The sequence below is a fragment of the Leptinotarsa decemlineata genome, unplaced genomic scaffold (assembly GCF_025532065.1).
Source record: "Leptinotarsa decemlineata unplaced genomic scaffold, Ldec_3_MD MMD2_tig00078422_RagTag_RagTag, whole genome shotgun sequence".
Lineage (NCBI taxonomy): Eukaryota > Metazoa > Arthropoda > Insecta > Coleoptera > Chrysomelidae > Leptinotarsa > Leptinotarsa decemlineata.
This window is the reverse complement of record NW_027412747.1, coordinates 20,636,204-20,708,292: the sequence shown is the minus strand read 5'-3', so window position 1 is coordinate 20,708,292 and position 72,089 is coordinate 20,636,204. Positions and strand designations below refer to the sequence as shown.

Genomic DNA, 72,089 nt, shown 5'->3' with positions numbered 1-72,089 from the left:
TCACAGTTTCACAGAAAAAGTGTATACTCTTGAGAGTATTGCTGAAAAGTATGGACACACTATAGTGAGACTTCCCCCCTATTTTTGTGTTTTCAATCCCATCGAGTTGATTTGGGGAAAATTGAAACAAAGCATCAGGTGTAAAAATAATTTTCCAAAATTTGATAAGAAGTTGATAGAGCTACTTAAAGAAGAAGTATCTAATATTACCGAAGAAGACTGGCAGAAATGGATTGAAAAAGTAATTCTAGTTGAAAAAGACTATATTTATGGAGATTGGACACTTCCATACTAATGGTGGAAATGAATTCATTATTGATTTAAATGTCGACAGTGATAGTGAAACGGAGAATATGGAAGAGGAATTATTAGAAGCTTTCGAAAAAAGTTAGTGAACTGTTTTTAAAGCGATCGATTGTATATACACACATCGAAAAAGTCTAGAGATATTTTTAAAAATGGCAATAATTTTTTTTAGATCGCTTTAGGGAAAAAAAGTTGACGGGTGATCATTAAACGAATGTAACTTACAACAAAATTTATTAAATGGTCAAAAATACTGAGTGCGCATATAAGCAAAACTACAAGAAAATATGGCTCTTCTTTGGCACCCCGAAAAAAAATCATAATATAAAAAAAATTGGAATCAGTACAAAGTATGGCCTCCACGTTGATTTATTACGGCCCTACATCTATCGTGCATCGACAAAATGAGATTGTCAATGTCTTGTTGAGGTACATTTGCCCATTCAGCGATTAAAAGCTCTCTCAATTGAAACGTTGTGTGAATATTCCCCATATGCGGAGCAATTCTTCGTTGAAGCATGTCCCACACATGCTCCATGGGATTCAGGTCCGGTGATTGTGCTGGCCATGGCAATACATCAACTCCTTCGTTGGTGAGCCAGTCAGTCACTAGACGCGCGACATGTGGACGAGCATTATCGTGCATTAGGTGGAAGTTTTCACCAACAGCACCACCAAATGGACGGACGATAGGTAGAAGAATGGTGTCGAGGTACTGCCGCCGATCATGATTCCGCCCCTTAGCATTACTGTACCACCTCTGGATGTGTGGACTTCCTGGACGTGTCTCAAACGTTCATTATTTTCAGGTCGTCTCCACAGTCTTACTCGACGAGAATCTGGATGAAATCCAAATCTGGATTCGTCTGTAAACAAAACTGTGGCCCAATCATTTGCATCCCAGTTTTGATGTTCTTGACACCACTCTAATCTTCTACCGCGATTGCCTCTCGACAAAGGTGGACATCTAAGTGGCCTTCTGTTGTGGAGATCTGCTTCATGCAGTCGATTTCTGACAGTATCACGACCAATGGTTACCTGGTGCGTCTGCTGCAACACGTTAACCAACTCAGGTGCTGTGATTGTCGGTTGTCTTCTTGTGGTTAAGACCAAAAATCGGTCTTGAATTGCAGTTGTAGCGCGTCCTCGCCCCGGATGTTTTTCGGCTGGACTGCTAGTTTCACGGAAACGCCGCCACAATCGACTGATAACACTTTGGGAGACCCCCAAACGAAGAGCTACATCATTTTGTCGCATGCCACCTTGAAGAAGCCCTACAGCTCTTTTCATCTCAGCTAATGGTAAGTGATGGCGTTCCATGTTAAAGCACAATATTTCCACTTTAATTGCTGAGCAAGAACTGCATAGAATGTACAAACTCGACACTTTCAGATTATTCATTTTAGCCGAAAACCTACAGTTTGTAAAAAACTTGATAAAAGATTAGTTACCGTTTTTGCAGGCTCTGTTCAACCCATAGAAATCTACAGAGTGGTCGAGTGTACCAATTTAATCGAAATTAAACGACCTCATGCATTTATTTTTATGATATTTAGTATGTTATAAAAATATCCCTAGACTTTTCCGATGTGTGTATATGTGAGTAAGTAGTTAGGTTAGGTTAGGTCACAAGTGAGTGGGTGTTCAGATATAACATTTTTCTTTGTAAAAAATACTTGATTTTATGTAGTAACTAAACTAGAAAGTTTGCCTTTTTTACGCACAAGTGCGTAAAAAGGGCAAACTCCATTATAATTTTTATATTTTTCAGATTTTGAAAGGTAAAAAATACCCCAAAAAGGGCGATAAAAAAGTTATTATCATCTTTGATCATTTCCTCAATAATGTATTTATCTTTTTTTTTTTTTTCGATGCTCATTAACTATTGTTCCACTCTGAGTAATGTTTCTTCAAATTGAATACTTTTAGAACGCAGTCTTGAAAATTAGATTTCCTTGATGCAGTAGTTGGATTTTTTCCAGTTTTCTAGAATGATACGGGTCATTGTCCAATACAATAGTACAGATATTAGTTTTGACAAAATATTTTTCAATAATATTTTCCATCTATTTCCTCGTGTTAATTTGGATTCAAAAGCCCAAAGCGTCTCTAGAACGAATCTGTCATCACCTACAATGAGGCAAATTATCAGCTAGATGTATCCCGTTCAACGTCCATCAATAGATAGATAGATAGATATATATATATATAGATCTTTATTGTCTAAAGTATAATACAAATTGTCGCCAAAGGGTGTCATGTTTATAAATACATAAAATGTTGAAAATGTATAAAATGTTTTTTAAGACTATAAAGTATTCACAATGATACAGTCAAGATTAAAAATAACAGACAAAAAAAACAATAAAAAAATATCAAAGTTAAGAATAAATATGCGTATATGTTATCAATGAAACAACACAATTTTAAAATTACTTGACATAAATCGTAATACTCATCGTGGTATACCGAAAGACTAGAATTTGTATGCAAAATACTGTTCCAAACTGTATAGAAGCATTTTCCCAAAACAAGGCTGTTTACTGATTTTCCAAATTTTTCGAGTTCATTAATTGATGTAATATGTTTTGGTAGATGATTATATATTTGTCTACTTCTATAGATTTGAGACTGCCTGGTTAAAGATGATGTGGGCAGTGGAAGGGCAAGTTTTTTATCGCTACGCGTAGAACTTTCTGTATGGCTTTGTTTGAAGGTGATTGACAATGTTTCATGATGCATTTCACTAGTTCGGACTTCCATTGTCTACTATATAAAATTATTTGAAATCCCTGAAACAACTAAAAAAGAAGAATTAAAAATGAATAGCTGAAAATAAGAATTATAATAAGCAAAATAAACCTGAAATGGAATAATAGTGAAATAAAATACAAGTAAAAATAGAACAGAACAGCTGGATCGAGAACCAGTTCCAACATCTAACATCAGCAATGAAGAACGTAGAGCTCTGAACGGCCTACGTAGAGACAACCCATCAAGATCCTACCTGCAGATAAAGGAAACGCTACTGTGGTAATGGATACCGTTCTCTACGAACAGAAGATCGAAGAGGTTCTTCAGAAGGGACGATACACAAAGATCGTACGGGACCCTACTGCATCAATCGAAAGGAAGTTGTACCAGATTTTGAAAAAACACCAAGTCTATTTTTCGGACGAGGAAAGATCATCGCTAACACCGCACCACAGTGAGCCCCCTCACTTGTATGGACTACCCAAAATCCACAAGAAGGACGTTCCGCTTAGACCGATCATCAGCTCCAGAGATTCGGCTACTCAAAACTTATCTAGATTTTTACTTCCCTTAATACAACCATTACAAGGAAAACCATCGTCTTTTGTGAAGAATTCAAAGCATTTTGTCGAACTACTAGGGTCAATTGAGGTCATACAGGAAGATCAACTAATTAGTTTCGACGTGGAAAGCCTTTACACCAACGTTCCGGTCGAAGAAGCACTCCAAATCATACAGAGAAAGCTGTCCGAAGACGGGAACCTGATAGAGAGAACGAATCTACCTATAGAAGTGATCATGGAATTACTAGGATGCTGTGTACGAAACTGTTATTTCCAACTGAAGGACGAATTCTTTACACAAGATGAGGGACTGCTAATGGGATGGCCACTTTCACCAGTCATAGCCAACATATATATATGGAGTGGTTTGAAACTCTGGCCACTGAAGAAGCCCACAAGAAACCTCGAGTCTGGTTTAGATATGTTGACGACACCTTCGTAATATGGAACCATGGGAATACTGAACTAGACGCCTTCCTGAAACACATCAACAGCGTGAGACTTTCCATCAATTTCACAATGGAGAAGGAAATCCACAACGAATTGCCATTCTTAGACGTTTTGGTGAAGAGGACCGACACTAAGTGGGAAACATCTGTATACCGAAAACCCACTCATACGGGACAGTATCTGAACCACGAATCCAACCACCATCAATCGACTAAAAGAGGAATCATCAAGACTCTATTAGACCGTACTTTTGGGCTTTGTAATACGAAGGAAGGTCTCCAGAAGGAGCTAGACATCATCAAAAATGATCTTCAACGGAATGGCTACTCCAAAGCGATGGTAGAGAAGACTTTGGCTAGAAGATAGCAGGAGCCTCGCAAGGAAGAGAAGCCGTCACAACCAGGGCTTGCACTTCCCTACATCAGAGGATTATCGGAGAGGATAAGAAGAATTTGTTCCAAGTACAACATCAGAACCTGCTTCAGATCCGGTAACACTATCCGTAGCAGCCTCACGAAAACCAGGCCACCAAACGCGATTTGCGATTCCAAGAATTGCATTTACCGGATACCCTGTGAGTGCGGAAAATCCTATATTGGTGAAACTAAGAGGCCATTGAATGTTCGCATTGCCGAGCACAAGAAACACACACAGCGATGGGAAACCAGCAAATCAGGAATAGCAGACCATGTTTGGACCCATCAACACAACATCGAGTGGTCCCAAGCTGAGATCTGGCACAGAGAGGAACATTGGTTTAGGAGAAAATTCAAGGAAGCCGCATACACGTTGTCCAACAACGTATTCAGCCAAGCCAGCGTAGAAATACGTAACATATGGAAACCCATCATCAAGCGAAAAATGGCCAACTCCCGCCAAAACGGTCATCTCCCACGGAACCAGTGAAGCGGAAAATGGAAAGCGGGGATAAGTGAAAGTACTCGAACGACCTATAAATAGTCATCTCTCGGAGGAATCAGTCCAGTCATCACCCGAAGACGATTGTAGATACTAACAACCGAAATGTCGTGAACTAACGTGACTTGGAATCTCTCCAATTTTCATTTTCTTTTTTTATTTCTTTATTTTTATTTATTCAATTGTTCTATTTTTACTTGTATTTTAGTTCACTATTATCTCATTTCAGGTTTATTCTGCTTAATATAATTGTTATTTTCACCTATTCATTTTTAATTCTTCTTTTTTAGTTGTTTCAGGGATTTCAAATCATTTTATATAGTAGACAATGGAAGTCCGAACTAGTGAAATTCATTTCTGTATGGCTTTCAAACTTTTCTTTATGTTTGTGAAGTAAGCAGACAGTCTCTAGAATGAATATAAATGAATGATATAATGATGATGAATGATATAAAATATCAACAAGCATTGTTGATATTTTATTTCTGCAGAAAAGTGGCCTACACGAGGCACGCATCTTCAATTTGAATATTATTCCCAAAGCTCTTTTCTGAAATACTCATAATCCGGCTGCCTAAGCCCCAGAAAGGAATTCCATACCGGACATGACTCTCCATAATGAATTCCCGTCTTGAGGAAGCGAAAGAATTATCAATCTAAGTTTTTCATTTGATATGTCCGGCATTTACCCAAGTCTCGTCTACAAAATAAACGTTGTCATTTTCATTCCTGCAGGATTTTATTATTTCAAAATACTTTCTTCTCCGTAGCACTATTCCATCCCTGTCTATCCCTGCCTAAAAGCAAGCTACTTTTCCTTTCCACTAGACCAAAACCCCAACATTCCCTAATGAATCACGATCTCCTAGAAACAAACCTCAAACTATCGAAATCCTTCCGCAAAACCAAACACGAGGAAAGCTATAAAAACAGCGTTCGCCGCCCCCTCCGCACACTGCTATCGATTGATTAAAGGGATGAAATTCTCTCACCTTCCCGCGGAGGGTGAGAAATTCAATTTTCTACATCACTTGTGAATAAAATCAAAGTGAACGGTCGGGAAAAGACTTAGATCGATTGCAGGATATAAACCGGGGGAAAAGCTGGATACGGGGGAAATTGGTAAATGAGGAGACACTCTATCCGTGAACTAAATACTAAGGGGGTTTTTCTAGATATTCAGGTGTTGATTCCATTTGGAGAAGTGCCAATTCAAAATGTTGTTTTTCTTTGTAATTTAGTTCTGCAAAAGTTGTGGAATACGTGGACAGTTCAAAAAATAAGGTGAATGTTCAAATTTCGCGAGCTATATACAATCGATTAGCGATTGTTTCATTGTTTTATGTTGGTACACTCCTCTCGAATATATGTTCACAGTTTCAGCTGTTTAGCATGTTTACTTTGTTGATGAGAGGCATAAAAGTTAGAAGTGTTTCGCGTTTTCGGCGATTTTCTGCCGACCAAGAATGTGCACCAACTTTTGTGGAAAACACTGGAACATGTTGACATTGCCATACGATGATTGTACTCTGAGTCAGAAAAATGTCCACACAAGTGATACAAGCTTTTAACAGAAGGTCGAGAAGATGTGACTTCAAAATAATATTTGTGTTACATGGAAATATAAGTTTCCTGTGATGTATAAAAAACAGCAAAATATAATTATTTACATTTTTGCGATGACAGAGCCATTGAAATGGTGTATAAGATGAAAATCATTAGAATAGATCACGTGGAAAATAAATATATACATATCAAAATCAGGGGATGAAAAGGATTTGGGGTGTATAATGATATGTAATCCGTACTCAACCATTTTAGTCGAATATTCTTTCAATGTTTTTACGATGAAGCCCAGTAATACATTTTTCGAGTACCTGTTTCATGTGCATATTAGTCTAGTTCACATGTACTTTTTTTTGTAACATTTTTCAGCCCTGTCCAAAAATTACGACCAAGGTGTCATTCGATTCTTATTTTTGCCTAGAAAGTTTAAGGAAAGGTCCAAAAACGCGACGATGAAAATTACAAAAGTTATAAACAATTGAGTGAAAAAAAATTGGGCTTTAGTTTTTTCTTAATATCTCGGAAAATTTTCAAAATTTTGGAAATTTGAAAAAAGATTTGAAAAGATCAATGACTTTGCGTAAAAAAAAGTTTTGACTCCCGAAACTGTATCTCGATTATTTATAATTTTTACAGAGCCCTGAAAATAGAGCCATAAGCGGGTAGTCTGGCTTCCGCGCGCCTTTCGTCACTCCGACATAAAAACAAAAAAAATTATTTAAACATATTAAATGTAAATATTAAGGAATGAAAAAATTCATGTAATGTTAGGATACATCAATAAAAAATAATCCGCAGCCAAAAAATTTTTATCCCAACGTTTTAACGTTAATTATAAATTTTTTAATTATTAACTTTTTCTGAATCGAAAGTTAATATAAAAATCCCTATAATTATTAAACTAAAACCCTAACATTTTTTTCCTTTGGTGAAGTTATTCTTAATAGGCAAAAAAATAGATTACCGTTGCCAAAATAAAAAAATTGTTATTTTCTATTTTTTTAATGACAATTGAAAGTTATAATTTTATAAAAAATACATTACAATTTTTTTTTTCAAATTTTTCATTGTTCCAATGTCTCATGGCTAAAAACTAATTAATAATATTTTTTTTAAATTTTTTCACAGCTATTGTTAATAAATTTATTATAAACAAATACATTGTTTATAAGCAATTCGAAAAATGTTTTTTGCATTATGGTAATGGAAAAAAATCATGATTTTTATAAAAAAAATATTCATTAAAAAAAATTCTTTGTTGCTAAAAAATGCGTTTGTTCATTAACAATCATTTTTTGCAACTAAATATTAAAATTAAGGAACCGTTTTTTTAATCATAAATTTTATTGTTCTTTGAGATTTTGAAAAAACTTTTTTCTAATTCTTTTTTTAATTGTTTATTTTAAAAAAAATTTGTTATAGACAAATTATTTTTTTTCATTTTTATTTTTTCAATACTTTGTTCTATAATAAAATGTCTTTTTCATTCGCTCCTTCGCTTTCATAATTATAATAACTTTCAAACTATTGCAGTTATGATAAATATGCTTCAAGTCTTTTTTGTTCATTATGAATTTATTAACAATATAAGCCCTTACAATGGGCTTTACCCCATTTTTTTCACTTAATTGTTTATAACTTTTGTAATTTTTATCGGCGCGTTTTCGGACCTTTCCTTAAACTTTCTAGGCAAAAATACGAATCGAATGACACCTTGGTCGTAATTTTTGGACAGGGCTGAAAAATGTCACCAAAAAGAGCTAAATCGAGTACATGTGAACCAGACTATATCTTCTGGTAAGGAATTGAACACCTTTGGGCCCAAAAATTGATGAGATCTGTGTCCTATTGTTTTAAATGCGAAGAGTACTATTAATTTGTTTTTGTGTCTTTTAGTATATGTATGGTTGGGTGTGGTGAGTTTTTGATGCAATGCAAGGGTTTTGAAAAACAGTATAGTATGAACACGTCTGAGGAAGCCATTGTATAGCAAAATATTTGTTGAGGTTTGGCAAGTATGAACACGTCTGGGGGAACTATTGTACATAGTATGAATACGCCTGAGGAAGCTACTGTATTGCAAAATACGTGTTACAGTTCTGCAAGTATAAACACGCCTGAGATGGCTATTTTTGGTAGTATGAACATGTCTGAGGAAACTATTCTCCGTAGTATGAACACTTCTGAGGAAGTTATAGCATACCGAAACACGTTTCCCGTCTGAGGAAGCTATTCTCCTTAGTATGAACACGCCTGAGGAAGCTATTGTATAGCGAAATATGTGTTGAGGTTTTGCAAGTATGAACACGTCTGAGGGAACTATTCTCCATAGTATGAGCACGCCTGAGGAAGCTACTGTATATACAAACACGTGCTACAGTTTTGCAAATATGAACACGCATGAGAAAGCTATTTTTCGTAGTATGAACACTCCTGAGAAAGCTATTGCATAGCGAAACACGTTTTACGCCTGAGGAAGCTATTGTACATAGAATGAGCACGCCTGACGAAGCTATTGTATAGCGAAATATGTGTTGAGGTTTTGCAAGTATGCACACGTCTGAGGGAACTATTCTTCATAGTATGAACATGCCTGAGAAAGCTATTTTTCGTAGTATGAACACTCCTGAGAGAGCTATTGCATAGCGAAACAGGTTTAACGCATGAGGAAGCTATTGTCCATATTATGAGCACGCCTGAAGAAGCTAATGTATAGCGAAATATGTGTTGAAGTTTTGCAAGTATGAATACGCCTAAGGAAGCTATTTTTCTTAGTATGAACACTCCTGAGAGAGCTATTGCATAGCGAAACAGGTTTAACGCATGAGGAAGCTATTGTCCATAGTATGAGCACGCCTGAGGAAGCTATTGCATAGCGAAATATGTGTTGAAGTTTTGCAAGTATGAACACGCCTAAGGAAGCTACTATATATATTGAAAATCTCAGTATAAAGTGTTTTGATCTATCCATATATCTGTCACTTATCGAGTAAAAATCATTAGGAGATATTAGGTACAGTCGTTACAGAATTCATGTAATCATTAATTAAAAAAAAAATATATGCAAATTTCTTATCCAACAAGTATACGAAAAGGTTATGCGTATAGACGTGAACAACTTTCTTCTCACGATAAGTGTACTGATTTCCACTAAGAGATCATTCATCATTCTCAAAGTTGAAACTCATTAAAGCCCAAGTTATAAGAAGAAGGAAATAATGGCAGTTTTACGTGTGAATAGTTGCACATTCTGTGTTCGTGGAAAAATTCAACGCACGATATATCTTTAAAAGGGGACCGATGAATTTGAATGTATAATGAAGGTTTTTCATTGGGTGATTTTCGTTCTATTTTGAATCAAGGTACATAAATTAAAATATTGTTATGATGCAATGCCTCAGTACGTGTAGGTACGTGTATCTGAAGTGTATCACGATTTTTTATCGTTAGATTCAACAAACTTATCCGATTCCAATAGATCTTGGAGATCTTCAAGACCAACATCGTTGTCATCTCCAATATTTTTTTTCATTCACAATTTCATGTGAATCATTAACTTCTTCGTAGGGTTTTTCTTCAACATTGGAGCATTTTTCAGAACAACGACAGTTTGTGCATTTTAAACCATGTTTTCGGCAGCCACATTTCAAACTGTTACATCCAGTTTCACAGCTGCATCAAATAGTTTGGAGCAAATTGGCGTGGCGTTATACCCAAATTGGAGTGAATTTGGGCATAACGCCACGTTGATGTTGCTTCCAAACCCAATATGTTGCTGTCAGCACCAATCTGTTGCTGTTAATTCTTTCGCCAAGTCTGAAGCTGATAATATGCCCTATAACAATGTTGTTCTGCTACACCTTCTGTGGGTGGGAGATTTGAAAGATAATTTGATTTTTGAATTTCATTAGTTTGGACTTCCATTGTCTAATATGATATAAATTGATTTGAAATCCCTGAAAAAATCTACAAAAATTTAAAAGATTTGCTGAAAAAAAAAGCAATTATAATTTTTTTGCTTGATGTAGTGGTTTTTTTTCAGCTAATGTTTTTAATTTTTCACAGATTCTTTCAGAGAATTCAAATCAATTTATATCATATTAGACAATGGAAGTCGGAACTAATGAAATGCACCACGAAACATTGTCAACCACCTTCAAACAAATTTGATTTTTGCCAATAGATGAGTTATATTGTCATTTTTACATTTATAAATACATTTCATTAATTGTAATCTATTTTTTATAAGTATATTCTTTGTTCACATCTTTTTTTTATGAAAAATCTGATGAATTTTCATCGTTCAATAATGAATTTACCATGATGTTGTATCGAAACCAGGAAAACAATGCAGAAAAGCAACCATAATTTTAAACGATATACAGTGTCTCACATAAAGTCCGCATCAAATGGCATTTTTTTTGTTCATCTCTACAAGCAACTTTTGATATCTCCATTAGGTTGTGCTTTAAAAATGATGCCAAATGACATGCATATGACCGATCAAGTGATTTTTCTTCCCTGTCCAATTTGACATTTTTTCCAAAAGCAGATATTGCTCGAAATTTCGAAAATCGGTATTTTTTCATATTTCACGCAAATGTTCCTCAATTTGGGTTATTACAGCAAATGCAACTCTGAACAAAATAAAGTTGAGTTTAATTCATGAGTTTTTCAAATTCACTTCGAAAAGTATTCAAATTGATGTTTCAAATGTTGGGTTTTAATTTTTCAAGGGATTTTTTTCTAATTCACATATTGGCGACAGCGCGTATATCAAGTTGAAATAATATATACGTACCTAGATATTCAACTTTAAAAAAGGAAAATTATTTTTATAAATCAACAATTAATGCAAAATATAAGTTATACTTTAATGCCACCTCCACAAGCCACATAAAAACAGTTGTTTTGTTATTTATTTATATAGAGGAAGATAGGTTAGGTATAAAAAATGTTTTATGTCACAGAATGTCTCGGAACATAAGTAAACAGAACAGCGCGCCTCTGAAGTATGTCATCTTTGTCTCATACAGGTAACAGATTCATTGTCCTTTATTAGCTATAACCGATGTTGCCAAATGGTGAAATAGAAACGAATCCCATTAAATGTTGAATGCATAATTTCATTTCTCTTTTTTAAGTATTTAAAATTTTTTTTAAAGAAGAAGGTTGAAATGATAAGTTCAAAATGCGTTGTTTTAGAGCTCTTTTATGAAAACTGCTTGATTTTCGTCAGAAGGAACATTCCCCATTCCATATAGTAAAACATTAAGAACGCTACATGCAAGATTATGTGAAACTGGGGGTTTTTATAAAAGTGATATATAAATATTAATAATGATTTTTTTTAAATATTTGATTTTCGGACAAAGCAAATTTTTCACGAGATGCTATTATGAACTTTATATCAATGACCATTTTGGACCGACTAAAATCCCCACGTTATTAGAGAAACTCATTAACAGTAACAATTTTCGCCCATTGGCCCATTTTTTCTACCAAGATTAACAGGTGAATCCTACACGGACTTTTTGCGAGATCATTTACCCATTTTGTTGGAAGAAGTGCCGGTACTTGTAAGAGGCAACATGTGATTTATGCACGACATCACCTACTCTAATCGTTGGATTGGACGTGCAGGACCTCAAAATTGGCCAGTTCGCAGTTCTGATATGAATCCTCTAGATTTTTTTATGGGTTCATCTTATAGAACTTCTGTACTAGATGTGAATGACTTGGGGTATCGAATAATTGACAATTGCAATGTCATAAGGAATACTCCAGGTATTTTTGAATGTGTCAGACAATCAATGACAAATAAATTGCAGTCGTGTATTTCTTCAGAAGATGGACATTTTGCTGACTTACTTCAAGGTCGAAATTGTTCATCATTGACTTTTGGTTTTTATTTTATGTTGTCCATGGATAGATTTTAGAAGTGTTTTTTTTCTCGGAAACGAAGTTTGATATGAAGAAAATACAAGCGACGAAATAGTTGTTTTCAGTTGCTCAACCAAAAAAACTACAAAAAAGTCAGTGGCGTTCCTTTTTTTCCTCAATATTGTTGGTTGTGGTGCCCACTGAGACGCCACTGGACATAATGATTCCATTCTACTTTGCGCTAAATGAGCGCCTTATTACTTGAAATAACTGTAGCAAATTTCAACCAAATCAGTCAGGATATTCATGATATTTTATGAATACCGTTTTTTTTTAAAATTCAACGCCCTGTATATCAGAAACGAAGCAACTCCGGACATAGGTATGTTCGAAGGAACTTTTTTGTTAAAACGACCTAACAAATCACCCTCTAAAGTTTCGTACCATAGTAGGGAAACAACACCTTGTGTATAGTACACCCTGTATAGGTCTGCATTCAAATAATAATAGGAAATCATCGCGGCTCCAGATGCTTTATCACTATTTTTCATATATTTCATATATGAGAAAACCTATTTATTCTTTCATTTAAGATAATGCACAAGAAAATGAAATCATCTTAGTTTTTGTGGGAAGAGAGAACATCGATTTACAAGGATACGGAAGCTCCAAAAGTTGAGTTTTCATTATATTTTATTTTTTATATGAAATATCCATCAAAACTTAGAATTTCTTCATAGGATGTATCTCAAAATTCATCATGTCACTCTAACAAAGAAGAAAGTTTTGAATTATATGGTAAAATTTAATAATTATTCATTCCAAGACAAGTGAGTATCTAGAAACTACGTCTACTGAAAAGCAACAGTAGAATCGCATAACCTTTTGTTGACAATCTTGAAAATTTATTTTTATAGTTAAACCCATTCACTAGTATGTTAGTTACAATTTTTAGAGCCGAATTCTTATTAGATGTGTCAACAAATTAAAAAACTGGTTCTTTCCTCGAATACATTTTCAGTTTTCCTGCATATTAGTATTTAATCTTTGGAACATTATTGTGTGAGTTTTTATTGTTCCTCATATTATTTAGTTTATTAAATATTAATTTTTGTTCGTTTATTTGAAAAATTTATTTTATGTTAATTCTCTGTTGTGAAAACTATTTTTGTAATAGTTTTGGATTTTATTAGGTAATAACCACGAAATACCTTGAAGCTTTTCAACAAAAATGTAATAATACCTTGTAATTTCACACTCTGATATTACAATGTATTTTTACATATGCCTACCCTATACATATATAATGGAAATCTACAGAGGAATTCGCGATTTCGCATGGTAAAGATACAGTTCCTATATTGTATTAATACTCAAATTGAGAAAATACTCAATTTCGAGTAATGTACAATTATATGAAGGGAACCGGAAAATTACAGATATATTCTTACTGAAAATGTCCACAATATATCATTTATAATAACCCTATTTGTGCTGTAATTTTGAATTACAAATCTTTTTACTGTGAAATTTTAGTAAATAAATTGTGACTTTCACACTTTCTGTACTGCAAAAAAAATTACGTATCGTTATATGATACACAATGATTGTGGTAATAAGTTTCCAACGATAAATAGTCCAAGTTTTGTTCAACAGATTTTTTGTAGACGAAATAGCAATAGCGGGATGATCAGCTGAAAAAACAGGCTGTAGGTATACCTACCTACCTATATCTATATAGCGTGAATATTATACGTCTTCAGCTAAGAAACGGACAAGAACTGTTTTTGAATACCTATCACTATCTATAATAATTGTTAAATTCCCAACATCAGGATGATTTTCAATTCCTCCGAACTCAAAGATGATTCTTGAAAAGAATAACTATATTGATGATGCCAATTATTGAAGGGTTCGAGTATTGACAAAAATTGTGCCTATACCTACATGAAGTGGAACACTTATTCAGAAATGAAAATTCAAGATGTATAAGTAGATACTTATATTATAAAATTGAAGTGAAACTCCAAACGGTCACATTCAGAAAAAATCACATCAACCAAAATGCTTTAAAATTTGTTTCTCCCCCGGAGGAGAAATCTGAATCTGAAATTGAGTAACACCCTAGGTGAATGCTGTATTCAAATATCAGGGTAGGTATCAAAATAGTTGAAGTGATTATGCAAGTGTCAACATCGACCTACTTCATTTTGTGCTTGGTGGTAAATATATTAATGATATCGGAATCGCCAGTATAATTGCCAAGTCGCGGTAATACTACTCATCAACTATTCAATAAACGTAGTGATGTCAAGAAAATTGTCAATTAATACCCAGATTGATAGAAGACCATTATCGGAAACCGCTTATTAATCAATACTACTTATGTATCATATTGAATTATCACGTTTACATTCGTTAGCTCCGCCTCATATCGGCAAAAACTAACAGCCTTACATCTCAATCTGCGTATTTTACCCTCTCCACCGTTACCAGGCCAACCAGCAGGATAGATACGGCCCCGCCCATTTACCATTGGCAGTCGCATCGCTTTGAGTGAGATGTTTCATAGAGTGAAAGCTCGGTCCAAACACGGCGAGTTGAAAAAGGACGGAGAGAGTCCAAAATCAATAATGCTCATGGGAAATTTTGTAAAATTGAAAGATAGAATTGAATTTGCATATTAGGAATAGAAACGCTGAGAGGATTGTTTTGTTTCTCGAAATCAATGAGTGATGTTGTGGATATTGAAATTGTAGTAGTATAACTTTGTATATTTAATGGAGGAATGCGTAATCGAGGGGCAGAGGTCGTACGATGAGAACAAGGAGGGATAGACGGCTAGGTACGAGCCAGACAAAGAGGGCGATAGCGACCGAGATGAAGCGCATGCTTTCGTAGGCGTGGCCAGGGTTATGCCACCGTGATAAAGATGACTATTTTGAAATCTCACTCAGTTTGACAGCGCCGTTTTAGTAGTGAGTACTAGATTTCTGTGAGAGTTCTGAGAAGTGTGTGTGCGGTGCTCGAACTGACTGGCTGACGTCTTGATGAATTACAACTTTATCTCGATGGCTCTGGAAGATCGGTCGAGCCCCAGTGCTGCGGCGAGCACAGACAGAAACATGAACTCGCCGAACTCCCCTGAATCCACCAGGACCTCTTCGTACACTTGCACGACTATACATCACGAGGACAACTCCAGGAGTTTCGTGTCTTCGCCTTCCACTTCACCGACGCACTACGTCCTTCCTAAGGTGGAGCAGGAAAGGTCTTTCTTCAGAATAACTTCTTTCGCCTTACCTAGCCCTAAAAGCGAATGCGAAAGGCAGAGTCCTGCGAGTTTTCGGTCTGCCTCTCCATCCGACAGCGTTTCTTCTAGATCCTCCGACAGAAACGAGCCCACGATTCAAACTCTCAAGTATTCGATAAACAATATACTGAAGCCCGATTTTGGCAGGACTGCAGTTCAGAGGACTAGGACAGTGCCGAAAATCAGCTTCAAACCTTACGAAAAATGCGAAAAGATCAAAGACTTGAAGCCTCTGTCGATGGCCCCCCTCGGGAGTCTCTGTCAGGCCGTTTCGCAGATCGGGAGCACGGTAAAAAGGATACCGGAGCCGATTCCGAGGTCGCAGAGTCCGGTGAAGAAGTTGCCCAGCGTGGAAGAGGTGAAGAAGGATGAAGATGGGGGCGTTCCACAACTTTGGCCAGCTTGGGTTTATTGCACTCGATACTCTGATAGACCAAGTTCAGGTAAAGTACCAAAATTTTCTTTCAAACCGCATGAAAACGTTCACACAGAATAATTATTTTGTCTTTAGTTGTGCCACAAGGATCTGAATTGTAGTTAAATTCTAATTGATGAAATTTCTACAGTTCACCAGATAATTATGATTGGAAGTTAGATATAATCAAATCGGTTTGACGAAAAAGGGGGTTTGTTTGTTGTAAATGAGGTACCTACTTCGACTGGATATACAGATTGTAACATAAGTATACGTTAAAATATTGAAGTGACGTATTCCTGAGGCAATTTTGAGATTAAAAAGTCTTTATAAACTTGTATCTGGGAGTGCTTCGTTTGGGAGACACAGGGTGTTGAAATAGATTTTTTTTGTTCGTTTTTTTAAATAACTTTGGCAAAAAATAAGTCTTTCGCACGAAATTTGGACTCATGGTTTTTTGACGCGAGAAATCATAATTTCGGACTGATTTTCATGTAAAATCTAGAGGGCGCTGCGTACGCTGAAATTTTTCAAAACATGGTTGGTTTTTGTCATGACTTTGCGAATGACTTTTTTGCGAAAGTTATTTTCAAAAAACGAACAAAAAATCAATTTCACGACCCTGTATCTCCGAAACGAAGCATTTCCGGACACAGACTTTTTTCTTAAAATTGTCTCAGGAATACGTCACCTGAATATTTTAACGTACTTTTGTTACACCCTGTATAGTTGAATAAACTAAGCAACTAGCAAAACAAATCATCATAATTTTCCTTAAGGAATTATGCTTTTGTTGATTGAATTTTTTCTCGAAGTTGGAGGTTTAGGACTTGAAAACCTTGGTAATTTTCGAAATTAAATCATGATTTTTTTTTGTTTCTGGAACTATTCTTAGAGGCTTCAGAAAATACCCTCAAAAAAATTGAAAAATGGTAATTTTCCATTTTTTAATCAAAGATAAAAAAAGAAACCTACCTACTTACCCACTTGAGCACTAAACCTGTTTTCATGTTCTGACTGTTTTGTTTTCTCATTGACAAAAGTTATCAGAGTATTCACTCGTATGTATATATATTTTCAATTTTTCATTGTTTAAAGAATTGTCACATTATTTTCAATGTATCAATAATTGAATTATTGGAAATTTACAGATTTCATTTTAATTTTTCATATTCATTCATTTTCGATACCACTGTATTCATAAAATATAAGATTTTTACGTGTGCCTGTATTCACAAATCAAAAACATAAAAATTGGCGTAGAATACCGTACATTCACATGTGAATTTCCAATTCACATATCAAATATGTCATGGAATAATGTCTGGAGATATAGCAGGCCAAATATAACCGATCAATCTCTCGACATTTTTCAACACCTCTGTAATATTATATGAAGAAAAGCATTGTTGTGCATGAAAATATATTGCCCATTTATATTCTTGATCTCATCTAAAAGCCTATAGGTATGACAATATCTGAACGTATAAAACTATATTAGTCCATCAGTACGTCTGTAGACGATAATTTCCCAAAATATGTAGGTATTTCTATATTATATACACCTACTTGACCAATCTACAGTGATATGTTTCTGTTCGGAACTGTGATCAGAGCTGAAACTTTCATTAGTTGTCCCTCAAGGTCTCCTTTTGGCCTATACTTCAATTTCACTTTACGTGAGTAAATTTTTGGAATATTTGTAGTGAAAATTGCCAATTGTTTTCTAATATTGAATTCTCTGTCAACGATGAGAAAACAGGTTATTGAATTTTATATTTATCAAAACTTCCATTTCATTAGTTTTGAGAACTGTTGACTAATCATGTATTATCTAAAAATAATAAACTTCAAGATATATTTAGATGAAAATTAAAACATCATGAAGAATGTTGGTGAAAACTGGATCACTGTCTAATAGTAATTAATCCTTAAGGTATTTATTGAGCACAAATGAAATTTCTGTTGTGAAAATGTTTTTCTGACACCCAGTAGGGTCCGTGTTTTTCATTATAATAGAAAAATTTGTTCAGAAAGAGATGAAACTCACAATAAGCATTTAATTTTATATCAAATCTTGTATAGACCCAAAGAACTCAAAATAATTCATTTCTAAAAAACAGAGATAGGTATATTAGGGTTAAACGACTGATTTATAGATAGATGGATAGGAATTTGTTTAACAACATTATGTAGGTACAAAAACATATACTTGCAACACGCCAAAATAGATGCAAGATAAACAATAATATACTCAAAAAAGGTGGGATTTATTAAAAATTAGGCGATATACATATGTGCAAAAATCATATAAGATCTTTTGGACGCCTCCTATATATGTGTTGTTTGGAGATTTTGTATGAAACATATTTTGTGAGTATGAGTAAATTTCAAAGGTAAATTTCTATATGGAAGTGAAGTTCAAAAATGATAAATATAATAATAACACGTTCAATTTGTGACTCCCAAGTTGGCATTTATGGGTATATTAGGAACCTACATGTATGCGTGGCAACTATGCAGATTTTATCTTTTTGAATGAACATTTGTAAAAAGAAGTTGATGAGTTTTTTATATCTTCCCATTGTTATATATGGACTGTCAGTTTTTCATTATAAACTCATTTTGTTAATTTATATTTTATTGCAACTTAATTCAAATGCCTCAATTATACAGTAGTTGACTTTAACGGTGAAAATTTAATTCACATCTCGATGTGAATATAATGATTAGCTAGACATGCTATTTTAATTCTCTGGCATGCATGATTTCAGTAAATTAATATATACCTACAAGTTTCATAATCACACACACATACACAACGATTTTACATCTAATACTGGCTGAGATGAAATGCAAAACAGTTTATCATTAAATCATCACTATTAGCAATTCACATGGGAGTCAGCTAATGTCTTCTCACCTGATGATTATGCAAAAAAATGTGGCGATAAATTCAAAACTAGTTGTGAGAAATTAGTTGTTTTGCCTCTTTCTAGTTATTTAAGAAAAGTAAGTATATTAGTTTCTCTAGAGCGTTTTTGGCACGTAAAAATCTTTCTCTTGATAGAAACAGTTCTTAAGAAAAAAATTCAATAGGTTTCGTATCAGGAAACCTAGCCAACTATTATTAGAATCCTTCAAGATGCATCTGTCATGCGTAAGTAGGTATATATATATTACACAGAGTTCACCAAGGAATATAAAATAATCAAAACATTTTATAAACCCTGGCTGATACGAATATACCATCTTTTTATGGAGATGAGGTGAATTTTTTTATTTCTGATTGAATAATTTTATATGATATTAACATTTTTCCGTTCGAATATTGTGATTAATATGGATGCTATTGAAACTTTTCATTCATAAATTGTTTGGTAGTGGCCATATCTATGAAATAATGACGAGGATGTCCATCATTTCTAAAAAAGTGTATTATAAATGATGAATTAGTTTTTGATGCAAGTAATTTTTATTGAAGTATATTATATCAAATTCAGTGAATTTTAAAATTGGGATTGCAAAATGAATTCGCAATTCATAAAGTCTAAATCAGGAAAAATGTTTCATACATTTTCTCTTCTTGCTTCTTTGTCGTTCTCTAAATAATCTTTAAAATAAATGCACGTTTTGATGAAATCAAAAATTCCAAAAATGTATAGACTTTTAGATTTATAAACAATTCCACGTGAATAGCATACATAATTCCATGACAGCACGAAATGTCATCGCAATAGACCTTTTCTTTCAGGTATTTCTTTTACTGATATTTCCATGTCTTCGTCTATCTGGTCATTCATTACAAAATTGTTATTTATGGAAATATTTTTTATATTAATCTCATTATGACATATGTAGATCGTTCCACTAATGTATATGACTCTGTATATTCCATTCAGTATTGAACGTGTTTGATTTATTTTCCAAGATATGTGTGTTCAACTGACAAATGTATTAAAATTCTTAGAACGGTCAACCTTCTATATATTGGTGAAGGTGTTGGTGTTATACTTTCATTTTATTAAATAATGCTATTAGATACTTTTGATAATATATATTATCAATGTTCAATGAAAAGCTCACAATAAACTGTTATTTCAGTGAATTAAAATATTTCTCGAGTGAAATTACATATTTGGATCCCAAATCTAGAGGGAAGAAACAAATTTAAATTTTATAGGGAATTGAAACCCACAGTAATACACCGGAAAATAATAAAACTCAGTAATACCTGGTTAATACTCCTTCTTTCAGTTGGATGTTTTAAAACTCCTATAATTGCATCTCAATATTAACAAAAATATGTCAGATGAGACTGGAGAGAGGATTCGAATATATTTCTGCATTTTATATTGATGAAATAATTTGCAGTTTTGTGCAGTTTGATATGCTCAAATTTGGCACAATTGACGTTTTTTGCGATATTGTGTCTTATTTGTATTGTTATATCCTTGCCAATTAAATTATTTTAGATTTCAATTTACATTTATACTGTTTGTTCTGTATAAGATGACCGACAAGTTCTGATTGTTATGAAAGAACTAGCTTCTTAAACTCACGATAGTACGTAATCTCATCCAGTCTATGGAATTGTAACTGTGTTGTTAATTTGTTTACAATTTTCCAGAAGAAGGAAATAAACATTTCGGAAAGCTTGACGTAACATACCAAAGAGTTTTTCTTACTCCCTGGCATACATGATATTTATATGCCAAAAAATATTAAAACTAAAAAGAATTTGAATACTAAATTGAAAGATAAAATGGATACTACAAAAAAGTCAAATGTGATTTATAACATTCCTTGTACCAATTGTAACTTGAATTATATTGGAACAACATCTAGAATTCTTAATGATAGAGTAACTTCACATAAAAGTGATATAAAGCTTAATAAGAAATCATGTGCATTAGCACAACACTCTATAGAAACAGGACATAAACCAAATTACCCTAATATCAAAGTTTTACATACAGACAAAAAAATATTTCCAAACGCGTTTTTCTTGAAATGGTTGAAATTAATAAGCCTTCTGATTGTATGAATAAGAGAACTGGCATTGATAATCTCAGCAGTGTATACAGTAACTTACTGGAACTACATCAAAAACATAATAATAATGAAAATTGTATCAATCAATAACTCTCTTTCTTTAGAGTCAAAAATTATGAAATCATCATACCCATTGTAAAATGACATTTATGTGAAGGTATGACATTTGTCAAATCCAAATTAATCCTATACATGTATAACTTTTTCGTCAATTTATATGTTCAATTTATTGTTTTTCGCTCATTTTTACTGTAAGTATGATTTGTAATGTTATTCAATGGCGAAAATATTCACAACTCATCAAATTATAGGCCCTGAAGAAGCTTCCCATTGGAAGCGAAAGCTTGGCAAAGTAAAGCAGAGTTTGATTTTTTGACTGAGAGACCCTGTTAATCTTTTTTTGCCGTATATTTCTCAGTCGCTAAGATTATCCCCGTTCGAAGAATAATATAATTAAGTTGTCGATTATTTTGAAAATTATTGACGTTCAAATTGGAAGGGGAATATTTTTAGAAGAAGTATGAAGCCAAAAGCAAATCTTTCCTTAAACTATCTCCTTTTGAATTCAAATGAAATTCCTAATGTTGGGATTAATTTATCTAACCGGAATATGTATTGTACAGTACAGCTGAGTTGTCTCTTCTGGTGTCATGAAGTCGTAAAGTTTTGAAAAAAATTGTACACTTCGTACTATCCAAACCGGTGCTAATGAGGTGATGAAACAAGTGTTTTGTCCCGAAACTTCGAAGTACATCGTTGTGAATGATGGCGTCCCATGCGTCCCATTTTGTACCAATACTTGGGCGTTCCTGTATGGTATCTGTTCCATAACGACAGTTTGGAATACAAACAAGAAGGGTTCATAAAATTAAAGAAACACTTGAAATTAAACAATTTTTTATTCGTTAAGAAACACTCACCGAAATTTTCACTTATGTACTGTTTTGAAACATTGAAAAACAAAATTAAAAAAATAACTTGACTAAAAAGTAACTTTTATTACTGGAGTTTTTTCCCAACACCAAATCGTTATTTTTAACACCTCGACACGTGTTTCGATCATCAATTGATCATCTTCAAAGAGGAAGATTAATTCAGATTCAGTTTTAATCTTCCTCTTTGGAGATGATCACTTGGTGATCGAAACACGTGTCGTGGTGTTAAAAATAACGATTTGGTGTTGGGAAAAAACTCCAGTAATATTCATTACTACACCAAAGGTTCCAAACAGTGCATCATAAGTAAAAAGTAATTTAACAAAATCATATTTAGGTTGTCGTAATTAAAACCCCAGTCAAAGTCACTGATACTGTGGCTATTTTTTTTTTCTTTTCGCTGAACCAGATTCCCATTTTCTCCCTTTATCTATATCTCTATTAGTGTCTAAGCCTGACATGATTGATATATTATGAATAATGCACCAACATTGTGTCCGTAACTTGAAAAATAATAATAACAACATTTGTTGGTACTTATTTGTTTCCCAAAAAACTGATGTGATTTTTATTGTTCCACATTCTATTGAAACACTAAAACTGAATAAGACTTCAAACAAGGTTTTTCCAAATTCAACTGTGAAGTAACAACTTGCCATAGTGATTTCCAACAGATTTATACTACTTCCAACGCGTTTTGTTAAAAATCACAACGGAGATATCGAGTCTCGAAGGAACAACAAAAGAGCTGAAAATGGTCATTAAAGTACCCGAGGATGGGTAAAGAAGAAATTACGAGGTAGTCAAAAACTTGTTTCAGTAATAATGGCGAAGTACGCTGCAAACCAATCGAGCGATTGGAAACACCATGATGATGTGTAAAATGATTGCCGATTTAAATTACAAATGCCGAACCCGTTTTATCCTTTTAGTCGGAAGATGTCTCTTCATTTGGCATCGTAATGAAGACCACACAAGTGGAAAAGTGGATGTACCAACGATCGAGTAGAATAATTGATTCATTTCATATCGGTACGATCTCGCTCAACATTTCATGCAGACGTTGAAAGTAAGTACACTTGGGGCAACGAAATATTACACATGCGTCATCATTGGAATAATAAGCAATGAAACAAATACTTTTATGCAGCTTCCTTTTTCACAAAACAATGGAGACTGATCAATACAGCAATGATCCGACTCAGCCAATCGTGCTTTTGGAATTCGAATGCGGTCCGACTGCATATATGAGACCTTGGTCTGAGAGGAAAATTTGTTAAATATACTTTTACCATTGACGCTGGTTTCCCCTAGAGAGCCATATTTTCTCCAACCCATTTTTTATTGTATATCAACGGCTTATTGGAAAAACCAAGAATGGAATATACAGGGTGGACCATCGAAAACTCGACATGGAGGTTTTGGGTACTAATCTTGCAAATCCGAAAAAACGTTCTGACAGGTCGATTTTTATTGGAAGGGGTACAGTTTTTCCCATTTACAGCGCCGTCACTTCAACCCCGGAGCAGTGGGGTGAACAACCCTTGGAACGGTGTACATTTTTTTTTAATTTGTACGTATTTAAAAGAGTCCTTTCCGATAATTACCTTTTTCAATATTGTTGATAGAAACAAATTGTTGTACGTCACTGACAAATTGGAATGTATTTGGAACTCTTTCATTTGTTTCTTGCTGTTTTTATTTCTCATTTTCATGTTGAAAGCAATATCTACATTATTACTAATAGTGAGTGCCGTAAAGTGTTGCTAAAGAAACAATGGTTCACACAAGTGTAGAGAGGGTTGAGTTGATTAAACTGTACTATGGAAATAGATGTTCTGTGAGAGCCGCTGAACTGTTCAAACAACAACATGATAAGAATGTGTCGCGACAGTATGTTTTCGATTTAATTTCAAAATTTCGCGCAACTGGATCTGTAGCAAATAGAAAACGGCAAATCGAATCACCAGTAACAAATGAGGCGACACAAGTGGCAATTCTGGGCCATGTTGAGCTTGACCATACTTTGAGCACAAAAAAGTCATGAACTAGCATTCGGCGTATTTTGAAAACCCACAAAATGCATCCTCACAAGATGAAATTTACGTAAGAACTGAATGAAGATGATTTCGATCGACGCTTGCAATTTTGCGAGTTGGTTAGTGTTTTGTTTTCAACATTTGCTTCAGTGATAAATGTTCTTTTTTTATAAATGGTACAGTTATTCGTCATAATTGTCGCTACTGGGCTAATTCAAATCCTCACATTTTTCATGAAGTGCATATACAACGTCTACAAAAACTTAATGTACGGGCTGGAATTTTTGGTGACCGTATAGTTGGCCCATTGTTTTTAGAAGGACAAATGTATCTGAAGCTTCTGGAAGATACTATTAATCCCCTTCTCACTGATATTATTGAAAACGACCACAATTATCGGGAGGATCTGTTAATATTTCAACAAGATGGGGCTCCTCCGCACTATACTCTGCCTGTTTGGCGATATTTAGATCAGACTTTTCCGGATCACTGGATTGGGAGGCGAGGCACTATCGAATGACCACCACAATTATCAGACCTTTCGCCGTTAGATTTCTTTCTGTGGGGTCATTTGAAAAGCAAAATTCACTGTACTCCCCCTGCATCACTCGAAAATTCACGACAACTAATCACAAATGAATGTCGCGCCAAATCACTCCAGAAATGCTCCATAATGTTCGAGAACGTTTCCAGCAGAATCTCTATTATTGCATGGAAGCTGGAGGTGCCCATTTTGAGCATATGCTAACACGAGAATAAAGTAAGTAACTTCAACTCTAAATTCAATATGGTTCGTCCAAATTAAAAAAAATGTCAACCGTTGTTCAGAGAATTCCAAGATATTTCAAACGGTATGCGAGTCGCTCCCAGTTCCTCATTAAAATTCCAAGGGTTGTTCCCCCCTCTGCTCCGGGGTTAAAGTGACGACGGTGTAAATGGGGCAAAACTGACCCCCCCCCCAATAAAAATCGACCTGTCTGAGCGTTTTTTAGGAGTTGCAAGATTAGTACCCAAAACCTCCATGTCAAGTTTTCCATGGCCCACCCTGTATAGTTCTGCTGACGACGGCGTTTTCATTATTCTGTCCACTTTTACATCCATTTTCACAAATCGATGACGCATGTGTATTCTTCCGTTGCACCAACTGTGCAAACGTTGAATGTAATCTTGTCGAGTCATATGATACGGCGGATTGATATTAATCTGAAATAAATAGGAGGAGCTCTGATAAGTTAATGAGCAAAAGAAATTATACGAATTTAATTTGTAAAAGCTTCTGATTCCGTATCTTCATTGTTAAAAGGGTAATTCTTGTAATGATGATTCAATTGAATGATTGGTCGCGTTTCGTGAAATGTTTGCGTGCTTTCCATTAATTCCTCCTAATTTGTAGAATTAAATGGAAAGGTAGGTCCATAATTTGCTTCGGGTGAATATTGTGATGTTTTGTTAATTCTTCATAAAATTGTTTGTTTCAGAATTTTGTGTATCTGTTCTCTAGCTTCTTGTGTTGCTTTTTTCCATCGTTTTCATCATACTCTTTATAATTCATTCTTTGAGTTCGCATTAGGTATACGAAGTAAGAATGGAAGAAAGTAAAAAATGTAGAATGATAGCTCCAGGATAGGTCTATTTTGTAGAATTAACTGAAAAAATAGGTCCGTAATTTGCTTCCTTCGACTGTTTTGACATTGTGTTAATTCTCAGTAACTTCTTATTTTATTGAAGTTGCCCATTTTTTAATTTTTGTTTCGTTTGTTTCCGGGTCCACATTTCTAATTGATACCGGGAATTGAGAATGGAAGAAAGTTAAGAATGTATAAGCAAGATGTATATTGCACTCAACTTTTAATAATTCCACCTGGAACACCCATTGCATTTATTATTTTTTGCAGACATCATCTATACGATTGCAACCCAGAGCTCTTTGAATTTTTTGTTCTATCATTGATTCTATAAATAAATTTTCATCTCTTCCAGACTAATTTCTGGAAGAACCACAATCAACAACCATTGCATGAATCATAGTTTCATTTGCAAAACATAATTTGCGTTTTGTCAAAGATCGAAAAATGAAGGGCCCCAGTACACTTCCAAGTGGAACACCTATGTCAGTTCCGCTATTTCGTGTTTATCCAATTTCCACAATAATTCTGATCTGTCTACTGATCTGAATGCTCTTTTCAAATCTGCATCTACAGAATTCTTCCAAAACTTTCTGGCAAATTTCGTGCATCGCACTTACTTTTCCTATCACTATCTCTACCATTTTCAACTCGTGAAAATACCAGTTGTATACTTATTTGTGTTTGAAAAAACATCGCCTGAAGCCGAACCTTTTCTCACCCTCTAAATCAAACACATCATCGGCGTCTGTATTTACGAACTGATTTTTTATAGGTCAAATTAATCAACCCGAACGGTAATACGGCTTTCAATTTCTTAGTAAAGTGGTTACGGATTGTGAATGTGTCATCGCTATCATAAATCATCGCTAGATAATGCGAACAAAAATATCTCATCCCGTGCATCTTATTGCATGTATCAACGCTGATTCTAAGTGCCTTTTAAATATTTTATTTTTAGCCCGATCTCGAACTTGGGTATTTAACGAAAGCCTTGTAATTTATACTCGGTTTGTCCGAACAAACCGAAACTTTATTGAGTACTGTATTGACAAACATATCAAAAGCTCGTTAAGGATTGGTGAACAAACGAAATTATCGTGTTTTCAGTTCTGTGCTCGGGAGCAAATTAATTTCGATGATCGAAATTAGGGAAATGTTGTTGGGTAAGTTATTTATCTTCATTCAATACCACGTATTGAGACAATAATTCAGGCACGCAACCATTGCCCGGAATCAGTCAATTGAATTGTAATTTTTTAAGCGTCCATCAGCAAAGTGATTAATAGTTTTATTCTTCAAGTTATATACAGTTACATTTACGGCAGGTCACAAAACATGTCGATACTACACTATAAAGTGTACACACGTTATATATGCGAGAGAATAATAATATAATAATAATAATAATAATAATAATAATACGGCACTCTTACGGTATTGACGACACACCGGTGTTGCCTACGCTCCGGGGGATATTGAATCCGTTGTGGGGAACGAGAAGTGCCGAATTTATTGGAACTATTCGTTCCCCACCCTCAAGCTCATACAAGCTAATAAGCCTGATGTAGTCCTTCTCGACCACCAGACCAAGACGATATTTGTCGTGGAGTTTTCAGCGCCTGGCGAGACGAATATCGTCAGAAAAGAGGAGGAAAAACGGATAAAATATCGAGATTTTCTCTTCCAGATCACTCTGTCAAGATGGTTGTTCTGATTATTGAAGTCCTTGGTGGAATAATGTTCTCTCTACTCTCGAATCTTAAAATCATACCGGCTTGCCGCACTATGGCAGAAATCTTAGCCGCACAGATGCATATTCTTGGCTCACTGCGCTTGATTGCGCACATGATTCTCGGACCCAATGATCACTTACCCCACGGTGTGGGAAGAGGTCATTGGTTGACAATGCTGGCGCGCCCATATATCGGGGCTTCTGGGGATAGGGCCTGACCAGCGCACACTACGGTGAAAAAAAAATAATAATAATGTTCATTTATAAATATACAACAACACAAGATAGTAACATGCAAACAAAGCAATACAAACAAACATGGAGAAACCCACTAAAATCGAAGTTGTGCGTGGGAATTCTTTAGAGATGTTTTATTTTTGAAGATATACAATATTATATTATACATATATAACTGTCGTACATCAAGTAGCTTTGAATCTCTAAAAATATAATTAGAGGGGTAGTCATTCTTTCTATTGTACATAATTTTAATTATTTTTTTTTGTAATACCTCAGCTTTTTTCAGGTGGATGTCCAATATGCCACCCCAACTGAGTATGGCATATTGGAGCCTAGATTGTACCAATGCGTAGTATATTATTTTGAGGTGATTGATATGGAGAACAGATCTCAAGTACTTGAATTTATACAATAAACATCTCAATGATTTAGTTATTTCTCTAATATGTTCATTCCATCTGAGATGTGAATCAATTTTGACTCCCAGGTATTTCTGTTCTTAGGACTTCTATTTTTTTCCGTGGTTATTTATTTTTAATTCATTATAGTTTGGTAGTTGATTTTCGTAACTTGCAAAGGGTAGAAATTTTGTTTTTTCAAAATTGATTGTGAGTGAGTGTATGATCAAACCAGTCTTTCAATACATTAATTTGGGTTTCAACTTTCATTTTCAATTTTTCCCAATTATCATCAGTATATATTATGGCCGTATTATCTGCAAAACTGTAATGAATGAACCCAATGTTAAAAAAAATATGTAAAAAAGACATAATTGTTACTAATTTTTGCTGGAAAAGACAATAGTATTGCATCACTGTGCATATGTGCACTTGTCACAGAAATATCCCTATCAACTTATTTGTTTTTATATAGAAAAGAGGCTGTAGGCTTTCTATTTCTCCATCTCTATAAAAAATGTAGGAATCTCATTCCGAAACATCGATGTCCGCCATTTAGAATAACAGTGATACATGTTAGTGAAATTGTACTTCTTTCATACTAACACCTGGACTAAAAAGTCCCGGGACTAAGAAAAAAAAAACGTGTTTTTCAAAAATTGGCTTTATTGATCAACTTAATCTCCATCAAGAGCCTCATTTAAATACCACTTTTGTAGAACGGCCTCAAAATAGGTCTCAGTTTCAGCAATAACCTCTTCATTCGAACGGAATTTCTCACCGGTGAGCATTTTTTTGACATCTGCGAACAGCCAGTAGCCACTGGGAGCCAAATCCGGCGAATATGGTATCTGCATCTGTAGAGTAGGGAGGGTGAGCACTTAGGCCACATGTGACCCATTGTACATCCTCCCGAGGAGTTATCCTCCTAGATCATCGTCTATCCTGTCCTTTCCAGAAGGTGGACAGGTCACTAGGAGACAACTCCTTTATATCGGCAGGGGTAGGCCAAGACTCGCCGAATACACACTCTCTTATTGACGATAACTCCGGACACTCGCATAGGACATGCCTGACAGTTTTATCTTCCTGTTTACACAAACTGCATAGAGGTGTGTCCCTAGATCCATATTATGGAGGTATTTCCTTAGTTAACAGTGGACAGTCAGAAATCCTACTGTTGAGCGTAGATTTTTCTTGGTCATCGCCAGATATTTCTTCGGCGCCAGCTTCCCAGGGTCGCCCATCAAAGTGATCCTAGCAAAATTGCATCCTTTGATTCCATCTCATCTCTTCAGGGATTGAGCGTGGGTGTGACGTTCGGCTAGTTCCGCAATTGTCGAAGTCATCAGGCCGTAGGTGCCACTGGGTCCTATAATTCTTAGTCCAGCCGCTTCCTTGGCTAAAGAGTCGGCAATGCGATTTCCTTTACTCCTGTCGTGCCCTTTAACCCACCTCAGGATAATGTTATACTCTACCGAGGCTTTGGCTGGTGGCACTCTAGTACTAGCTCTGAGATAACATTTTGTCTGTTCAAGGCTAATAGGGCTCGTCTGCTGTCAGTGCAGATTGTTATATTTTTGCCAGAAATTCCTTTCTTGGTTATTTCTTTTATGGCGATTGAGAGATACCAGCCAGTTCTGTTTGGACCACGCTGGTATTTTTTCCCATTCCCTACTTAATCCTTAGGCTTAGTGATCTGGAGTACATTCCACGTCCTGAGCCAGCGTTGGTTTTTGAGCAGTCTGTATATATGTGTATTGCATTTGTAGCATCTGACTATTTTGTTTGTATTTTGTAGGGTTTAATAAACACAAATCTGGGTTCAATTGCATCACTGGTTGCCTGCAGCGGAGGTTGCTCAGTAAGCGCTTCTCGCCACAGGCTCATCCTCGATTGACTCATTCCTACTTCGAGGTTTACACCAGCCGTGCGCAATCGTAACATGGCCATTAACGCACCCTCCTTAACGTACAGGTCCAGAGGCATCATACCCGTAATTAATTCCATTGCCGCGGTTGGCGTGGTTCTTATGGCTCCTGTAATGTTTAAACAAGCCAGTCGCTGTATTTGATATAATTTTTGGATGGCCGTTGCTTGTAGAACTTTCGGTCCCCATGCAATGGCTCCGTACGTTAACATAGATCTTATTATTGTAGTGTAGATCCAGGTAACCACATGGGGTGAAAGACCCCATGCGCGTCCCACTGTCCTCCGACATTGCTCATAAGCCACATATGCTCTTTTTGCTCTACTCTGTAGATGAGAGTTCCATGTTGGCGTCCTGTCGAGGATAGTACCAAGGTATTTCACTTCTTCAGACAATTTTAGTTTGCTTTTGAAGATTTCGGGAGGTTTTGAGCCCGATAAACTTCTTTTTCTGGTGAAAAGGACCATCTTAGACTTCTTGGGGTTGAACAACAGTGAGTGTTCCTCAAACCATGTTTCTATTAATTTGAGGCCATCCTGCGCTCTATCTCACAGCGTGTTCACAAATCTGCAAGATAACTATGTCATCTGCAAATGCAATTATGTACAATCCATTATTGTTGAGGTGATTAATCAGGAAATCCAGAACTATGTTCCAGAGAAGGGATGATAAGACCCCTCCCTGTGGACATCCCCTCATGACCAGTCCTTTCACTGTGATGTCTTCTACATTAATACTTATTACTTTACTAGAGAGCATCTTGAGTATCCATTCTCCCACTACCAGGGGTACATCCCTGGAGTGTAGTTGCTGGATAACTGTTGGAAAGGTTGTTTTATCAAACGCTCCCTCGATATCTATGAATATACCCAGGTAATATACGGGGTAATCTATTTAAAAAAATATTCAAAATGGTGCTCAGCTGACATGTTAAAACATCTTCTCTTATCTGAACCCTTTAAACTCAGTTCCGATATACCAGGTTGTTCAAAATTCAATAAGGAGAACTGACTTTAGACGAGCCCTGTATACAGATACACCATATTACGGGCATCGTGTTTGGGCATAGTTTCTATCGAAACATTGCCTTTTATCTGAAATCAATAAAAGCGACACGCTATTTCAACACGTCGCCACTGAATCCAGTCGCCAACAATGGCCTTATTTCTTATGTTGATGACCGGAATTAATCAAGCATATTCTATTGTTCAGAAGAAGTTTCGAGTAATTAGTTAGGGCTCCCGAATTTCGTCGGAGATCTGATAAGAAAAGGAACGGATTCCGACCATTCCACTCACCTTTGTGTATCTCTTCACTACCATTAATGGGCGATAAGCCAAACTCGGCTTGATATATTGAGGGTGGAAATCGGGAGACGGCATAATGAATGTGGAATTTGTTAGGCCGAGAATACACTCCTATAACTAACGTAGATGTGTATAATTTATTCGACTGGTCTGCCTTTTCTTTATGAACATCACCGTATAAGGTTTCTTAGGGAGAGGAAGAAATTTTCGAAAGTGTTTGCCGAACTAGACTTTTTTATCAATTCTGGATTTTCACATGGTGTTTCTTATAACATACTTATATTCAAAAACGTTATTTCTGATATCATTATGGACGATAACTCAAAAAGTAAGTTTTTATCAGAAATTTAATTTTTAATGAAAATCCGACTTTTGAAAAACAAAAATAAATGTGGATTTATGATCAAATTGAAACTTTTACGGTGAAGTAACCGAAAAAACAATCTATTTTTCTGGAATAACTCATACAACCTTCTTTAAAGTGCTTGAAAAAATCTTCATTTTTGATTTTCATAGTCCTTAGTATCAAAACTAAGCGAGTTATGACCAAAATAGTTTTGGTCTAAATTTTTTTCAGGAAAAAATTTGAAAATCACCCCTTAATCACTACCCCAATTGAAAATAATAACCACTTTATCATTCCCTTGCAATAAACTCTAGAAGTTTGACCGATTCGAAGTTCTCAGTTTCGAAAAAACTTCAGTTTGAAGTGAAAAGATACTTTTGTAATCTAGCAAAAAATGCATTTTCTTCAGAGCTTATTGTTAGATCACCTGAAAATGAAACTTTTAACAGGTGATGATCGACTGTATTGCCAAACATGTGCCAGACTAACTGACTGAAAACAGACTGACTGACTGAAAACAAGTATAACTGAGGCACCAGTCAATCTAATAATAACACTGATGATCTTCGAACATGACTCAACCTCGGACAGAAGCACCAACCTGTTACGAAGGTTTGAAGTAGATGAACACTTCAATTTAGCAGACCACTATTATGATCTTCATGCAGTCATTGTTCACTGTGGTTTTGGCATTATTACGCCTTGGTCAAAGATGAAAAGCACTGTTTAAAATATGTTCTGTTTTCCCGTTAACCAGCTGTCGCACCCCTACGAATGACAATCCTCAGAAGAAGCTTGTGCGAGCTAAGGATTAACGAGGTCTTACCTTTTAACGTGTCATTCCTAACACTGGTTTAAGTTTGACGATAGTCGTGTCACTAAGTGTTCTGGCGACGTATTGAATTTATTGGAGCCTCTGGAGACACCCTACATTTTATTTTATGAGAAACAGAGGACATTGGCATATTAAAATCTTCAGATGAAGTGGTGCTGCAGGTTTTTCTGCAGCTGAAAAAGCAAATGCGCCACTGGAATCAATAAAGTCGCCTCGAATCGCCAATTAATTTTTCATCAAAAATTTTTCAGTTGTTTTTCTAAAAAAGCTATTTATTTGCAAAATTACACAAAAAATCTTTTTATTTCAAGCTGATTTTTTTTCAAAACGTTGAACTCAAAGGCACCTTTCATCAAATGCAACAAAATCTGTAATGCTATACAAACCAAAAGCTTTTTTCTACTTATTGTGACGAAAGAATGATCTATCAGTTTTCATATCTAAACTGATTATTGTTCCTATCACCTTTATGAAGTTAAAACACGCGAGGGGTTGACAAAAACGATAGTAATTTACCATTCCCAGGGTCATCAGTATCTTCATAATGACCCTTGTACATGTAACTGATGCTCCTTTTCTCGACAACTACAATTATTCAATTGTTTTATGTAATTTACTGATAGTTTTTGACAACCTGGCAGTACCTAGACTCAAAAAAGTTTTGAATCTTTCTTTGTCGCAAAATTGACACAATGTTCATGTGAGAGTAGTTGTTTCAGAAGGATTGTTTCTTCCAATTTGTTTCTGAAAAAGCTTTTGTGTATACCACATACATTTATATGAAAAGTTTTGATTATTCTCATTTCTTTCTTCCTTTCTTTTGAAGATTTTCACAATTTTTGTTCTTGTTGTTGTTTTTCCAAGAAACTGATATCGCCTAGAAATATTCCCTTTTCAAAATCTATTGTAATAGCGAAATATATATATATATATATATATATATATATATATATATATGTGATATGTATTCAAAAATAAAGTTTGTTAAGATCAAATCGTATGGTGTAGTTTGTGAAATAAAATTAATGTCCTACCATTATATGTACTCCCATTATATGTACGGAGCTATTGTTAGGAATCACACGTTGAAAGGTAAGACCTCGTTAGTCCTTAGCTCGCACAAGTTTCTCAACTTCTGAGAGTTGTCGTTCGTATGAGGGCGACAGCTGACAGATTTCATTCAGAAATTCTATCCAAACATACAGAATGAAGATTACGTTGCCGCAACTGATTTCAGTGAAAAACACACATTGGTAGAGATTTTATCAATACTTTTATTTACATTAATGAACCACGATATCAATCGTATAGAAAAAAATCAGAAATCATGTCTCAGATGGATCTACAGTATTCTCAAAAGCTAAGATCCGCAAAATGGTTGAAAATGCGAAATCGTCGAAAACTTTATTCTCATATCCCAATCAATTATCAATAAACAGTATTCCCCATATCTTTACGATAAAATAAAATATTCAACAGATATTCATAACTTCAATTTACGTCATAAGGGTCATATCTCGCTTCCTCCTTACAAAACTTCTCTGTTCCGAAGAAGCTACACCTAGAATGTCTTCAAGCTTTATAATGAGATTGACCCATCATTTCGTACTATGAAACAATATTCATTTCGAATGAAAATGTTGGCCAAAAATGAATAACTCAATATTACCACATGTAAAATTTATTTATACTTCAACATTTGTGAAATAAAAAAAAATATTTGCATGCGAACTAGAACTTTTCCAAATTGTTTTCAGTTCCATTTTGCATTCCTGTTTAAATATTTTAATGTTTTTATTGGACCATATAATTGATTGCAAATAAAAATTATTATTATTTTTTTTTATTATTATTTAAAACTATTGTATTTTCAATCAAAAAGCTATCAGTTTATTTAGGAAGTAGGATATTAAGTACTATTTTATTGAATTTATATTGCTTCCAGTAATAAAGTACCATTCCACTGCCAAAAAACTAGCATTTCATTAGCAATTATGAGGACATAAATCAGGTTTCATTTCAATTTGGGATCTTAGAACACTACTTCACAAGAAATGTAGTTGAATGAACTATTTGGAATGTGAATTAAATTTCAATTAAATCATACACGTGAATCTATCTTTCACTAGCCATATTTTCTTCAGGTTGTGTGATTGATGACTTGTTTACTTTATGGTAATTCATGATCACTTAAATGAAATGAATAAAAACACCTTTGTCTAAATACCATTGGAAAATTTTATTTTACGACCGGTTTCGGGTTTGATCCCATTATCCAGTATAAAACTGAAATCTGAATTTGGAACCTCGATTTTATAGAATTTTCAGGTATGCTGCAAGGACAGGTATTTGAGAAACAGGATGCCAACTTAAAATACCATCTTGAAAATTCTAGGGGTAACCAGAAACATATACCCCTAAACGAGCAACTTGATTTATGTAGGTCTCCACTTTTGAATTTATGAGTTTAACAACCCCTAGAATGTTCAGGATGGTATTTTGAGTTGGCATCCTGTCTCTCAAATACCTGGCCTTGCAGCATACCTGAAAATTCTATAAAATCGAGGTTCCAAATTCAGATTTCAGTTTTATACTTGATAATGGGATCAAATCCGAAACCGGTCGAAAAATAAAAATTTCCTGTGGTATTTAGACAAAAGTGTTTTTATTCATTTCATATAAATTTTCTTTAAGACTGCAAATGCAAAATACACGGATTACAAGTTCAGCGCAGAGTTGTCAATTTCAATAAAAAATGTTCACCTTCATGAAAATTTACATTGTTGCAAAAAATCTGAAGCGAAAGTAGTAGGTCCACTGTTGTAATGTGTATATTAGAATATTTACTGCCTTCAGCTCAGTACAGAAAAGAAAATCACATCAAAAATACAGTTAACAAGTTTAATACGAACAAATCTTATTATTCAAAGCAAACAAAAAATATTTTTGAAAATCGTTTAATTGGACATTTCTCACATTCACATATCATGAGAAAATTATCACCGAGTAAAAAAAATGAGAAGTATAAAAATTAAAAATGAGCATACAATTAAAAAATATATAAAAATATATTTTATTTCTGACCGGGATATTATAAGCTTATATCGTCATAGTTACGCTATCAATAAAGAGGGTCATAACTCCCTTGGGACATTATAGATTTTATAATTTCCTCTACCTTTCACAAGTAAAAATAAATAGAAATGAAAACTGAACCATATTTTATTTATTCACGTCATTACAAATAATAAATGTACAATTTTGAAATGTTCCCTGAAAATTACTTCCGCCACTGGAAACAATTTCTTCTTTTGTATGGCTGGAGCTTCTGTTCACTACAGTCGAGGTACCTTCCTTTAGGAATCTGATAACATCTTTAGGAGATAAAACAGCAGACTTTTTCGGCTTATAACTCTTACTCTTCCGTTTCAAAAAAGCCTGTAGTTCATTGAACTTGGTGATATCTCGTTTCTCATGTATAGTCACCATCGATTTTAGCATTGACCATTTAGTCCATAAAGAATTCGGACTATACGTTTCTGACTGAAACGAATAAACACAATTACTACCAAATCTACCGAAAAACATAGAAAATTCCTTACCAGTTCTTGAAAATATGCCAGAAATACAGTTTCAGTGACATTTTTTGGCATAACATTTTTCCGTGTCAGCCAGTCCAGATATATCTTGTATTCTTTTTGGTATACGGCTTCACTTTTCGATGGAATTAATGATTCTCTTGCTTGTTCAGCTGTTTTCAAAATATCCTCCATTATATTTGGGGTAGAAAACACGTTTTCACCGCAAACACAGCTTGATAACAAAGTTCTATTTATAAACAAGTAACATAGCAACAACCTAGCAACAAGAAAACTCTACTATAATCAACGGTACCTGATTCAAATATACCGGGAAGGTAATGAATTGGTACATTTTTCCGTTTCAAAAATGAACAAAATTTTATTGAAATCGGTCAGAAATAAAATTATCTATGTACCACGGGAATTAATGAGCCTTAATAACCTCAGGCAATTGCTGTCCCTCGGGCCAGAGGCCCTCGGGACGCAAACTTTGCCATCGGTAATTAAGGCCCTCCTAATTCCCTTGATACATAAATAACTATAAAAAAACGCTCAGATGACCCATAAATAGTCTCTCTCGGAGGAATCAGTCCAGTCATCACCCGAAGACAATTGTGGATACTAACAATCGAAACGTCGCATCGTGAAGTAATTTGGTTTTGAATCTTTTTTTTATTTATTTTTTTAAATTTTTTTATTCTTTTTTACTCTGTGATCTTGTTCATCTTTTATCTTGGTTATTTCATTCGTTTTATTGTATTTTCATTTCACGTTTTATTGCTTAATTTAATTGATATTTTAGCTATTCATTCCAATTTTATTTTACTGGTTGGGATTTCCATTGTCTAATATGATTTAAAATCAATAACATAACAAATGAAATTGAAATGAATAGCTAAAATATCAATTATATAAAGCAATGAAACGTTAAATTAAATTACAATAAAATGAATAAAATAATCGCGATGAAAATTACCACAGAGTAAAAAGAAATCAAAATAAGCAAAAAATCAAACTATCAAAAATTAAATTTTATTTGTTCTTCCATAGAAGTGGACAATGATACCCATAAATCAAATATTTTTTGTACAGAATGTGAAGTTTTAACTGTTTAAAAAAATCTGTTCAAAATATGTTTTTCCGTTAATCAGCTGTCGCCCCTATACGAACGACAACTCTCAGAAGTTGAGAAACTTGTGCGAGCTAAGGACTAACGAGGTCTTACCTTTTAACGAGTGATTCCCAACTAGACTGAATAAATAATGATAAAAAACAGATTCAATTTTTTTTGGATAATTTTCTCTGTCTGTATCAGTAGAGTAGGGAGGGTAAGTGTAGGCCCACAGCTTAGGCCACATGTAACCCATTGTACATCCTCCCGAGGAGTTGTCCTACTACATTGCCAATTATTTCTTCGGCGCCAGCTTCTCATGGTCGCCCAGAGTGATCCTGGCAAGACTGCATCTTTTGAATCCATCCCATTTCTTTAGGGATTGAGCATGGGTGTGACGTCTGGCTAGTTCCGGAAAATAATGAATGACCTGGTCTCATAATACTTTTCTTTTGTTGCAGGTCCCAGATCTAGACGAACCAAAAAACCTCAGAAAAATAGTCCGGAAGACAAGCGCCCCCGAACAGCATTTTCCAGCGCCCAACTCCAGAGGCTCAAACACGAATTCAACGAAAACAGATATTTGACAGAAAGGCGTCGACAGCAGTTGAGCAGCGAACTGGGCCTCAATGAGGCCCAAATAAAAATCTGGTTCCAGAACAAAAGAGCGAAGATTAAGAAGTCATCGGGTCAGAAAAACGCGTTGGCCATACAGCTGATGGCGCAAGGGTTGTACAACCACTCCACGGTCCCTTGTGATGAGGACGATATGCCCCTGTCGTCCTAAAGGGGTTTGTAGTTCCGTTTTGGAAATGAGCTCGAAGGAAATTTTGATCGAAACTGAGAAATGTCAGTATGTCACGCAAAACGTAGCTCCATCAAGAAAATACCAATCCACCACCATACAATTTAGAGGTGGACTAACAGACTTTGATAATTTTGGTGTAAAGTAAATGCTTTCAAATATATTTCCTGTTCGTATCGTAATGCAATTAGGTAACTACCTTTTCAGTAATATACTGTTCAATTCCTTTCACATTTCAAAATAAGAAATTATCCCTCTAAAAAGCTGAAGATCGTTTACTTTTGACCTCAAAGCGTTACTAGCAAGATATTACGAACAATGAAAAATAGACATCAAAGTAGTAAGGAATGGAAGATCTGGCAAATAGTTTTTGCATAAATGTTAAGCCATTTGAAATATTTCAGTTTATTATGAAGCTTCGATTATTTCAAAGTAGAAAAATTATCACCTGGAAAAATGAAAGTCAAAATCATTCGAATTTGTTTAATATCATATCATGGCCATATCACCCCAAATCTATATTGAAAAAAATGCCCAAAAACTATTTAGGGCGGCTAAAATTTTGATAGTTTATTTATTAGAATAATTTGATGGTATAGATGAAAAGCCAGACAAAAATAATTGTTTCCAGTATCTGCCAGACGTGATTGAAAATTTCAGATGCGAGTGACAATCGTCACGGATAGATGTAAGAGCGAGTGAGACCGCATATCAGCAGTTTCTGAGATCTCAGTAGGCTTTGGAATATATGGCAAGCACTAGTTGCAAAAATGTTGAGCCACATAAAATATTTCAGTTTATCGTGAAGCCTCATTTATTTCAAAGTAGAAAAATTATTACCTGGAAAAATGAAAGTCCTAAACATTCAAATTTGTTTAATATAATGGCCATACTACCCCAAATTTGTATTGAAAAGATTGCCCAAAAACTATTTAGGGCGGCTAAAATTTTTATGGTTTATTTATTGGAAATATTTGATAATATAGATGAGGAGCCAGACAAAAATAATTGATTCCATTATTTGCCAGACGTGATTGAAAATTTCAGATGCGAGTGACAATCGTCACGGATAGATGTAAGAGCGAGTGAGACTGCGTATCAGCAGTTGATGTGATCTCAGTGGGCTTTGTTCACAGAAAAGAAATTATATAGGTACTAATGACTAGAACGCGCATTTACTTGCAAAAATGTATGTGATACTTTGGCCATAATTTAAAACAAATTTAACTGCCTAGGACTTTTATTTTCAAATAATATATGCGCAGTTGCAGCGACTGCCGATTTCGCCTGCCAAATCCTCTATTTCTCACTGCTTTGGAAATAATCATTCATGAACCATACAAGTATATTTCTCTCACAAAGACGCCACCTATGGAACACTCTAATCTTGCTTATCTACGATAAACAATGACCTCCACGTCGGTCTTTTTAAAGCCAATTTTCGATATCGCCGTCGAACAGGAATTCGCCTTAATTATGTCTCTGCAGCTTTCACTGCAAGGCAACTAGACGAAACTATAGCCGAATGAAAAAACATACGTGATTCTGATCCAGACTCGATCAGCACTCGGTATCGAAATGTAGAGGCCCTTGTTTATCGGGCTTGTTCTTTGAGAACGACTAAGTTCAACAAAGCATTCATGATTCAGCCCAGCACCATAGATCACGCATGATTTGTTTTTTGGCTCTGGTTTGAGTGTTCTGCTTGAATGAATTTAATTCCTTGGAAGTGGGAACTGAAATTGCCTTGGGAACTTTGCTTTATCTTTGATAAGTCAAATTTGAGTTGCCTGTCGATCCAATATACCTCATTTTCAAAAGGGAAGATCTATTTTATCTAACTTCATCCTAAGGATTGCTTGTTTGTAGTATTTCCCTATATTATTACGTTTTTTCCGGTGGGTTGATTATACTGAACAATAATTAAACTTAACTTTATTTCACTTCAAATACAACAAACACTTCAACTAAAACTTCAACTATTATTCGAATGTCTAACGCCTTACTAGATCGCTTCGCGTACCGCACTGTAACTTCCACTTAACTGTGTCTATATGCTTGTAGCTAGCGTTTATATATCGTAATCGAATGCGCTAGAAAATTTCGCCGAAATTCCATCGAAATCGGTAGCATTTTTCTCGCTGCATCTAGAGCGGCAGCGCAAATCGTACATTCGCGTCCTCTTAGCTACGTCACGATTCGTTTATGGCTACCAGTGGCGTCCGGCTATTTTTTTAGGGCACGATTTACAACAATATTATCCGAAGTTGATCGAGTAAGAGACATAACAAGTTAAGAGAGAAAGGAGGACTACATAATTATTGTATTGTGATAAATTGAATTGAATGCCACTGAATGAAAACATTCATCAACTGATTGTTGATCTATTTCAATAACCTAGACAGATATGAACAGGAAAGTAGTTCAGAACAAAGTGAATATGGAAACTAGATTTCTCAATATACTAGATATGATTTCGAATCTCAAATGTTTGTCAAAATTCACTCGAGTTCGTTTTACTGTAACCAGCCCAGTCAACAAAATAATGCAAAATCTTTTCTGAAAGAGGAATTCAATATTTTTTCATTGATGAAATCAGTGTTACTGGTAACAATATGATGTAAATACTAATTTTTACCAAACAAAAAACATTTCTGTTATTTACTTATATCAACATTTAGGCCTTACTCAAATTACAAAGTAATCTGCAGTAATCAAAAGTATGATTGTATTTGTTTGAAGTACATCCATCGAAATTTTGCAACACAGTTAATGGCCTCTGATCTTATCCAGTGGAAAATATTATTTCTTCCTCAGAAAGCTTGACTATATTGTATTCTTCGAAATTGATGTAGAAATAGGAACGATCTCAAAATAAGTATTTATTATTCTTTGTACAAATAAAGTAAATATGTATTGTAAATAGTGTACAGTGTAGAAAATGTATTTGCATATCATGGTATACGTATTGAGTGTATAGAAACTTTAGTTGAATATTTATCTCTCGCTGATGTAATTGTGAATAATTTTGAGCTGTTATATATTAAAAAGCCTTCAAAATAGACTGATCAATAATTTAGATTTAGTTACAAGTGCAATGTTAATTAGGTGTATGTGTATAAAGTATTCGGTTGATTTATTCGATAATAAATCGTTCTTTATTTACTTGTTATTTCATTTCATCCTACTTTCATTACAAAAAACAGCTATTTGTAAGACGAATTGGAGGTAAGTAGAACGTGTTTTTTGATCAATTCGGGATATAGAAAAAACAAAAGGGGAATATTTGATGAAAATTATAATTGACGGTGATTTAGCTTGTGAATTCCAATAATAATAAATATTGGGGGATTGTCATAATTTGTAATGCTGTTATGTATAAGATGAACAATAAATAAAATGCTTTCATTTTATCTCCTTGAAATTTCCACTTATCTATTGCATAATATGTTACTGATTTATTTCTGCTTCCAATGAACATTTATTCAAAAAACCTCAAGGGGAATTTAAAAAATGTCCTTGTATAGAGCTTTCTTATCGAAAAGTAGGTCTGAAAATGACTATTTTTGTTCGCACGGTTGGTAAATACTTGTGAAATGTTACCTGTTTCTGTCAATATTGTTTTCTTATTATTGATACGAACTGTTTCGACTGTTGTCAAATATTATGAATATGTAAAGTTGGTCGTGTTTTGTAAAATAACCTGGCCTTTACCGACTACTCGAGAAAGGAGCTAAATCGCAAACGTGTGTTTCGGGGTTATTGTCCTTCGTCAGTACAAAAGATTCAAATATGAATGTGCTTCTTTCTAAGGAGTTTAAAATCCGTATCTACATTCGCGGCATGAGTCGAAGAACCTTGAGTTAACAAGGTTTCAACTGAAATTACAGAAGCCAAAAATTGTAGCAATAGAACCTCACGAAAGAATTATTTAATCTTTATTGCTAACTAACATAAAGTTATAAGCTTTGGTGCTACAATAATGGTTACCATGGTTCTTTTGAAGAAAGTTATTTTCAAGAGGGGATTCAACCAATTATGAATAATGAAAGCTTTGTCCAGAAAAACTCAATAACTATTTTAGGGTTTGACATCAAAAACCTGAATATATTTAAACCCATAAATAACTACAATATCCGATATATAGGGTGTTTCATTCAATACAGGAAAGTTGACAAATTCAAGTACAACATAAAGTGCTACCATCTCAAAAATAGTTTATTTTCTCTAAATCTTTGATCATCCAAAGTTTGCCATATTGAAAATTTTCTTTCTGAAATAGAAAAATGAATTTTGAGGACCATTCAAAATCCTATTCATTTCTGGGGGAATAAAAAAGTCACATGGAGCCATGTCTGGCGAATATGGAGATTGGGGCATCGTTATAGTATTCTATTGCAACGACAGTTAGATAATATACAGACTCAGTGTGAAGTAACAAACTATATCTCAATGCATCCAAATGTAAAGTAGTGTTTTCTAGTAGGTAAATGTCAATTATCGAGTAGATACCATTTCACTGTCACGAAGTAACTCAATTAAAGATCTTGGTTTATATTTTGATCAAAATTTGTCTTTTTCCAACCACATTAGATCTAAAGTAAGTGAAGCATTGAGAGTTTATGGCTTTATTGTTCGCGAATATAGATCTTTTTCAAATATATCCGCTCTATTTACTCTTTATGTAGCCTAAGTAAGGTCAAAATTAGAATATGGCTCTGTTCTATCGTCCCCGTTCTGCAATTGCTATAATATATTAATTGAAAAAGTTCAAATCTTATGATATCTATCCTGATAGAGGTATTCCATATGAATCTCTTACCATAACATTCACTATTGAAAGTCTTGAAATCCACAATAATGTGGATGCTATGGAAGTGTTATGTTTCATGAATTTCTTTGTGCCCCATTTTAAAACTAGAACTACAAAAATTTTTTATAACGGACTGGCCAGAACCAATTTGTATCTCAAGTCACCTATCATTAGCATTTGCAATAATTTCAATTTAATTTCAAATTTGTGTGATATCAATTTTGATTTCCTAGAATATATTGTTGACACTGCATATCAGTATTTAATGGAGAATTTTTGATTTTCTGATATAGTTTTTTATTTTACTTCATTATATTATAATTTTGTTACTCATTTTCTCAAATTGTAACTTTGTAATTATGAGGATCTATATTACTTTTTTAACATACTAAGTTAACCTGTAAATGGTTTTTAACTGTTGGGTAATAAAGGCTATTATTTTTATTATTATTTTTGTCCAAAAACTCACGATATAGCAATGAAGGTATACGAAGTCTGTTCAAAAAAGAAAATGAATACCTTGTTTGTTTATACCTACATTGTCTATACCTGGAATATCGATGAACATAACAAAACTTTTGATACAATTGTAGGTTTTGGGAAGTGGATTGAAGGTTCAGGAGAGGAGTATTGTTCAGATCAAGTTGTTCATTGACTTGTTTATTTCCATAGATTCCAACAGATTCATCATATGTTTCGAATTTTAAGAATGTTCATACGTTAAAGATTTTTGATCCGAAATGACATGTTCATGGTACCTTATATCAAAATTTCTACCAGTTTGGCTGGTATATATGGTGGGGCATTCACCACATTCTAGTCGATATATACCAGATCTCTTCCCTTTGTCTAGTTTAGGTTTGGCATCATATCTGTTCCCATTGGATGTATAGGATGTTTGTATATTGAATTTTGAAAGATAATTTTAAATATTCTCGGAGATTCTACCTGCATAGTTGTTACTAACATATTTGTGTTTTGGTCTTGCTCTTTCATTACTGATTTTTGTTGATATTTCATCAGTAATGAAAGAACTATATTCAATTTCCATCGAACTATCGAAACAACCCAATATAAACAATATTTTGAAAAACTATCATAAGGGATTGAGTACTGTTATACGAAACTATTTTTATCCACACCATATTGCATCTAGCAATTCAATTTCACCACAGTTTAACAACCATAAATTCGAATAGGTATAAAACCAATTCACTATGAAATTACTGAACGTTATTACTTTCAACAGGAGGGTGGCCAAACGCAATCGTCATCGAACTTTATTTACTGGAAATTTATTTCCTCTTATTGACTACAAGTGTGGAAAAGATACCATTTTTCAGAGTCGATGCTGGAGAGAATCATGGTGTAGATAAAAGAAATGCAGACAAAATTCATTTTAGAATCAGTCAGACGCAAATGATGCTTAAATAGTTGGAGAATTTAATATCATAGTGTAGTCTGCATAATATTTATGGGATTTTTTATTATTGCTTTTTAACCACCATTTTTGTAAATTGCATCACGTTGCAGAATAAACATGCAGTACTATTTGTTAGTCATGAAATTGAAATGCACATCAAAGTTTTTATGAATTTATACAGATTTCCATGAAGGAATTCAATCATTTATAGTCGAAGTAATTCTTAAAGCTTCGGCGAACTTGGATAAGTACTAATAGTAATAACGAGTGTGATAACAACGCAGACTTTTTCCTGTGTAGTGATTCCAATAGCGCTGGTGAACAATGCGAAAAACAGATACCAGTGAGTAAGATTCGTATGCATTTGAATATTGAAACAGAAAGTATGTTTCAATGTATATAAGAATCTACATATCAAGTTTGGTTTCGAGGATAAAAAACTATTACAAGCAACATCAGATTTGACGTACGTACGTAAAATAGTCAAAAACACACTTTATGAACGCAAGACGCGATTTGATGCCTGATTACCAAAAACTTTAGATGTTCATCTAATAAAATCATTGAAAAAACAATATATGACTGTTACAAAAGCAATGAGATTCTTACAATTGAAATAATAAGGATGAAATTGAATATTTCTGGCCATATCGTGAGCTGATGTGACAAAACTCTTCAGAATTGGATAAAGAAACTAGGATTTAGATTTAAAATAATAAACAAACGTCAAGCAGAAGAATAGTGAAATTGCGTAACAAATACTCAGAACAAATATCTAAATATAGACAAGAACGAATGGACGAAACTTGGTATGACACTCACGATACAGTAACGAAAGGGTGGACTGATGGTTCTGATGGACTGATGTACGCCTATCATGCCTTCAAACAAAGGATCGCAACTAATAATTGTGCATTGCGGAGGAAGTAAAGGATGGGTTCCGAATTCTTCGAAATTATATGGAGAAAACTTGAGGACTGCAATGTTGACTATCATAAGAACATGGAAGCTAATATTTTCAAGAAATGGTTTGAAAGCACATCGATCCCAAATTTGAATGCGAATAGTGTAATAGTTCATGACAACGGTTCCTATCATTCGCGACAGCTCATCAAAGTACCGAATAAAAATTCGGGGAGAGATGATACAAAGTTTTTTGATGGATAACAATTTGTTTTCAATCCCATCGAGTTGATCTGGGGAAAATTGAAACAAAGCATCAGGCGTAAAAATAAATTTTCCAAAATTTGATAAGAAGGTAATAGAGCTAGTTAAAGAGGTATCTAATATTACCGAAGAAGACTGGCAGAAAAGGATTAAAAAAGTAATTTTTGTGGAAAAAGACTATATGGAGATTGGACACTTCCATATCAGTGGTGGAAATAAATTCATTATTGATTTAAATGACGACAATGATAGTGAAACGGAAAATATGGAAGAGGAATCATCAGAAGCTTTCGAAAAAAGTTAGTGAACTGTTTTTAAAGCGATCGATTGTATATATATATGTGGGCAAGTAGTTAGGTTAGGTTAGTTCATAAGTGAGTGGGTCTATTCGACCCTCCACCGCAACCCACAAGGGTTTATTGTGGTTCACACCTATTCAACTGCGAGTAAGTAGTATTCAACAGTATTTTCAATCATCACTCTGTTATTTGAATCCCTACTTTCCCACTCATCTATATAAACGTTTGAATAACAAAATTAGTTAGCTCCCTAACTATTTTATTGAAGGGGACCTTCTGGAAGGTAGGGGGCACTATATCGTTTACTTGAACTATACAGTGTATTATAAAATTATACGATTTTCACAACTCAAATGGTTTGATAAATAGTGATAAAATTATTGTTCTGGTCAAGTTTCTCATGTATTCACCTTCAAAATTAATAATTTATCCAAATTATATTTCAGTTTGCTATGAAGTATTTCAAAGATTCATAACCTTAAAAATATATAACAAAGAAATATATTCATTAACATATTGTGTTCACAATCCTATACACCAGCGGTTCCCAACCTTTTTTCACTGCCGTACCCCTTGAGATAAATTTATTTCAAATTGTACCCCCCAAGAAAAAAAAGTTGCAAGAACATTAATCATGGAAACCCAAGGTACGCGTACCCCAGGTTGGGAAACGCTGCTATACACTGAAGTAACATGAGACAATGAGAAAATAGGTAGTCAAAACAGACTGTCATTAGCCTGGGTACCAGGCCATACAGGATGCAACGGCAACGAAGAGGCTGATTCACTAGCACGAGAAGGAGCACGATGCTCCCCCATTGGCCCAGAACCCTTTCCTTCCAGCAACTGGAAGGAAAAACAATCTCAAAAATGGTGGAATGAGGCGCCGGGTATGAAACAGGCTAAAGAGTTCATTAAAGAGCCATCGCCAAAATTCACGGAGTACCTACTAAGTCTGAATAGGCGATCAACTAGAGTTCTGGTCGGGCTATTGACGGGACACTGTAGACTCAACAAACACATGAACAACATTGGACTAGCAGACACAGCCCTATGCAGGCTTTTGCGTAGACTTTCTTGGCAAGTATTTTGTTTATTAATTCGGCCTTAAACCCATTGTTGACCGCAATTTGCTTTAAGATATTAAGTTCTTCATTGAAATTATTTATTGAAAGAGGAACATTGACTAATCCATGAGTCATGCTATTAGAAGCTGCTACTTTGTGTTGATAAGGATGGGTAAAACCGTAATGTAAAGTAATATCCGCATAGGACGATTTGTGACAAATAGAAAAATCATGTTTGTTGTTCATTCTACTTATTGTTAAGTTCAAGAAAATGATCGAGTTGTATGCTTCTACTTCAATAGTGAATTTAATGTTTTCATTAATTTTCTTGATATCCCTATGAAAGGTATCTAATTGTCTCTTAGTGCCTGTAAAACGTCATCCACATATCTATGCCAATACAAGAAATTCTCAATTAAAGGATGTTTAAAGATCGACTTCTCTAGATTATCCAAGAAAACTTCAGCAACTAAGGGGCCTAATGGATTTTCCATAATTAAACCTTTTGAGAAGGAATAAATATTGTTGTTAAGTTGAAAATAATTTTGTTTGAGACATAACCACCGAAGGTCAATGCTTTCTTGTTTCATGACTGGGTTTACTCTATTTTTATCTAATAATTCTATTACTAAAGTAATAATATCATCAGGAGGTATGCTAGGAAATAGATTCTGCACATCAAAGGATAGTAATTTTGCGTTGTCTGGTTCTCTGGTTCTCTATTTCATTGATTGAGTCATATGAATTCCCTAGACTGAATTTTGTTTGGAAGTTACAATGGTTCAAGATGATACTGATTAGCCTTTCTGATAATTTCACTGACGGTGCAGTGACAAAGGAAACCACTGGTCTAATTGGATAACTCTGTTCAGTTTTATGAGTGAGTACAATTTTGGAATTTGGGGGTTCATCAATGTTAATTTGAACTTTTCCCTTTCAGTAAAAAGTATGTTGACATAGTCGATTCGGTGTATAGCGTTTATCTGCTCTAGTCAATATAACATCATCTTCGTTAATTTTACTGCGTATTGATTTCACAAGTTTCAATTCATTTGTAAAACTATCTTCTATCAAAAATTCTGATTTTATGATATGTGACGCCTGGTATTTGTTAATAATGCTATTCAATGCCCCTCCTAATGCCATTTCTGTTTCGATTCCCAAAATTTCAAAGTTGTTAGTACTATTTTCATCTTCAATGTTATATTTGTAAACTTATTCCATCAACATATTTATTCTACACGAGCGATTTCAGGCCATAGCCATTTCACGTAGAAGTGATGTAAACTGACCACCAAGACCGTGCGATTTGAAACCGTTAGATTATTTCTTGAGGTGTTTTTACAAGTGACAGGTATACGCGAATAAGCCCAAGCCACAGCGGTTCTCAAAGCCAAGTCATGGGAAATTGGACGTTTCGCATGTTATATTCCCTACATAATTACATCTACAGGTCTTTCAAACGAATAAAAATTGTGATTATATTTCTCATACATTTTGTTTCTTTCAAATTCACAGAAAGGAAGCGACCCTTTACATTCTATTCATCAATGTAATTTTCCTGTAAATTTACAGTCATTTTTACAGTGTAAACGATGGAAACAACCATCAAGCAATATTAACTGCAATAATAGAGTTTCTCTTGGCTCAACATCACTGTTTTCTCAGATTGCCCCCGAAATTCGCATATTCATTGTTCAGAGTAATAAATAAACTCGAATCCCACCTAGGCGACTACAATAATTCACTAGTGTCCCTGGTCTAGTCCCATACCATGTTTGGAAAGCGGCCGCACAACAGGACGACATTTGTTCCTAATTAGAGCAATTGTGGCCCCGTTAGCAAACTTCTGGACCCATTAGGGTGGTATTAACTCCGTCGTAATGTATAGGTCCACGGGAACACTTACTCGTTATGGCGCTATTTAGGAGCCCATCGAGTGTATTATATTGATGATATAAGGCTTGTTACTCGGATAATGTGCTTAATGAGCCCAGGGGCGATGAGTATAAAGATGGCTGCCAAACGGATGAATGGATTATGAGTAGACGCTGTAAAGGATGAAAAATAATGATAATAATAATAAACGATCTTTATTTTACGTGGCAGAGTTTAGAAAAGCGATATTCTTCCACTCAACCACGTTAGAAACAACCCTCACAAAAAATGGCATAATATAAACTAATTTCATGACAAAGGTAAAATAAACACAAATTTAAAATAAACAAGAATTTAGTTGATTGATAGGAGTCACATGATATCTGTTTTCCAGGTGTATAGTCATCTAACACAGGCATTTTTTACTTTCTGAATTCTAAATTTGTGAAATCAAGACAAGGGCCATATACTATATCGCAAAAATTGAACAAAGATACACTCAGTACATCTCAGTGACCTACTAAGATAATGTCTGTTTGAAAACAGAAGTATAGCGTAAGATATTTAAATGTGTGTATTTCCTTGATTAACAAATCCGAGGTTGTAGTCTATATGGAGTCCTAAGCCTTTTATTTTGTCAGTCAATTCCGCAGAATGTTTATCAATATGATTCAGAAAAAAGGTTTAGACAATATTGCTGCATATGTGTGTGATGTTGAAAAACTTCAGTACATTGGAGAAGCCAGATGTGCAGATAATAAATAGCGGGGCGATAATTGAACCTTGCGGGGCTCTATGACGTACACTCATATTATCAGACTGACTACTCTTTATCACAACACATTGCTTTCTATTCGTTGAAAAGGACCTAATAATGTCACATGCCTCCACAATAATAAGAATAATATCGTCAGTCATGTACTGTGATTTTTCCGAAAACCAGATTGGTGTTCAGGAATGATATTATTATCAGATGCATAATATTATATCTGACTATAAGCTGCTTTTTATACAATTTTTGAAATAGCCATTACAATATTCATGGGTCTCGAATCATTTGTTGTCAAAGGTTTAGAAATTTTTTTCATAGGATAAATAAGGAATTGTTTGCATAGTTCCAGAAATGAACTAGTTTCTAGGCATTTGTTGACTGAATATGTTAGAAATAGAGTTAGGTAACGGATGCAGATATTGATCTCATCCAGTAGCATTGGTTTTCATGGAGTTGCTTTAATGAAATTTAACTGTTGCTTTAATAAAATTTAACAATTTTCCTGAAATCACGTTGTTTCGTAAGTAGAAGTTAAACAGTCTAGTGAATCAAATAACATATTCAGAAATAAAAAAAGAGAATTGAAAATATAATTTTTTTTCCACTTTTATAAAATTGTTATCCATTAAAAAACTTTGTATTTCATCTTTCCTCGAATTTTTGTTTGATACTTTGATGAGCGATCGCGAATGATAGGAAGCATTGTCAAGAACTATTACACTATTCGCATTCAAATTTGGGATCGATGTGTTTTCAAACCGTTTCTTGAAAATATTAGCTTCCATGTTCTTATGATAGTCAACATTGCAGTCCTCAAGTTTTCTCCTTATAATCTCAAAGAATCCGGAACCCATCCTTCACTTCCTCCGCAATGCACAATGATTAGTGGCGATTCTTTATTTGCAGGCATGTTAAGCGTACACATTCTCGAACCATCAGTCCATCCTTTCGTAACTGTGTCGTGAGTGTCATACCAAGTTACGCCCAGATAGAAAATTTGCCGTTGTTCTTGTTTATATTTAGTTATTTATTTTGAGTATTTGTTACGCAATTCTACTATTCTTCTGCTTTCCATAACTGCTTGACGTTTGTTTATTATTTTAAATCCAAACCCAATACTGAAGAGTTCTGTCACAGCATCTCATGTTATGGTCGGAAGTATTCAATTTCTTCCTTATGATTTCAGTTGTTGAAAGAATCTCATTGCTTTTGTAACAGTCGTATATATATTTTTTTTAATGATTTTATTAGATGAACATCTGAAGGTTTTGGTAATCCAGTATCACATCGCGTCGTGCGTTCATAAGGTTTGTTTTTGACTATTTTACGTACAGTTGAGAAAGGAATTTCGGTCAAATCTGATATTGCTTGTAATAATTTGTTTCCCTTGACACCAAACTTGAGATGTAGATTCTTATATACCTATATTGAAACATACTCTCTGTGTTTCAATATTCAAATGCATCCGAATCTTATTCACAAGTATCTCTTTTTCGCATTGTTTACCCTCGCTATTGGAATAACTACACTGGAAAAAGTCTGCGTTGTTATTACACTCATTATTACTATTAGTACTTGTCCAAGGGCGCCACATTTCAAACAGATAACAAAAAATGTTAGGTAATTATAACTGCTCCAATATCGAATTCCAACACTCAAATCGCGATCAGTTCCTGAACTGAATACGAAGGCGATAACCATCCCCGCATTCCCCGATTTCTATTCGTCAGCGTAACTTTAAATGTGCACAATACCGTTTACTTCGACTATACCTGCTAATTCGAATGGCGCTTATTTCAAATTGAATAAGTATCCATTGAGAAATTACAGTTCAAACTGTTTTCAAAAAAACGTACAAAACTTGAAACAGTATATTATATGAAACACTAATTAGGTAGAATTTAGACAGAATGAATATGCCTGAAGAAGCAATTGTATAGTAAAACACGTTATTGCGGTTTTGTGAAGTAAGTTTCTCCTGAAAAACGAGAAATATACCTTCTTGAAGTATTTCTTGTCGCGTAGTGACAAGTCGAAATATAACTTCCTATATGGAGCATGGAAAATTCTCCTTCTAAACGAGGCAACGTCAAACAGCGTAAAATACTTACTTCGTTAGTTTCGCTTGCTGCAATCTGGTTCGCGTGGTATTGAAGCATTTTCTCAATAAATCTGTAGGCAAATTTTGCGTTTTAACGGAGCGTTGGATAGTAAATGGCCCTTTCATTAAAATATACGAAAAACAAAACCGCGGTGAATTAAATTTCATTACCCGTGAGAGTTTGTACAGTTTGTTCCAAAAATTATATTACTTGTGTCAATGATCCAAAAAAAAATAGTTTTTTTCATCGATTCAACAGAGAAAAAGGATTTTTGAAGTAATAACTCTTATGGAAGGATGAACCGCTTTGTTATCTTACGCGTTACAGCGACATTCTGTCTGGGTTCCCTTTCTCTCACGCATACGTCAGCAGAAGGCAGGCTCTTCCTCTCTCGCCGGATAGACGATCACTGTTCAGTGTGCGTTAGATACAGTGCATTTCTTTAATGTCCACCCCCTTTTATTTTTTGAAGGGATAAACTCAAAAAATTGAAATTTGGGGTAATGAAATTATTGCATGAATACTTTATTTTGAAGTGAAATTGACAGATGAAACTTTCTAAATGGCGATTGGGCGTCATCGACGAATACTTCACAACCCTAGAATATGAAGTCAATATCTTCACCTACTACAAAATGGCGGAACATTTAATAATTTCTTGAAGACAAACAAATTAATATCCATATTTCTAGAAATAGTTTCTGCTAGGTGACAGTCCATTAATCTACAGTGTAGGGAGTTGATACTGGCGTGAACGAATTGTTCTTCTAGATGATTTATAGCCAGTCTTCAAGTATGCCCACCGACTATATGTGAAAAGTTTTCTTTCCTCATGCGAGGAATTGGGTAAATTTAGGATATGCGGTTGGTTACCTCGTTCACAGGCGGATGGAGCGATGACGATGATGTTGTTGGTTGTCCCCTTCAGCCTTGTTCGAGGAATGATACTCTGAAATCATCGAGTTTATGTTTATGATAGCCTGTATCTGCACTGACGAGTGGCCAAACAGCCCGAACTCGGTTTGCAGTGTGTTCCAATAAATGAAAATTGATTTTGGCAGATGTTTGGCCAACATCATATGCAGAAATAACTTCAGTGAAGAATCATTCACTGACCCTTGTAAGATGCCCTTCGTGGTATTAGCCAGAAGAATAGTTGTTTTGTGATAGGTGTCAGTCCATTAACCTACAGTGTAGGGAGTTGAGACTGACCTGAACGAATTATTCTTTTAGATGATTTGAAAAATAAGTATTTATTCATAAGATGTTTGTATTGATTTTGATAAATTGAGCTGTTACAATTCAGCAACTCAAATGGAATGCTTTTCTTTATTTTGATCAAAACTTGAGATTGTCAGTCTACTTGGAATATTGATTTGTTCAATTTAAAAAAATATTTGATTTATTTCAGCATAATTTTGTTTCATACGTGAGAAACCATGAATTTCTTGATTTAGAAAAATATTTTGTTGGGTATCAATAATGGGATTTGTTTGTGTAAAACATTTTGTTCGATGTTATGCCCATTCTGTGCTGAACTTTATAAATCAACTATTTTGAAATTATTTCATGATTATAAACTATAAAATAACTACAAATTACAACGCTAGACCCACAACTATTGTCGGTACAAATTTTTGCAACAATCTTAATCTAATTCCTCATGAAGTTGGGCATTTTTATTTGAAGTTGGCAACCTTGCGTTAGACTTATATTTAATAAATTTTGCTTTTACACTGAAAACAAATTTCTGGAAATAGATAGCAATACAAATACCCAAGTAAGTGTAATGCAATCAAAACTTTATGCGCTCCCATTTTCCAGTTTACTGCCTAAACACGTCTGAAGATGGTATTGTATAGTGAAACACGTGTTTCGTGAACTAGTAATAATCTCACAATGGGATGTGAGGGTTTCTGTTTCAATTTCATGTTTCTCTAGAAAAATATAATGTACAGGGTTAGAATCTGAAATAAGTGCATTTTTCTTTGAAAACACGATGCTCAGTTGTATTTTCTTTTCATATTTTCCAGCAGTGAAAATTCTACTTCTCACCTATCACTTGCCTTATCGGCTCTTCAGTATCAAACTCGGATAACATTATAAGAAAAAACATTGAATTCGTTCATATAATTACGACTTTCTGTCACAGAATGGGTTGAATCCACCCATGTTATAGATGACAGTACGTTAATAACGTTCATTGGATCAAATCTCAACCATGGGAATCGTGTGTCTCACGGCGAAACTTCGGATGTCTGGCAGTGAGTATGACAGAGTTCCATGTAAGTGAAATTTTACTTCACCCATCAATTATATTGTGTAGGAATCCTGTGAGAGATATCTGATTCGATTCCATTACGAATGTTTAGAATACAAACGGAATAGAGAAGAGTATTTTTCGTATAATTCAACGTTCATATAGAAGTATTTGTTTCGGAAATATTTTTCTGTTTACCTCGACTTGTAATTTTCAAAACTTAACAGGAGTTGATGTATCTTTGAATTTCTGGATATCAGTTTCCCCCTTTTTAGACTATACAAATGTTTTCCCAGTGACAAACGTCTGGAAACACATGTGTTGTAATACATTCCGTGTAATACACTGACTTTTTTATTACAGTGGCTACAAAAATCGATGAAAAAAAAAGTAGAAGTCCGTAGTTGATAAATATAGTTGGTGATGGAATCTGATGAACGACGAAACGTCGCATTGCAAATTGATGTATATCAGAAATTATTCTAGTTTCGCAAACTTTTGTCCAAATTGAATGTTTCCGAGATAGAACAGCTGAAAAACTGCCTGTATAACGATAGGAATTTCATTCACCTAGCTTCGAAAAATATTAGTTGATTTGCAATTTTTCTGTAATTTTGAATTAATGTTTTGGCTGGAAAACGCGTCCGCCACTGATGCTCTGCGTCACCAGATAGTTCTGATGATAGGTTCCCGGTAATTATAGAACAAGTCGGCCTCTTTTATTACAATTACACACTTAGGATAATGCCGTATATTCGAAATTGATACTGCATAAGAAGTATTTTTGACTTTTTTCCCCGTGGTGTGTGAAATGATAGTAATTACTTTCGTGGGAATTTGTTATGTTCATGAATCTTATTTTGTTGTTACGAGAAAAGATATATGAGGTCTTGGTTTTCGTTAATTGTCATGAAATTACTGAGTTTGAAACCCAATCTGATACAGTTCAAAAGTTTCATTTGAAAACAAAGAAATTTTGTTATCTTTTTTCCTGCCGAGTAATTCAAAAGTTTTTTCCAAAGTTTTGTCCAATTCAATGTCAGGTGTTTTTTAATACCACATCACACAAGTGAATATAGATTTCTACATTATAAATAATGTAATACATTCATAATAAGCCATGTGATTCCCTGCATTTATTGTCGAAAATTACAAAAAAGATTGTGAAAATTACAGTAGGTAGGTTTTAAGTGAGTGGGTCTATTCGACCCTCCACTGCAACCCATAAAGATTTATTGTGGCTCACACCTAATCACACTCGGCCAAAAAACCCAGCTTCCTAACGAAGCCGATTAGTTTGTATGGTGAGAGTACGGATCGGACGAACTCAAAGAACCTGATTCGGTCCCCAGCGGGGCAGGCACAAAGTATATACTCTGCAGTTTCATCATTTTCCAGACAGAGGCGACACACACTGTCTTCCGACAGTCTAAGTCTCTGCAAGTGATGATTCAAATGACCTTTAAGAAGGCCTATTATACATCGTAGTTCATCCCGAATGTAGTCCAACAACTGTTTGGAATCAAGCTTCGAAAGGTGAATAAACGCCTTGGAGTGTGCCAATCTTGGAAGATTCTGCCAGAAGTCCATAACTCTTCTTGCCATCCAGGTGTTAAATGTTTGTTTGGCAAAGCCCAAAGCGATGCCAATGACAGGTTCTGGTCCAATGAAGCCGCTTGCGGCACCCTTCTTCGCAAGAGAGTCAGCTTCATTGCCTTCCAGGCCAGGATGTCCAGGAATCCAGATCAGAGACAATCTGTTTAGTCTTCCTATCGAGAAGGGTCTTTTTTGGCAGTTTGCTACCAATTTAGACGTTGCTCGGTGGGAGCCAAGAGCTTCCAACGCCGCTTGACTGTCCGAGAATATCTTTATTGACTTGTGAGTGAGGTTGGATCCATCCAATCTCTCCGCACACAATTCAATAGCGTAAATTTCCGCTTGAAATACAGACGCATAAGTTCCTAGGCAGGTAAATAACTCTGTCCTGGGACTGCGACTGTAAACACCTGCAGCAGAACCGGAGGGTGTTTTTGATCCATCTGTGAACCAACAACTATCTGCTCTCAATATTTCCTTCTCCCGCAGGATTCAGTCCTCTCTACTCGGGAATAGTACTTTATAAGGCAGTTCCTAGTTGACAGTTGGAGGCATAAAATCAGAGGTCATTTCCAAAATGCTGTGACTTCCAATGTCAACCAACAGTCTGTTGCACTCTGCATTGAATTGATTTGTGCAATTGGCAATGTGCACAAGTCTGTATGCAGTCCATCTAGCCTCTCTTTCCAGAAAAATGTGGAGAGGAGGTAGATCTAGAAGGATCTCCATGACCGCTGACGGTGTGGTACTGATGGCACCACTGATAGCCAGACAAGCCTGTCTCTGTAAGCCAGAGAGCTTCGCTTGGGCCGTTTTCTGTAAAGCCTGGCGACCACCAAGCAATTGCACCATACGTGATCATTGATCTGACAATCATTACATACATCCAATGGATTTGTTTGAAACCTAAACCCCTAAACCTAAACCCCAAGTTTTACAAATTCTTCGACATGTCCATAGAGACAGTCTGGTTTTGTGTAAAACTTTTTCCAAGTGAGCGTTCCAGGTGAGCGTTCCAGTCTTTTATCAAGGACAATGCCAAGATACTTCACCTCCATTCCAAATGGAATGACCACACCATTGAGGGAAAGTGGCGTTAGATCGTCCAATTTCCTTCTCTTGGTGAAGGGGATTAACACAGATTTGCTGGGGTTGACAGACATCTGCTCCCTCAGGCACCAACTGTAAATAACGTCCAACGCGCTTTGGAGGATATTACAAGCTACCCTTCCCGACGTGGACCTTGCCAGGATGACAAGGTCATCTGCATAAGCTTGCAGATCAACTTTTCTTCTGTCTAGGGCATCGAGCAGACTATCCACCAGGAGCGACCACAGAAGGGGAGATAGTACCCCACCTTGAGGGCAGCCCCTGGTGACCCTGAACCTGATAGCCTCGCCTTGAAGAGTCGTATTTGCAGTTCTGTTTACTAGCATGGCATAGATTCAATCCCAGAGACAATCCTATAAAAATTAATATTTCAGATCCAAAAAATTAAAGTGTGTTTGGGACATGAAAAGGTGAGTTTTCACTGAATTCGGTGAAGAAAAATCCGTTTTTGTTGAGTATAAAAACGAAAAAACAAAAAATCGGTTGTTTGAATTTTTCATATAAATTTTGAGGTTATGTGAAAAAAGTGTGGGTACAAAAGTGGTAGGTCTTTGTATCAGTCACAAATCTACAATGCAAATTTTTCCCACAGGACCTATAGTTTTGCTGGAAAACTCGATAAATCGTTCTTTCTCTTAAAAACTCACCCTCTTCCACTTCCCGACCCCAGATTGCCGGTAAATCATTTTTCCTTTTATTCTGTTATATTTTTTTTCATCCTGTTACTACTACTACTATTTTCTTTCACTTTTTAACTATTTCGAAGGTTTCAGCACTGGTTCACTAGTCTATAATAGAAGCTATTTTTTGTCCGCTTTCAAATCCGTCGACACCGTGGCAACTACCCCATTGTTTTCCTTGCCGTTCAACCCCCACATTCTCTCAGCTTCAATTACAACGATTTAATAAAAAAGGTTCAGTGAAGGGTGCGGGACATCCAATTTAAAAGTTTTCGGAATGCGTGACAAATCAACAATTCGCAATCGTTTTGACTGCCGAGCAGGCAGCTTGATCACTCGGTGACGTCAACTTCATTCTTGAAACTTATTTAAATTCCAAAGTTTCAATTGACGACACATAATACACTGGTGAATTGTTGTGTCAAATTGAACTGGGGGAAATGAGCCAACTTTCTCGGATAAAACGCTTCAGATGAATGAGCTGTAGATGGGTGGCGATTCTGACATAGGCGTTCATTTGAATTTGGTGATGTTTGTTTGAAAGTTGTTGACAATGTTTCATGGTGAATTTCACTAGTTCGGACTCCCATTATCTAATTTGATATAATTATGAAAATACCCGTGGCTTCGCTCGCATTTATGCCATTAAAAAAGTGTCAGTACAATAGAAATGAATCAATATGAGAACTATTTCAATGCTTGGCTTATTACCTGACCTAACCTACTCTACTCTACTCTACTCTAACCGAAGCTAACCTACTCTAACCTAACCTATCCTAACCTAACCTATCCTAAACTAACATAACCTAACCTAAACTAACCTAACATAACCTAACCTGAACTAACCAACAAAGTAGCTAAATTTTGAGATATTTTTGACAAACAACATTTATATCTTACATTAATAGAGATATTAATAATAAATGGGCTTTATTCATTGACATACATTGTTTATAAAGAAGAAGTAGATACAAAAATCAATGAGAGGGCGAAGTTCAGACGGGGATGTTTTACAACTTAACCTAGGGGATAGCATGTATTATATACAAATATAATATTTACCTAGTATACATTAATAAGTGGGTAGTTCATGCACCTTTGTAAAACAAAGAAAAAAACAAAGGCTATACATTTCAAAGTAAATATTAAAAATGTATTTAGCTTGAATAAGGTAAAATATACAGCAAAACATACACAAAAGTGAGACAAAGGGAAAACCATATGAGCCAGACATAACATGAATACCTATATTATCTATCCAGAAGACTTCAGATAAGTTTTCAACTTTTTCTGAAAATTATATATGGAGTAGTGTCTGAATTCACTGGGCAGAGCATTATAATGTTTAATAAAGTTGTAAATAAAATTACGAGAAAAGCAGGCTGTCCAGTGTTTTGGAATAAGTAATAAAAATGTGACGGTTTCGTGTCTTCGATTATTCTGAGATTTAAAAGTTTGATATCTTTCATAAATATAGTTTGGCTTTTTGTAAATGAGGAATTTATGTGTATTGACGAGTAGGTGGAACTGCCAGATTTTAGCAATCGGTAAGCGACCTGACTCCTCGAACTTGGGGAATATATGGTCGAATTTTCTCACACCATACGAAAGACGAATGCAATTGTTTTGTATTTTTGTAAGCGATTTACATCAAATTGTATCAATTATATTTCCAACTTTACAACGTTCATTGATTGATTTGTTAACTTGCTCAAACCGATCTATTTGCTGAATTAGATTCAATAAATGTTATTGTGAAGTTTTATATATCGTTGATCCCAAATAAATTATTATTATAATTATTATAATACGATTTAAAATCTCTGAAAGAAGAAATGAGATTGAAAACTGAAATGAGTAGCTGAAAAAAAAAACAATTATATTGAGCAATAAACACAATGAAATGAAAATAAGCAAAAATTTAAAAATTGAACAATTGAAACGCTTTCACCTATCTCCTGTTCCCTTTCTCCGCTTCACCGGTTTAGTGAATTTAACTGTTTTTCTGCTTGATAAAGAGTTTTCTATGTACCGTATCTCTACGCTAGCTTGACTGAATGCGTCGTTGGACAACATATATGCAGCTTCTTTGAACTTCTTCTCAAACCAGTGTTCCTCCCTGTGGATGATCTCACCTTGGGACCACTTGCTCTGTGCTGTGTGTTACTCTTGTGGATTCCCTTCTACTTTGTGAAGGTGATGGAAGGTTTTACGCTATTTATGTGTTTCAGAAATGTGTCTAGTTCTGTGTTTCCATGGTTCCATGCTATCAAGGTGTCATCAACGTATCTCAACCAGACACGGGACTTTTCGATGGACTTCTTCAAAGGCCAGAATTTCAAACCACTCCGTATATATGTTCGCTATAAGTGGTAAAAGTGGCAGTCCTTCATATTGTGTAAACAATTCGTCCTTAGCCTCCAATCAGTAGTAGAACTGGTATGTATGGGTAGATAATGGGAAGAAGGAAATACATTTTCCACAATTTCGTTTTTTCACTCATACAAATTGTAGGCAGAGGCCGTTTATCGGTGGGGGTGGCGAACTAGCTGTTTTGCTCTAAAATATGGAAGTTTGCTACTCTCCGAATGTGCAATAACAAGTGAGTGAGGAAAGTCGTTGGCAAAATTTATTGCAGACTTCTATCTGCCACTTCAGATTCAAGCCTACGCAGCCTGCTGATAAATCCGCCACTTCGAAACCAACACTTGTGTTGGTGTGGATATGTAAAGACCTACCAACGATCTCATGCTACAAACAAGAAACGTGGATCGCTATTTTTTTTCTTTATTATTTATTTCGCCGTGTGTGCTCTGGACTCTGTGACATCTAAGACTGTTTGGTAACTTTAGTTAACTTCCCGTTTCGTTGTGAAATACAGTGAAGCTGAAAGAACATACCAAGAAAGGGCCCTTTCAGAAGCAAGGATTTGTGCAAAGAGTTCGGTGAGTTCGCTTTATGCTACAATTATTACAGTCCACTCTTCTGTATCTGTATCTGTAGAGTAGGGAGGGTGAGTGTAGGCCCTCCCGAAGAGTTGTCCTCTTAGGTCATTGTCCATCCTTTCCTTTCCAGGAAGGTGGACAGGTCACTAGGAGATGTCTCCTTTATATCGGCAGGTGTAGGCCAAGACTCGCCCCGAGCACACACTCTCATAGTGATGATAACTCCGGCATAAGACATGCCTGACAGTTTCATCTTCCTGTTCACACATCCTGCATAGAGGTGTATTCACTAGCCCCATAATATGGAGGTGTTTCCTCAGTTGACAATCGCCAGTCAGAAATCCTACTGTTAGGCGAAGGTTTATCTTGGTCATCGCCAGATATTTCTTGGGCACCAGCTTCCCAGGGTGATCCTGGCAAGACTGCATCCTTTGATTCCATCCGATCCCTTCAGGGATTGAACATGGGTGTGACATTTGGTTAGTTCCGCAATTATCGAAGTCATCAGGCCGTAGGTGTCACTGGGTCCTAAAATTCTTAGTCCAGCCGCTTCCTTGGCTAAAGAATCGGCAATGCGATTACCTTTACTCCTGTCGTGCCCTGCAACCCACCTCAGGATAATGTTATTATCGAGGCTTTGGCTAAATCTTGGTGGCACTGTGATTTGGAGTAAACTTCACACTCCGAGCCTTCTTTGGTTTTTGAGCCAGGTATATATACGTATTGCATTTGTAGCATCTGCCTCTCTGTTCTGTTTCATTTGTGTTTTGTAGGGTTTATTAAACACAAATCTGGGTTCAATTGCATCACTGGTTGCCTGGAGCGGAGGTTGCTCAGTAAGTGCTTCTCGCCATAGGCTTAGCCTCAATTGACCCATTCCTACTTCGAGGTTTACACCAGCCATGCGCAATTGTAACATGGCCATTAACGCAACCTCCTTAACGTTCAGGTCCAGAGGGGTTAGACCAGTAATTAATTCCATTGCCTCGGTTGGTGTTGTTCTCATGGCTCCTGTGATGTTTGAACAAGTCAATCACCGTATTCGATATAATTTTTGGATGGCCGTTGATTGTAGAACTTTCGGTCCCCATGCAATGGCTCGGCTCCGTACGTTAATATAGATATTACTATTGCAGTGTAGATCCAGGTGACCACACTGAGTGAAAGACCCCATGTTCGACCCACTGTCCTTCAACATTGTTCATAAGCCACATATGCTTTTTTTGCTCCACTCTCTAGGTGAGAGTTCCATGTTAGCTTCCTGTCGAGGGTAGTACCAAGGTATTTCACCTCTTCAGAGGAGTTTAGTTGAATTTTGAAGATTTTGGGAGATTTTAAGCCAGATAAACTTCTTTTCCTGGTGAAAAGGACCATCTCAGTCTTCTTGAGATTGATCGACAGTGAGTGTTCCTTACACCATGTTTCTATCAATTTGAGCCCATCCTACGCTCTATCGCACAGTGTGTTCACAAATTTGCCGGTCTGCAAGATAACTATGTCATCCGCATTTCAAATGGGCTCAAATTGTCCCCTCTTGTTCAATTTTTTATTATTTTTTCGATTATTCTAGGACGCGATACAATGTGTCATTGTATCATAAGGCTAGCTAATTATAAATTTCACTGGTTCGGACTTCCATTGTATAAAATGATTTGAAATCCCTGAAACAATTAAAAAGAGAATTAAAAATGAATAGCTGTAAATTACAATTATATTGAACAAAAATAACCTGAAATGAAATAATAGTGAGATAAAATACAAGTCAAAATCGAACAATTGAACAAAAATAAAGAAATAAATACGAAAATAAAAATAATAAAAAGGCATCACCCGAAGACGATAGTAGATACTAACAATCGAAACGTTGTGAACTAACGTGGCTTGGAATCTCTTAACTTTCTATTATTTTTATTTTCATTTTTATTTCTTTATTTTTGTTCAATTGTTCGATTTTGACTTGTATTTTATCTCACTATAATTTCATTTCACGTTATTTTTGCTTAATATAATTGTTATTCACAGCTATTCATTTTTAATTCTTTTTTTTTATTGTTTCAGGGATTTCAAATCATTTTATACAGGGGTGTGCAAAAGTCCGGAATAAAATTTATATCTTTTTAACCAGTATTTTAAGAAAAAAACGCTGAAACACATCAGTTGATTTCACGTTTCACGAATTTTTTGGCAATAAAATGAAATATTTTTTTTTAACCCCTTAGCTGCAACCCTCCCCAATTTTTTTTTAATACAAACCTATGTCGTGTATGAGCTCATTGAAAAGCTAGTAAAAAATGGAATCTGACCATATCCTTAATTTTTTTATACTTATGTGGTTACCACGAAATGAGAAAAAACTCTTTTAAAACCAAAAAAGTTAGAAATACCTACTTAGTGCTATCTACGGGTGAATTAACGTTGTAAAAAACAAATAAATGGTGATGATGTACATTACTCAACAATTGCTAAGGATCATCAGTACCTACTTTCTAAAAGTTTACAAATTTTAAGAACAGACCAACCGGGCCAGGCACCACAACAAATTTTATTGATTTATGTGTAAAACTGATAACGTAATGTAGCATCAACATTCTGTGGATTTTATTTTTTCACCAAAAACTTACACATAAAATTAGTTCCATCCCAAGCAATTGTTGACCAGTGTACCTCAAAAAGAGAAAAAGATTGTTGCATTTTTTGTACCAAAATGAATGCTCTGATAAGAACTATTGTCTTGACTCGGTTTTGAAATTGTGGCATTTCTGGGTGAAATTGAAAATATGTAGGTTTAGTTTATTAATTGGGTACCTTCAAAGTGTTCTTCTTTAATTTGCTAAACAAAAATGATATTGTCAGAGAGGCAGCGTATCGAAGTCTTTATATTGTTGGGATGTGGGGATAGAATGCAGAGTCAAAGTGAGGTGTGTACTTTATTTAATGCAAAATATCCGGAAAATCACATTTCCCAGGCTACTGTGAGTAAGATATAACACAAATTTGAAGAACATGGTACAGTGAAGGACTTGCCCAGAAGTGGCCGGCCACATGTTTCAGAAGAATATCAAAAATTAGACATTGCCGTATCTCTGCAGGAATATCCACTTTTTTCAACGGTTTCATTAGCCCAAAACAAATCCTGCATCTAGACGTACGATTGGGAGGTTTTTGAAAACAGAAAAATATCACCCATATAAGGTATGTCTTGTCCAAGAGCTCTTGGAAGATGACTATGACAGACGTTTGCAATTTTGTGAGGAAATAATGAGGCGATGTGACGAGAATAATGGGTTTCCACTCAACATACTCTTTTCGGACGAAGCTACTTTTTATTTACATGGAGTAGTTAACAGGCACAACTATCCATTCTGGAGTCAGGAAAATCCACAATGGATATGCGAAGCTCGTACGCAGCGTCCTCAGAAAGTAAATGTATGGGCAGGTATCATCAACAACAGAATATTAAGGCCATACTTTTTTGAGGGAAACCTTACAGCTGCACGCTACTTAGACTTTTTACGCTTTGAATTAGTCCCTGCTTTAGCTGTTATGTTTCCCAATGAAGCAGATTCAGATATCCCCACTGAAACTCTTTGGTTCCAACAGGACGGCGCTCCCCCACAATTTGGTATCAATGTCGGAGAATATCCCGATGACATATTTGCAGGACTCTGGATTGGACGACGTGGTACAATTGAATGGCCGCCAAGATCCCCAGACTTAACGCCATTAGATTATTTTTATTGGGGATATATGAAAGACAAGGTTTATCAAAATAGGCCGGCTAATATTGAAGATCTAAAAAGCAGAATTAGAGTGGAATCACATAACATACCGGCTGAGGCTATTCGGAATTCCGTAGACGGGTTTTACCATCGCCTAGGAGCCTGCCATGTAAAGGGTGGAGGCCAATTTCAGCATCTGTTACGTTAATTCACCCGTAGAAAGCACTAAGTTAGATATTTGTAACTTTTCAAAAGAATGTTTTTTCATTTCGTTGTAACCACAAAAAAAAAGTATGGTCAGAATCTATTTTTACGAGCTTTTCAATGAGCCCATACACGACATAGGTTTGCATTTGAAAAAAAAAGTTGGCGAGGGTTGCAGCTAAGGGGTTGAAAAAAAATTCACTTTTTTACCAAAAACTGCATACAACGTGAAATCAACTGACGTGTTTCAGCGTTTTTTCCTAAAATACTGATTATAAAAAGATATTAATTTTATTCCGGACTTTTGCGCACCCCTGTATATTAGACAATGGAAGTCCGAACTACTGAAATTCATCATGAAACATTGTCAATCACCTTCAAACAAATAGCTAACTCTAGTTGCGAAAGGGTTATTAGAATCACATAGTGTAGGTGGTACCTATATTCCATCCAAGGTTGGAATGTTGATTTCAATCCAATTTGAATCCGAACCGCGACAGCACTTCAAATCGCCTATCCGCCTAGGGAATTCCGAGCAATTCGAATAACATTCATTAAAACTATCCTATTTATATTTACCCATCCACCGATATATCTTAAAAGGGCCGTGACCGCCCCTTGGGCCAACCGACACCTCGGTTGCGGCAGTTGTCATGTGTCTTGTTAACATTTTTGGCGCTAGTGTCGGGTGTCCGAGCGACCGGCCAGGCCACCGCTACACGGGTGGTCCCCGTTTGATTTATAATGCCACCGACATCATTTAAATAAAACATTAAATACATTACGGAGGCTCTTCAGTTCCTAAACCTTCGTGGCTTGTTGCTCGACGGAAAAAGTAAGGAAAAGCAGTCACTCGAAATACCGGGTAGCGCGAATGGTTTGAGGGAGAAATATCCAATTTTCTAGCGGTTGAAATTGTTTCATACAAAAGTCCTTGATCTATCGGTCAACCGGATATACCGTTTCATAATTTTTGGATTTTCTTAATAAGCGATAGAACAGTTAAGGTGTACCGACAAATATCTCAGTGGAGTCGGGTGTAAGTCTTATTGAATTTCACTAGTTCGGACTTCCATTGTCTACTATATAAAATGATTTGAAATCCCTGAAACAACTAAAAAAGAAGAATACAAAATGAATAGCTGAAAATAACAATTATATTAAGCAAAATAAACCTGAAACCTGGAGAGATTCCAAGTCACGTTAGTTCACGACTTCACGACGTTTCGATTGTTAGTATCTACAATTGTCTTCGGGTGATAACTGGACTGATTCCTCCGAGAGATGACTATTTATAGGTCGTTCGAGTACTTTCACTTATCCCCGCTTTCCATTTTCTGCTTCACTGGTTCCGTGGGAGATGACCGTTTTGGCACAGTATTTTGTATACAGTAATTTCATAAAGGCTGATTTGTGGTTTGAATTTTCCTACGCGCAGACTCACGCGTCGATGTCTTAGGTCTGCGCAAACGACGAGTTTAAGACAGGCATGCAATCAAAGCGTTTAAACACTGCTCAACATAACAAATATTCATATAAACTGCTCAAAAAAATACAGTCGATGAAAACCATGTTGGGCACCTAAGAAAATTGTACAAATGATAATTTTGCATTTGTGTAATATTCAAGTAACCCAGATCATTTCGACAATGATGAACTATGTTTCAAGTAGATTTTAAAAATTCATGGGATCGGATGTGACAAAATATACTTTAATTTCAACAAGAAAAAAGACAAGATGAAGAACGAGTTTTGTTATTCATGAACCATGGTACTGTGCAAGAGCTTTCTAGGAGGAATAACGAGTCCCTGTGTGTATAAAACCGTGATAGCATGGTCTGCACTGATGAGGAACACTTCAAAACGGTTCGCAGTTGGTTCCTTGTTCGAATCAGGCGAAGTCCCACTATTTGTCCTAGAGAGCTCTTGCAAAGTTGTTTCTTCAAAGTGAGAATCTTTGCAATTATGTCTGAGGCGACTTGGATTCCGAAAGGTTAACAGTCGTAAGGTATTTTTGATAGTCAAATTTACATTATATAAGAAGTTGCTGACTAATAGGACATGTTTCATTTAGAATAACTGTTTTTAATCTACGCAGCAACTTTTCGGGGTTGATTAGACATCTAGACTTGTATAGATTCAAATATCAACATTTGTCAATATATGTCGAGTTATTAGCTAAAGAAGTAGTTGTTTTCTGTCGGAAAACATATATAATGGTATAGTCAAAATGCATTTGGACTTGTCAGTGATTTTATTATCAATTTTTACTTGGATAAAAGCTGGAAGCAGCAAAACAACCTATTATCTTACAGTGTAAATAATTCATAACTTCCGACTCCGAAAACTCTCACATACATTTATAGTTAGTACATACATACAAAAAATTATTTTTGTATGATTAAACACTACATACTTAATTACTTTTTTACTTCTTCAAGTCCTGAATAGTAACTACATAATTCAGAAAGAATAGGCTCTACAGATTCCTTAATCTTGAGTGATGAATTCGATTAGGAATATTTTCAATAATTGGTCCTTAATATAATCGAATCGGCAAACTCGTCCGCCATCTTGAATTCTCCAATCAATAAATGAATATGCTATATTTGGCCCCAAAAATCACTACAAAGAAATTTCGCATGGATTCGTACCATGGTTCATGAATAACAAAACACGTTCTTTATCTTGTCTTTTTTCTTGTTGAAATGAAAATATATTTTGTCACATTCGAATATGAACATCTGCCGATTCCATGAATTTTTAAAATCTACTTGAAACTTAGTTCATCATTGCCCAAATGATCTGGGTTACTTCAATATCACACAAATGCAAAATTATCATTTGTACAATTTTCTCAGGTGCCCAACATGGTTTTCATAGACTGTTTTTTTTTTGAGCAGTTTATATGAATAGTTGTTATGTTGAGCAGTGTATACACGCTTTGGTTGAGATTGTAGAAGGGAGAAATGTCATTAGTGTCAAATACGTCATCATTATAAAAAATGAAACTCCTGGACACCGACATCAAAGGGACCGACGCTGAGTGAAACTACTGTATACAGAAATACTGTGGTTTTGGCGGGAGTTGGCCATTTTTGGCTTGATGATGGGTTTCCATATGTTGCGTATTTCTACGCTGGCTTGGCTGAATACGTTGTTGGACAACATGTATGCGGCTTCCTTGAATTTTATCCTAAACCAATGTTCCTCTTTGTGCAAGATTTCAGCTTGGGACCACTCGATGTTGTGTTGATGGGTCCAAACATGGTCTGCTATTCTTGATTTGCTGGTTTCCCCTCGCTATGTGTTTTTCTTGTGCTCGGCAATGCGAATATTCAATGGCCTCTTAGTTTCACCAATATAGAATTTTCCGCACTCAAAGGGTATCCGGTGAATGCAATTCTTGGAATCGTAGTCCGCGTTTGGTGGCCTGGTTTTCGTGAGGCTGCTTCCAACCACACTGTTCTGGATCAATTCCTTTTCCTAGCCAGGTTTGTATTTGATAATAGACTCGATAAATATGCTGTTGAGCTGCTGAAGAAGTGGGTGGTAATAATTTAAATCTCACAGCTGTGCTTTGTCTTGTTAGTTTAGCAAAGCTGCAGTATCTGTAATTGTCAATTGAATTTTCTGATTTTGGAACACCGTACATTGCTAGTAGAAAATGTATTCCAGCATTGACAAGGGCATCTCTAGCGCAATTTTTTTGTTGGAATATTTCTGCAGAATTGTGTAAATCGGGTCTTTTTTCAAACATCTTCATGACTTTAATTTTTCCTTTCCCAAAAAAGTGTTGAAGTTGTGTCACATCCGGTCATAGCATGTAAAAACAGAATATTTTTCTTGCAGTGTGGATACTTGTTTTCTGTTTTCTTCTTAAAAAATGGATGAAGGTTTATCAAGTATTTGTGTGCGTGCTATGAGAAGTACCAATAGATCTATGTCTTCGCCAACGATAATTGTAGTCCCATTTATTTATTCTTCAATTGCTGTTTCAAGTATTAAGACGTCAGCATCATCACGTGATGTCTTGTAGAAAAACCACCTTTTTCGAAAGTCTCAATGAGCATTTTAATGAATTTTCTTTTGTTAAATCGATTAGATAAAATTTTTTCTTAACTGATAGGAACTTCCATCGATTCATTGAAGTGCACTTCACTAGATGTAGAAACAGTTACGGTTCGTCTTAGTTGTTCCATCGCTTTGATATTTTTACTGGTATCGGAGTAACCATAAAAAATGACAACAGTATTTTGACCAAAATTGTTTGATAAATAATTAATATATGTATTAATGATAATATTGAATGTATCATTTTTTTGCTATACAACACGATGCACCCCCGAGTAGAAGTTAGAAGTTTTAAGAAAACTTAAATACATTGATCAAAAGCAATAGAGTCGACACCTCATATGTATACGGTATACTATGTGAATGCATTCTACTCGCTTTCTCAGCGCTCTAGTCCGAAAACGGTTGACTTTACAGAAAAATGCTGATGACATTTTTTGTAGATAATCGTATGAGAAATAATTTTTATAACGACTTTTATGGACCTCCGAGCCATAGGTCGCGAGATATTCGCGAAAAACTGATTTTCGTGATGTTTTGACCCTTATAACTTTTTTAGCAGGCACGATATCAATGTCGATTCTTCACATCTTTTTCAAAACACCATAATGAAGGTGTATACCAAAATTCAGCTCAGTAGGAATTTTTCCGCAGATTGAGGTCTGAAAAACCTAAAATAACTGGATGAAGCTCCCACTAGCAACTGAATAGTTGCTTTGAAATGAATTTCATCAAAACAGCATGCAGTTGTGCCCCTCTTTTGAATGAAAGTTAATCAATGTTATGTCCGATCATTTATGATGAGTTTCATGAGTTTTATTTGGTTGCCAAAATACAGTTGGCTAAATATTGTATCTCAACTAGGTAAACATTCTTTTTTCAACGTCCATAACGAATAAACTGACACTTCAAAAATATTCACACCGATATTGCCTTTTAGCTTCGTCACGTCACAGCGGTGCTAGCAACTATCACATAGAGGTTTATTCTTGTTCCAGATCTTTTGTGTTCCTCGTTCGGGAAGTATTTTAATTCGAATTAATGTTTCACTTTGACAGATCGTACACGGTCCAGACGCGAGAAGAGAAAAAACACCATCTCATCGTACCCGCACCATCCCGAAATAAACCACTCGTAAAAATAACCCGCAATAGAGACCGTAGCCCAATAAATCATAACACAATAAATCAGAAGCCAAACCAGGCTAACTCAAAGGGTAATTAAATTTATTAGAAACGTCGTCCGAACACTCGGCATCTAATAGACCATAGTATGCGTCATGTCACGTCATTAGGGACTGAGCAGGCCATGCATCTTTCGCGGTGCTAACGAAGGCGGCACTTTGAATTCAAGCGTCGCTTTTTAGCGCCAAACTGAAGTATTTACTGAGGTAATTTCTGGAACATCAGGACCAGGGCCGTAGCGAAAAGAAAAACCAGGGGGGAGGAAATCCAAATTTTCCCAACCCCACTAGCAAAATTTCCCAACTTTCGAAAAAATGAAAGCCAAGGGATTAGTTACTACTATAATATATTAATTTTCTTACTTAGCTATCCAAAGATTGGCCGACTGCTTATGCTTATAAAATAATAATGGGAATTATTCTACTTTGGACCAAGGTCCTTGGTCTTCCACCATATCGAACATGTATAGGAATATTCAATACAAATGAAAGGAAACAACACTTAAATAATATTGTGCTTATTTTTTTCTATTATTATGTTTTCTATCTTCACGGTCCGAAATTTCCCAACTTTTCCAAGTCGAAAAGACAGCAAACAGTTGAGAATTTTGTAAAATTGTCACTTCAAAATTAGTGGACTGTACAGGACTGTTCTCTTACTTAGGAGAAATTGAACTTTTTTAAGTTTTCAAACAACTTAGAATTTCAAAATATGGGATCTCCAAGTTATGCATGTTGGGAAATCCCAAACTTCTTCTGATTCTTTCCCTTTTCTTATCACCTCTCCCTTTCTTTTCTCTCTTTTTTATTTTTTTATTTATTATTTTTTACTATCATTTTTTTCTATCTTCACGGCTCAAAATTTCCCAACTTTTCCCAACTTTTTCCCAAGTCGAAAAAGCAGGAGGGTGACTACCCCCATGGCGACGGCCCTAAATGGGACAAAAAATAGGATATGGGATGGTATCATCAGGAGAAGAAATGAACTAAGGTGGATTCTATCCAGCTCAACGGCAAAAAACACTGATGATAAATTTCCGCGTAAAACATTACCGCAGAGAATAAATATTTCAAAAAACTAACCTATCCCAACATACCACTACAGAAACTGTGATCGAATTGGACGATACTTGATGAAAATCCATAACTTCATTGTGAAATTATCACTAAACAGTTTTACAAAAAACGAATCACGTGTTTCGCTACACAATAGCTTCTTCAGGCATGTCTATACATGCCTATATTCGAGAAGTGTTAAAAAATATGGTGAATTTTAATTTTTCTCAGAAAATATTTACTTATTCATCAATTTCTATTATATCCATTTCAAAGCAGTCCTCCTCAGATATATTACACTTGTGCCGGTTTTGATGTGCGCTTTTTGGAATGTCCTTGTATTGAGCTCTTCCAACGACTTGGTTTTTATCTCCTAAACCGTCGCAAAACGCCGTCCTTCGATCTTGGGAACATAAAAAAGTCGCTGAGGGGCAAATCTGGTAAATACGGTGGCTGAGGCATGATTACGGTGTTGTTTTTTGGCAAAAAAATTGCGAACAAGCAATGACGAGTGAGCAGGTGCATTATTGTACCACTTGTACGCATTTTTTTGACACAGAGCACAGTCACCGTATGCCATTGTCAACATTTTAAGTGTCTATGAGCACTTGATTTAATTTTCTATACAAAATCGCAGCTAGGAATCGCATTTTGAAATGTAATACCTCGGTAATTCTTAGCTCGCACAAGTTTAAACTTTTGAGAGGGGCGGAACAGCTGGTTAATGGAAAAACAGATTTCAAACAGATGCTTATTACAAAAAAATCAATGAATTTCACTGAATCTAAAATTCCTCTTGACAAAAGTTTGATACAAACGCTCTAGCAAATATTAATATCTGCAACCTTTGTTTGAACTATTTTTCCACATCACCTAAAATTTTTCGAGAAAAAATAATTGAAACCTTCTTTTTTGTTTTTCTACAAATATCATTTGTTTTTTGCGATAATTGGTAAAACCTGATACTCTGAAATTTCTATGAATCAAAATATTCAATATAATGTTTTGATGTTAAGCCTGAAAAATGCCTCATTTGAAAACAGTTTATTCTTCAAAATCAACAGCGGTTTTTTTGCTGAATTATCTTGTTTCAGATAGTGTAGAAGAAAAGTATATGAAATACGAATTACGAAAAGCATTTTTTGTTTTTCACATTTTCTGGTAAAATTTTCCATGGTTTCTTGTTGTGTACCATCTGGGAGATGTTTTAGTAAAATAACACTACTGCTGTATTTGCAAATATTTGAATGATCCTCGTATATAACGTGTGTTTTACAGTATTTTGTTGGTGCACGTTCAGTTTTAGGGATTGCACAAACTTTTATCAAGAATAACTTTTTGTCGAAAAACCCTTAATAAATAAGTTTCCCATATGGTGTATACTTTGGTGCAAGTAAAAGTGTATGATTAAGGGTTACAAACGCCCCACTGAAATCCAACAAAATGAGTATAGTATACAGTCCTTGGTCGGTTGCTCTTATATCATCAACAAAATTGTATATCGGTCACTTTATACCTCGACACAGTAAAATAAATATTTATTAAGATATAGAGCTCCAAAAACACATGACATTAAAACGAACAAAACTTTCCAAACAACCTAATATATCTGCATGCGGGATCCATGATGG

At 35.2% G+C, this 72,089-nt stretch overlaps 1 protein-coding gene across 1 annotated transcript; it reads left to right on the top strand.

The window, feature by feature from the left end:
* The first annotated feature begins 15,362 nt into the window (after positions 1-15,362).
* On the top strand, positions 15,363-41,268 carry LOC111514796 (homeobox protein engrailed-2a). The gene is made up of 2 exons (XM_074186088.1): positions 15,363-16,196; positions 37,767-41,268. Exons 1-2 carry the CDS (start codon positions 15,491-15,493, stop codon positions 38,090-38,092), a joined length of 1,032 nt encoding a protein of 343 aa, XP_074042189.1. The 5' UTR covers positions 15,363-15,490; the 3' UTR covers positions 38,093-41,268.
* Positions 41,269-72,089: the final 30,821 nt, after the last annotated feature.

Excerpts from the sequence above, each read along its gene's own strand:
- LOC111514796 (XM_074186088.1), top strand. The coding sequence starts at position 15,491 with ATGAATTACAACTTTATCTCGATGGCTCTGGAAGATCGGTCGAGCCCC. Across the intron at positions 16,197-37,766 it reads CTCTGATAGACCAAGTTCAG|GTCCCAGATCTAGACGAACC; the intron begins GTAAAGTACCAA and ends CTTTTGTTGCAG.